The sequence below is a fragment of the Orussus abietinus genome, unplaced genomic scaffold (assembly GCF_000612105.2).
Source record: "Orussus abietinus isolate OABI.00-Male unplaced genomic scaffold, Oabi_2.0 scaffold25, whole genome shotgun sequence".
In the NCBI taxonomy this organism is placed as follows: Eukaryota; Metazoa; Arthropoda; class Insecta; order Hymenoptera; family Orussidae; genus Orussus; species Orussus abietinus.
The window spans coordinates 1,157,531-1,229,395 of NW_019394504.1; the positions used below are offsets into that span (position 1 = coordinate 1,157,531).

At 50.4% G+C, this 71,865-nt stretch overlaps 2 protein-coding genes across 3 annotated transcripts; both read left to right on the forward strand.

Moving 5' to 3' along the window:
* Positions 1-16,732: 16,732 nt before the first annotated feature.
* LOC105697508 (homeobox protein Hox-B4-like) lies at positions 16,733-17,997 on the forward strand. Its single transcript, XM_012420867.1, has 2 exons — positions 16,733-17,384; positions 17,480-17,997. Exons 1-2 carry the CDS (start codon positions 16,733-16,735, stop codon positions 17,995-17,997), a joined length of 1,170 nt encoding a protein of 389 aa, XP_012276290.1.
* A 7,265-nt stretch (positions 17,998-25,262) lies between these two features.
* Positions 25,263-46,800, forward strand: LOC105697730 (homeotic protein Sex combs reduced). Of its 2 annotated transcripts, XR_001103875.1 has the most exons (3): positions 25,263-26,735; positions 42,429-43,304; positions 43,366-46,800. XR_001103875.1 is itself a non-coding variant. In XM_012421340.1 (2 exons), the coding sequence occupies exons 1-2, from the start codon at positions 25,886-25,888 to the stop codon at positions 42,731-42,733; spliced, it is 1,155 nt and encodes a 384-aa protein (XP_012276763.1). In that variant the 5' UTR covers positions 25,263-25,885; the 3' UTR covers positions 42,734-46,800. The 2 variants fall into 2 exon arrangements, 1 of the variants encoding a protein (XP_012276763.1); XM_012421340.1 differs by having other exon boundaries at positions 42,429-46,800.
* Positions 46,801-71,865: the final 25,065 nt, after the last annotated feature.

Consider the following 71,865-nt stretch of genomic DNA (forward strand, 5'->3'; position numbering starts at 1 on the left):
TGACTCGGTCCAGCATCCGCGGATCATCCGCGAACATCGCGGCCCGGATTAACCCTTTCGCGGGGCGCGCGGAAGGGGGGAGGGAAGCGGCAATTTCCAGCGGCAAGAATTCCCCTAATTATTATTAGCCATTAATCCGATGAGCGTTATTATTTTAATGCGCATCTGCCAGCGGCCAACTAATTTGGCTCCCCTCCGCGGCGCGGCCGTGAAATCGATTGCACCCACGTGCATTCGCACGTTCATAAATAATCAGAGCGCGTTTGCGGGATGAAAAATAGTGCCGCGTCGTCGGGCGCGCATCCGACGTTATAATGAATCCGCTCTTTTGCGCATTTTAATGAATATAAATCGGCCGATTATCGATCTTAAGTCGGTCAGTGATTCGACGGCGCTCCTGGCTGGATTTCTATTATCCCGGGTTTTATCGCATCTATATCTATTTTATCGTACCACGAGTCAATTTACCGTTAACAAACCTTTTCATATATCTGAAAGTGGTTATGAATGTTTTTTTTCTTTTTTTTTTCCGAAGGGGGATTTTGATATCTAGTTTCACGGTTATCGCTAGGGGGGCGGAATTTGAGGTTAGGACGCGACGTCGGAAGTGGTCGATGGCGAGGTTCGGTAGGAAATAGTGCAGAGTATTATCGATTGCCCCGGGGAGGAGAGTCGGGGATAATTCCCCGGTGGTTACCATCGAACCCCGACCGATAGGTAGGACTCTTCGGCGTCGGCGTTACCGGCGCTGGGACCCGTTGACAGGAGTTTCGTGGCTCGGCCGACAGATGGCCGTCGTTTAGACGTCGTTTTCAACCCCCCAAAGCCCGAGTCTAAGCTGGGACTCTCTGGTCTATCCTGCGGGTGCTTCGGTAGAGTGGATGAATTACCGACGCGACGTCAGAACGAGGGGATCAGCTTTATAGCCTCGTATAAATAAGTGGCTGCTAACTCGCGGCTTAGCCGCCCCCGAGTGCATCGCCGCCCTCGCTGCCTCTCAATTATTTAGCCTAACGTCCATCGCGAAGCCTGACTCGCCACATTTAATTTCCATCCGATCGCCTACTCATCTGATTTTCACGTTTCATGTCAAGCAGTCCACGGAAACTGGCTCGATATTGACAGAAGAGGTAAGATGGGGTCGAGGTTTGCTAGGAATTAATTTCATTTTATTTAGCGGAAGGCCGGGAATGGGAGAAACGGTTCCGCGTCCTGGAAAGACTCGAAGCACGCGAAAACAAGATGGCGGCGCGTTGTTCCCAGTAGCCGGATCCGCGAAGCGAACGGATCTCGCAAATGAGTCATTTGCTCGACGACGCGAGCCGTCGCCGAGCGACGATTCGCAACGGAGCATTAGCTGTTTAATGCGAGCCTCTTTAAGCCTGACTAATTAATGGCGGGATATTAGGGTAATTGTGATGAGTCGGAATTACAGCAATCGCGCGGTCTACCGCCGCCGGAGGCATCGACGCCGACCGCTCGGGAAAGTGATCCGGGGGTAACGCTCCCCGCAACTTTCCGCAACCCTGGGATGTGCTTCCGAGGGAGATTAAATTGAAAAACTTCAACTTTCGGCCAGTCTTTCGTTTTATTCCAAGCTATCCTTTGCGCGAAAACCTTCATCCAGCAGCCCCCAAATGAATCAAGCATCCGCTTCGATTCCGACATATTCCAGGATATTTATTTTTATACATTTCAAGAGGGTGTCATTCGAAATTGTCACTGGTTAGGCTAGATATTACTGAATTCTTGTAATCGATTTAATTGTTTGTGCAGATCGAAGGTCGAAGGTCAGTGGAGCAAAGTTGAAGAGGAGGTTCTTCGGTGCTTCGGTTTGGACCATCAATTCCTGGACTGCCGGATCTGGACGCACGGATATCAGCTTTTTCTCCTCGAAACAAAGACAAAGTTAGGGAGGGTTCGACCATGCGGACCATGTGCGAGTCCGTCAGGAAGGGGAGTTACGACGAACAATGCGATTGCAGAAGACGAAGGTCCCTCGTGTGGGATGTTGGTCCTCTGCAGCGCATCCACCGTCAAATCTCTTTGTCTTAGCAGCGCATTTCTCGCGACGCTGGAACTATTCCACGGGTCGGGTCTGGCAGGATTTTTTCAGCATCTTCACCGAGGGTCGCCTTATTGGGCTCTCTGTGCGGTCTGGCGTTTTTGCCCTGGGAGGTGAACTTCCCAGTAGAGGGTCTGCGATTCCTCGTACGAAGACCGTAGTGAAAAACCGAGGGCAGCTCTTCCCTCGAAGTGCAACGCTTCCGAGAAGATCCACCGACTTGGTCCAGCGTCCCCAATCACCTTTCCGATCACCGGAGACAGGAAAAATTCCTCCTCGTCGATGCTCTTCGCATAAAACATACGGTAAATATGTAGTATACAGACCGTGCCGTTTATATTTAATTAACACGATTAATGGGATCATTGTGGGATCAATCGCACCCCGCGGGCAATTAAATGCGCCCGTCATTTATTTACGGATAAATACTCACACCTCCATAGTTATTCGCTCAATGACCCTGCCGTCTATATCGGGCTTTGGACTGCTCTTTGATGTTCCTCAATGACTCGCGTTTACGAGCAGCGAATATAGAAAGCGACCTTAATATCTTGTTCCAAGGGCCCAGTGAACTCCGCAATCCTGCACTCGGACGATTCCAGTCATGTCAAGGATTATCGACTCGCGAGTCCGAAAGCAGATCAGGAATTACGCGTAAAATCTCGCACAAGACCCTGGAAGCTCTCAACCGGCAAGATCACCGGTGCTTAAAATTCATCTCCGCCTTTGATCGTCATTGTTCCCTGAATTCCAATTCGTTCCCCAAAAGGCTGTCGTCGATTCGATCCTTCACGCCTATTGTCTTTCAATTATGCTTTCTCACTCGAATCCGGAATCCTCATCAACTGGGCCGAGACGAATTTGGGGGACTAAAAAAGGGCGTGGAGGATTCGTCCACCACAAAAAGGGGAAGGATGGAAACGCAGTTTCCATTTCCTCCGTTTACCGTTCCTAGTTCTTAAGGTGATACGAAAGTGGCGTCTCGAGGGTAAATCGTTCGTGAAACTTTTCTTGATTAAACCATTTGCACCAAATCGTATGGATCTTTCCAAAGTGAATATATCTATTTAAAAAACAAAAAAAAAATTTCATAGGTAAAATTTCAAAAAATTCGATGCACCCAGTTCAAAGAAGTTTTACAAGCGAGACGTTAGACGCCACTTTCATATCGCCTTAAGAATTTCGATATAAAGTCACCTTTAGCTCTTCTTGCCTTTGCGTCAGGAGTTACCATGCGTTCTTGATACTCTTTTTTCGGATTTGATCCTCTCTCCTCGATCTTACCCCATGAAACGTCCCTAAAGTCGAACTCGAAGACCCGGTATAGACGCGGCGTGTTACGAAGGTCCCCGTCAACTCGCAGTCAGGTTTGACAGCCGACAGGGCGATTTATCAGAATAACCCACGCGCCATTACCCCCGTGCCCTCACCCCGAAAGCCGCGACATGATTTCGCGCGAACCTCAAATAAAACTACGACTAGCTCGGGCTATTTGCGAGAACCCGTTCGAATCGCTCGAGTTTTTGAGAGGGAAATCGTGTTCGGTGGGATCGACCGACTCGTCGCGACGCTCGTCGACGAGACGCTCCCTCGCTCCGACGTCTCGTGACGACACTTTCGGATCGAGATCGCCGAGATCTCACGCTCGGGGAATTATGCAATGCTCTTTCTATAAATAAGACCAGAGACCTCGGCTCGGGTACGCGAGGCGACGCAAGCCCGACGCCGGGCGTCCATGGAGCGGATGGGAGCGGTCCCGGTGTTACCAGCTTCCAGGATTTTTCACGGGTCTCGTGTTTCATCTTCCCCTCTCCGAGTTAACCCATGAGATGGAAAATGATTACCAAGAAACGGGAACGGAAAAAAATTGCCAGAAGTAATCACGAAATATCGCACAATATCGTAACGATAATTGCCTCTCAATTTGAGGAGGTGAAAAATGAAAGAAAAAGAAATATATATATATAAACTGTTACATGGGTACTTTTGATAGGCGTAGAGTAAGGTGACGTATAGGTATCACGTCCGAGCCAGAAATACTGGCTTGGCTTAATTTCTTGGGCTGACCCGGCCAGGTCGTCAAACCAGAGGCTGAAGGAGGAACGGAGGAATCCGGGCGTAGGAAAATTTCCGAAAAAATCGTGCCGGTCAAGATCTTCGATCTTATTCGACCGCCTCGAGTTCCAAGCCGAGGGGACACTTTTCAATGCCGAATCGGCGGACGCGGCCAGCTCTGGTATATTTGTCGCGGCTTGTCCGCAAGCGGACCGTATTAATCCGCTCCTAATGAGCGGTCCTGCCGTAAAGAGCGGACTCCAGATACGAGGACGTCCTCGTTATGGGAGCTGGTGCGTGCCTCTTGGAGGACCGACGCCGATATTTAACGCGGCCCGTGTCGCTTCATCACCTTCGATATCGCCGGCTCCGAGGGTGGCGGGGCGGTATATAAAGCGTTTCAAAATTTCCGAATGCAAAATGAAGCAAGCGGTCGGGTATCGGGGATCTCGGCCGATAGCTTATGCAGCCCGGGAGGGAATCCAGAGAGGGGACGACCAATCGGTGTCCGTTGTTAAATCGCAACCCTCTTCATGGTGCGTCGTGCGTGTGGCATTCGGAAGAGCACCCTCTCCGACTCGATGCCCAGCATCCCTTAAGCCAACCTGTAGGATCTGGCTCGAGATGCTTTATCGAGGTACTCAGCCGCGATCCGGGCAACTCTGCCACTGGCCAGCCGATAATTAGTTAATCGGTCAAGTAGACTCGTTTATTCAAATGCAGCCACACCAGGCACGGAGCCCGCTAACAAGCCACTCTAAGATACTCCATCCCACCCTTGCCTTACGGTCCTCGCGCCGTTTTTAACCCGCGATGTGTCATTAATCCCCCGATCGAACCGAGCGATAGAGCAGTCGCGAGACTCCCTTCCCCCGGGAACGACGCAAGCAGGGACGGAAAGGCGGAATCCGCAGCAGGCCTCGATTCCGCCCTGAAATCCCGGATGCGGTAGCTGAATAAGGTCCTCTATTCCCTGGTACCCGTCATTCCAGGCAGTGATAAGCGAAATCTGGTCTTAGTCCTCACCCTGCACTTGCTCAGTCCTAATTCTAGAGTGATAAGAGGTCTTGACCACCGTGGAATTTCAATTTACTGAAATTTAATTACAGATTAGCTTTATTTACATTTTTTATTTATTTATTTAATATGAAATTTCACGGGGGTCAGGACTTTCCTTGTAGTCTCCGTGTTCGCTTTGTAAAGTTTCAAAGGATTCGTAATGTTTCGTATAGAGTTTCTCCTTGATGCCGCTTTCGCATCGCCTTAACGTCCAGAACGAAGTTCCTCCTAATGACCTGAGGTATATGAAGGACAAATTATTAAAAATCGGGCAGGTGATAGTAATGCACTTTTAGAGGATTTCCAACGGCGCGGACGACAAAGGGCGATACCCAAGTTGAAAGGGAAGGAGCGACGTGGCGTGTTCGAGCGTTTCGCCGCGTTTCTTCGCCAAGGAGGGAAGAACCGGCAGGGTCGGTGATGGAAATAGTCCCGCGAACGGAAGCAACAAATAATGCCGCGAGGTGTGGACGGAAACCGTGCGCGACGCGCTGCACATGCACTTCGCCCCGGTGCACCGCGTCCGAGCTCGAGTGGACGCGCCCCATATAATCCCGGTGATGCCTCTCGAGGATCCTCCGCCTTGTGGATCATCGCCGCCCTTCGTCGTTCCATCTCTCCGCCACAATGTTGAGCGCCCGTCCAAACCGAACCGCGAATAGGAATCGAGGATTTATCGCGATACCACGTGCCGCGGCTAACTAGCGCGCCTCGCCGGAACATCCTCTATCAATGAAGAAACCCCGATATATCGATCTTCCGATTTTTATCCCCGGAAGAAACCGGCATTTGCATTCGTTTAAACAAAACGGTACATCCGATAAAACTTCGCCTTACCGCAGTAATAATTCCGGGGAAACGTTTGCACTTGCTCAGAACGCTGACACATGACGGCGGCAGAGTGTCCACTAAAAGAAGCGTTTGAAAAGTCAGGGAATAAATTTCTGGCGACGATGAAAAAGAATAATGCGTCGTTCCTGGGACCTAATGGGCGATCGACATATTTTGTTAGGACCGTGAATTATTTTTTCCTGTGTTTCGTTTTCTTCGACGTGTAAGGATACGTGGATTCGGTGAACGTGTTTTGGATCGAGGTGGTTTATGGGGAAATCCTAGGTTAGGAGCCGCCACCGAGCAGGGGGGGCATTTCGTCCGCGGCCAAAGCCTCGGTCGAAATGGAGTCGCCATGGAGCCTCGCAACAAAGAGATCGGGAGGAGGAGCGGAAAGTCATTTATATTTTCTCCCGATCGTCCGTGGAGCGTGCGATAAATGCTCTTAACGATTGCATTAATATGTGCATTCAGGGTGGCGGGCTCGCTCCAAGACAGCCGCACGACCGGGAGAATAGCTTTGTAACGACCTGGCCCACATCCGGCCAGACGTGGAACACCTATTAACGAACGTGCATTCAGAGTTGCACTTCTGATTTCGACGTTATTAATTATGCCTAAGCAGCTGTCACGGTGGATTCGCGGGCAGGAGTTCCGTGGGCATGGTCTGCCCTAGATAATCGGATACAAACACCGGGAACGGTGAAAATGGCAATATCTAGATAAAAGGTAAAATCATCGTTTTCAATGTTTTACAAAAATATACCTTCAATTAATTACATTTCATATTCTCCATTATAAGGGATTCTATACCATGTCCACGAGGAAAATTGGATCGCGATGCCTCGGCACCGTTTTCATCGTCGATTTGACGTCACGAGCGATTAACCACTCCGTCTTCGTTCCCGTTTCCGAGTATCCAGGTGACTTCTCGTCACGACGGTTTGCTCCGTCATGTCGGCTGGAATCACGATTCGAGGGATTTGAAGGATCATCGACCACGCTGGGCGGTCCAGTGATGGGCACGTATCGCAATCGAGGATTTTTTTCAGGTAACCTCTATGAGCCATCGATTGCATCCTCCCCTGCACTCGGCCGTGCAGAATCGCGAGTGCAGAGCTACGGTGCATCGCTTATGCAAAGCATATCTCGGGGCAGAAGGTCCTTAGGCCGCGCATCTCATTTCCGTATTGTCGAGTTTAGGTCGAGGTATAATTGGGGGTCCGGGGTTGCGAGGTATCCAGAAGGTGGCTCTTATCGCCTTATTAAGGGATCCGCGCTCTATACTTTATCGAATGGCCACCCCTCGCTTGGACTTACTATCGCTCCGAGAATCGGTGCTCATGGGCTCCCATGCTCTTTAAGGTGGCCGGCTCCTTCGGCTCCTTCATTACTTCGCGGCCCAAAGTAATAAAGTTGTACCACCAATTAGCGTAATTCCGCGCTCTCCTTCGCGGCAAGACCTTTCTCGCAACGCGAGCGTGACGTCGTTAGCGTTATTACCATACGTCATTTGGTTCGGGAGCAACGAGCGGAAACCGCCCCTCCGTGGCGTTACTATTTCTCGAGGAGCGGCCATCGCAAAGAGTCCCGATTATTATCGGCGTCAAAAACCGAGGGCCCTTCCAAATTACACCTGCCCTCGACCACCCTATCAGGAAGGGCGAAATGACGGTAGAACAGGTGGGAGATGAACTCCCTGTAAATGCATATTTTCATAAATTTATTAAATTTAAAAAAATGTATCCCTTTGCCCATGAGAAGACTATTATAATGGCAGCTATCACTTCTACCAAGTGGTACCGATCAGCATGTTGGATTTAATGAGTCTTAAACCCCTGATTGCGATACGATATGCATAATGCAGAGGAAAAGTCGAGTGCAAAGGGTTTATTTCCGAGGCGACGAGTTTTCCGAACGAAAGCTGCATTTCGCCTCCAGATTTGCCTCGATCGATCCGGGCCAAGACTTCCGGGTGGCGAAATCGGGGATTTTTATCCGCAGCGGGTGGCAGGGGGTGGGACAAACAAGTGAATAAGTGTAAGTGGGTTCGGGCCCGTAATTAATGGGCAGTTTGGCGGTCGGCTGGACAGCTGTCCCCTTTTTTCCGACCGCCTGGGCGGAATCGCGGCAGCGGCCGCACTCGCGGCCGCAACTGGGAAGACGCGGAAACCGACCGTCCCCGGCTGCCCGCCAGGAGGACCAAGATGGATCGCACGACACCACCGGGCAAAATCAATTGGATCTCTCTTCGGACGGTCCACGAGTCATTCGCAAGTCCACCCTGCTGCCGAAAAAGTCCTTCGATAAGGAGCAGAGGGCAGCTCGATCGCCGGCAATTAGGGACTCTAAAAAACTCCTCGACCCTTGTCGCCATCTTGGAAATAAGGAAAAACTGGAAAAGGGCAATCGTGATCTCCGGGCGATTCTACGCAATTACATCCTAATGCCGATCTCCATTCTAATGTCGGGAAATTTAACCTCCTCGAGAATCGAGGCTTGACAGGATGAAGAGCCCATCGCGAGTATCTGCCTACTTCTAATCGATGGAGAGTGCAACTCCTTATCGTAATGCTACGTTAGGCTTATTTAATAAGCTGCGCTTTCATCTCGGTATATACAAAGTATTCCCCGGGATCTCCTCGCGAGGTGGTTATTTCGCGTAATCTGTATACTTCATTTCGCGAGTCCGTGGATACCGGCTCGTTTCGATAATAGCCCCGACATGCCGAGTAAACGAGCGCGAGTATCTCGAGTACTCGAGTCTAGTCGAACTATCCCCTGATATTCGAAAGTAGAATCGTGCGACGTGTGTCGACAGAAAAGGCCAGCGAGCATCCAGTTTCGTTCTTTTTTCTACTTCAAACGCGAATTAAAAAACTCGAATTTAAGGGCAACAATGGTCCCTGGACCCTCCAGCCAAGTGATAATAAATTGTTACCAAGTCTCCAAGCAGAAACCTAATTACACGGTGCGACTGCACCAGAGTAATGGGGATGTTTCCAAAGACTCGATTTTTAACGACTTTGTAGGTACCCTTACTGTAATTCTTTGCTTAACTGTTTCTTTTTTTTATATTTTAGTAGGGATTTATAAACCTGACGAGTTCGCGCCTGTTCCCACGCACCGGTGGGGTTTTTTTCAATTTCTTCAAATTATTCTCTCCCGATGATATTACCCGCGATTACGCGATATCGAGGTGAACAAAGCGTCGATTTGCGGAACTCATATTAAATCCATTGACTTTTAAACTTACCCTGCCGTGGGAGCCCGTCCCTCCGTGCGTGGCATATCGTCGGGAAAAGAGGGGAAAAAATTCCGCGTAAGTGCAGTCAACAACCGATTATAGTTATCGGCCACTTCCGTCTGCTCGTGGAATTGCGAGAACGAAAGTCCCCATTATTGCTCTTTTAGTTAATACTCGTGCTTCTCGGTAAAGAGCCGTTCCTCGACGATTTCGCGTCTTCAATCCGGACAGAAAGACCAGAAGCGCGTCGACGCATTACGCTTATTATACACCGCTAATAAATCCCTATAGTTATCGGCTGCTTCCGTCTGCTCCGCGAGTCGTTGGAATAAAGCGCTAGGTCATTCCCCTAATATGTATATAATTTATAATAAATTCCCGATATAAGACTGCCCCCGAGCAACGACTTCGACACTACGGGTTGGACGCAATTTTTGATTATTTAATTCCACCTTATCATCGCTCTCTGAAAAATAGTTGCCCCCGACAGAGTCTTGCGTCGGCCTCGACTATTGCTAAGAAAATGGTTTAAAAAAAATGGAGATGTTACTTGGATCTCCGTGGTGGCCATTCCCTGAATCAACCGTGATAAATCCTTACATCCATCGAAGAATGACGACCGAGTCATACATCACGCTTATCACCTGGCACTAATAGATCTCTACATTCCAGTTATCGCTCACTTCCGCCTGCCGTCGATGAATCCCTCGGTTAATTGTCCTCGACATTATTCCTCTTTTAATTAATCCACGTATTTACCAGAAACATCAGCCAATCGAATACTAAGATTACGCTACGCACCGTTCTTGAACCGCTAGATCGGTCAAGATCTCTAAGAAATTTGATTAGCCCCGCTATTACTTGCGTAATTGCATGAAATCCCCTTATAGAAAAAAAACTCTTCTTGAATTTTAGAAAGAAAAAAAAAATCTCTCCGTCGCCGGGATTTGAACCCTGCGCCCCGATGCACCGGAGATACCGTTGAAAATGAAATGCACCTCGCGAGTGCAGTTCGGGATTTTAAAAGGCGCAGTGATTACGTCAAAGGTGTCATTAGCTACTTATTGCGGCCACTCGGATAGTCAGAGACGAGGTCTCCGATAATGTGCGTTTAACACTCAAGCATTCGCATTACACATCGGCGATAGGCGTCGCGCGTCACTCGCGGGAAGGCCGCATCATTTATCGGGCGGTAAAAGGCTAACGATGCACGGCTTCGTTCCCGTCTTGTATCGCCAAATGCACGTACAGGATACACACATGTGCCCACCTATGCAAATGTCGATGTCCAGGAGGGATAGCCTCTTGCATCCCCGGGATGAATGCCCCTCATCAGAGGCCGCTGGGACTATTTAGCGTGGCCACATCGCAAGGTCCATTTTTCGACCTGTCGAAGGGATTCCCGTGCCTGGCCGCTCCTTTTCCTCGGATCGCGATTATCTAGCCCACGCGTCATCATAAGATACGACCCGTCCTACCATAATTGAAATATAATAAAGAGCTAAAAATTCAAATATTCAATCTCGCATCCTTAGAAAGGCCTCCTCCAGGGATGGGGCGCGACCGCTGATGGCGCAAATTGGGATCAAACGACCGAACTCAAACGGAGGGCCGTCAGGGTTAGAAATACGGGATTTTAAGAGCAGTCCTTTATGGTAATTGGCCAATGGAAGAGTATTGCGATGCGTGCGAGGGCAGGGAGTGGTTTCGCGATGCACGCGGTAGGTAATGGAATACCTATGCGAGGGCTTGGACCTCCCTGTGGAGGTCCACGTGTGCCACCCCTCACACCTGCAATCAGCCCTGCACATGCAGATCCGCGAGAGGGTGGAAGCTACACGCGGGCCCGCCCTCTTGATCGCGGAGGAGCCCGGCGGTTTCCGCAACACGCGATACTCTCATTAACTTAGACCGCAGGAATTGGTCGGTAGCATCGTTCTTGCTCGAGTCGCGACTTCGAGTTCGAGTCGATGTTTCAGGGTCGAGCAGCTGATCCGAGGTGTCTCCCAGGTGCGAAAATTCCCTCTGATGGACCTTTGGAAGAATCCGAAATTCATTTAATTTCTTGAGGAGGGAATTTCTTACCGCTCTTTCTTCAGCGCGGTGGGAGAATCCTCTTTCTTCGTCCATTTCCTCCGCTCAACGCTATCGATCCTGAATTCATTCGTGTAACGTGTTTACTTCTCACCGCGGAAGCTCTTCTCGCGCGTCCACCCCCTCGCGTCTCGGCCTCCAACCCCCGACTCAGCAGGGGTGGGTCCGGACTACCGGGGCACGAAGTATCCAATGTATCCGATGTATTCAATGTATCCACGGGCCACGAGGGCAGGGGAAAGAGGGCCGATGCTCGTGGAACCCTGGCATCGTTTATCATAGGTCCGCTTGTCAATCTCCACCGCATTTATACCACGACGCTCCGCTGCGGCGACGCTTCGTTGCCCGTCGATGCACCGCGGTCGATCTCTCGTCCTTACTCCGAGGGACTCCGACGTTGGACATTTCAAATACTCCAAACTTCGACTAAAACCTCATATCGATGCATTAGAAGAATAAAAATATATTACAATTAATCTGTGCCCCTAGGGAATATTAAAGAAAAATTCAGTTCTTTCATTTTCTTACCAAGGATTACATATCGACAACTTTCAATGGTAAAAATATAATTAAACCGGGAATGAGTCCCGATGCAATTGTTGTCCTTTCGGGATATTTTTACAATTGGGAGATTTAAAATGTAGGATTTTAATACATATCCTGTGGAAGGTTACGGTGGAGGTACCTTGAGTAGAGTGATACCTTTCCCAGAGAGGTATGCAAAGCTCAAGGCAAATCCTATCCCTCCCCGGAGACCTTAAGGTGTACCGAAATAAAGGTACCCCTCGGGGGTCCTGTGAGTAATGATAGACGAGTCCTGTGTACTACTAGCTGGTCCGCCGAACCTAAATAAAGGATTATCCTTGGGAGCCCCACCAGCCAGCACGCGTTCCTTCGAGTCCTGGCCTCTCCGGAGACGGACTCTCGGCAGATTAGTAACTAAACTGTAAATATTGGCCGGCATTGACGAGAATTAGCTTTCCGACAGGATCTCATGTCGGTCCTTGGGGATTCGGGAAAACGGTGGGCGGACCGGCCGTTTAGCGTCCCCTGGAAATTCGAGTACTCGATGAGCTACCTGCTGACAATTCTTGACATCCAAATCCATTGCCGCGGGTATTTATCTGCATTTAAATTGAACGAGTGACAACTGCAATGGTCAGAAATTAATATTTCCCGTGTCAATATCCGTTTCTAATTTTGTCTTTGTTTTTTCTTACGGTACCACGTCCGGGATACCACTATTGGAGAACGGTCATCTTCTTGTCGGACGCGACTCCTCCGCGGGAGGCCATGCAGGATTGACACGCTCCCGAGATTTCGTAGATCGTAGAGACTGGAGAGGAGATACGTCGGCGTCGTCACGCGAATGCTATCCGGTTGCTGCCATGACAGGATCGACAGCAACGGCGGCAACGACAGAAGTTGATAAACCATTCGACCGCCGAACGATTGCTCAGCAGTTTGGGCGCTCCGCCTCGTCCCGCCCTTCCCGAGGATTACACCAAAAGACATTGCCAAAAGAACCATTACAAGGATAACCCAGGTCCTGTCAAAACAGCGTTAACTGCACATTTCCTAATGATTTATTTCCGCCAAAGTTCTTCCATGCGATTTATTTTCGATACTGCACCGGGAAGAAGATATTCATAGAACCAGAGAAATACTTTGACAGTTCAAAGAATTTCCCTTAAACTGGGATAAATTGTCATAATTCCGATTAATTCGAGTTCCTGCGAGTTAAGTAATTATCCTTTGGGTCGACGAGATATTTCTAAAGTATTTCTTTGATTCGGTGGCAGTCTTTTCTAGGGTGCGATCGAAACTTGGCAGATATAAAGCGACGGATTGTAAATTTTAATTTCATCTCCGCTGGATTACTTCTGTCCCGTGCACTAATAGATCGGTAGACCGTCAGTATGTCGCAGCAGCCCGTACCGCAAACAAAGTATAAATCAATCGCACAATAATGGGCCTGGCCGTCTGCCGATCCCGATATTCCCAATTTTCCCAAATGGTCGCGGAGGCCGCCCCTTTTGGGCTCCCTTCGGCCCGCCCGGACCCCGTCGGGGGTCGGCCAGGACTCGCATATGTCGCCCTCGAGACGCACGCCATTTCACGCCACGTAGGACGTTAATTTCACGTGTCCACTGAATAAGAATTGCGTTAACGCGTGACCAAGTGTATGCAAAAACCGAGTCGAGGGGATGCCCCCCGAAACGCGGTAACTGACCCGCGCAACGGACGCATTGGGGTGCGTTTTAAATTGCCGAAAAATTCAGAAATTAAATTAAATAGAAAGGACGTTTAAAAATCAAGCGACGAGTTGCAGTCTGCTTCCTCTGGGTGTGCGCTTTAAATTGCTAATAAATGCGTAGATTAAATTAGAAAGGATGTCTGAAAATTAAGCGGGATGAATTTTTCGGGATTTGGGGGAAGGTCTGGATTCCACTTTCTCCGGCCCCTTGACCAAGTTTACAACTTGTTTACGGGTTAGTAACGCACCGAGTCATTTGGTCCCGGGTGATTTTTTTTTTTTTCGGAAGGCGACTCTCGTCGGGGAAGGAAAAAGAGGGAACGAGGAGAGCTCAAAAGCGAGAAGAATTCCTCGCACTCGGTGCTCTCGTCACACTTTAAACCCACGAAGAGTGGGCCGACAGTCCGGCAACATCGTGAGACGTAAATCTCAGTTTGCGACCCTCTTACCCCGAGGAAGGTGAAAGTTTTACGACCGGTTGTCGTCACGGATTCTCAGGAAAATCTCGTCGGTTCCTTTCCGGTCATCGGGGCCTGCTTTGCCGGCGTTTCCGACCCGGCCGGCATAAAACGCACAACGGGGCCTATAATTTTGTTTGCAGTGCCCGGCTCGGGCCAGGAAAATAAAAATTAATATCCAGCAACTAGTTAGGAAGGGAGGAGGTCGAAGGAAGGGACGCGTGGCCGCGCGTGTCCCGTTTTAGAGTTTTCCCCGAGTTTACGGGGCAGGACCTTCGAAGGTAGGCCTGCAGGGCGTAGAGGAGCGGCCTCCTCTTGGCGGCACGTCGGCCATTATGATATTTTCAGGTAGACTTTGGAAGCCGATTGCGTTCCGTGTCCCTCGGAGCACGTCCGAATTGCGTCGCCTCCTCGTCAATGGAGAACGACAAGAATGGCCCGAACAAAGAGTCAAAGGACCGGGAATCGAGGGAGCCGGCCAGAATCGAGAAGAACAAGACATCAAGTCCCTTCGCTTCCAGACTCGGAATTCTCACAGAATTCCGGAATTTTTTTCACTCCACGAGCAAGGAATTTCCCATCGTCCAAAAAAAAATTCCAACAATTACTAGGAGATCTACGGTGTTCATTCAATTTTTCGACACTTTTATTTTTAATTGCAAAGTAGGATTTAAAAGTTCATCTCGGAAGCGGTTCTAAACGACTACCCACAGGAGTCGAGATGAAATTCGTAATGGAAATCATTTATGTCTCTCCTATACGAGCCCTTGGACTGGCACCCTCGTCCCCCCTCGCTCCTCCCCCTGGATCTCCCTTTCAGGATTATTATTTATTACGTCCTGGCATAGACTCATAGGTGGACACGTGGATTTCGCGCGTGGCCGAATGGAACCTCGAAAGACCCACAATCGTGGGTACCCACCGTAATGCCGCTAAAAAGGTATAAAAAATGTGGCAAAAAAATCCCACTGACTCCTAACGTCGTCGATTCCATTTTTTACATGGTCGGAGGTAGATGTCCTCTGATGGTATTTTTATATCATGGAATTTTGAGTCGATTAATTTATAGTCCAATCATTTGTTTCACTCTCCTCCCAATAATTGCTCAAAATCGTCCAACGGGAACCCTCGGGTCGCTGGCACTTGTCCATCCGCTAAATGGATACGTCTCACTTATCCCGCAGGAACTGGCCCTTTTTTCCCGCGGCTCCAGGGTTTCCTTTCTTTCCGCGCCCCGGCGATGCGTCGAAACGGTCCGGCCGAAAGTGGGATTAATGAAAATACGCTGCCGAAGGAGGAGGCCGGGGAGCCAGGGTGGGACCCACGACGCCGGGGCTAAATGCACGTATACGAGTATGCCGGAGGAGGAGTGTTCACGGCTTGATTAATCGTCGCCGAGTAGCGTCCCGGAGAAAGACGTCGCTCGCAAGACTGCCTTCCTCTAGTTTTACACTACGCACTTCCCCCAATGCGTGAAATCCCGGGGCCTAATTCGAGAGCTCGACTTCGTTTCAACGTCCACCTGGTAGCATCCGATAAAGGCCTCGGAAGGTATCAGGGCGAAAATAAAAAAATCACATATACGGTATACATAGGAAATAAGTAATCACGTAGAGAACTACGTTTACATAGATAATAAATAATTACACGGACGTCCGAAAAGAGGATTTTTCATATAAACATAAAAGAGTCGATTAAATAGGGGGAGTGGTAAAATTCCGTGATTCCGGAAAACCGAGGCAATGGAAGTCGTCGCTCGCGATAGGCTAGAGCGTCGAAAAGCGTCGCGTGTGCCAGGTCGCACATGGCGGACGTGCATTGTGCGTCGTCCAGGGGAGTTAGGGGGTCGGACACGGGATTTGTGTGAATAGGCGTAATAGTGGGAGGGGATCGGCCGAATATCGGGGGTGGTTCGTATCAAAGGGCAGCTGATATAGGCAGCCCGGGGGGCGCAGGGCTTAGGAGGTGCCTCGACACTGGGTCGTGGAGAACAGGGGTAGCCGAGCCCCCTCCACCTACTCGGGGTACGCGTCCTACCCTGAACTCGTATACGCGTACCCGGTAATAAACCCCGGTACCCCGGTGAAAGTTTCGGGGGCCCATTGGCACGCGCGAACCCCCGTAGGACAGGACGGACCCCAAGGGCTCGAAAATCGTCACGGGGACACAAATCATTTCGCCTCGTTGCAGCCTTCGAGTTCGCTCGAGCCCCAGAAGCGAATCGGCGTGCGACCGGTCATCACGGATCGAACGGGAACCAGGACGAGGTGCAATTCGGGTGGTGACGGTACCGACAGAAATTCTACTTAAAAATCCAGCATCGACGGTTGCCGAATAAATTTAAGTGGTTCGAGAGCGAGGATGCTCAGGATTCCGTGAACGGTGCGCCAGGTCGGTGCCGATGACTGTTAGAATTGGGTGCAATGCCGTCCGGGAGGTGATGCTGGACCTTATCAGGAGGGGGCGGTTTCTTTGTGCTCTGAGGATCGTAACGTTGCATCGGAGTTCGGTTTTTTGCAAGTGGTGGGACAGGGATCTCGGAATAGGTCGTCGGATTTTCTTGGGATCACCGCGAATGTCGTGTAAAGATGACTCCCAGGAGGTGACCCTTTAGGCAGGACTTTGTCACGAGCTCTCTGTGGGTGATTTGAACGCGCGACCTCGAAATGGCGAGTTCTGCATACTTCGCTAATAGCGAGGTTGGGTACTGGCCGTATCAGCCTATCGGAGACGTCCGACCTGCCGATGGAGGTCTCTTCCATGACTCGACCTACCAGGAATCTGGTGATCCGAGTGCTGGGTATTGCGCAAGGTCCCAACACGTTCCTGCAGCTCCTCAGCCACCTTCTAGTCTCTTGGAGACGCTGTTGCGACATGGCAAGGATGCCGTGACGGATAGCTACCCCGCTGCTGGGGGGAAGTCGTCGTTGAGTCCTCATGCGACTCAGTCCGTGACATCACACATGCCTTGTCAGACCCCACCTTACACTCCGACGTCCTCCATCGAGAGGACCTCTCCTCTGAACGGACTCGGGGACTCCAGCCAGGAGAGGTTCCAGCATCGGCAACCTCCTGACGCCGCCATTGGCTCCTATGGCCATCGTTACCAGGGGTACCCCTCGCAAACCCAGACAGGGTGCTCTTCGGCCCTTGTACCTCCACCCTCCTCTGCATCTTACGACTCTCTCCAACCTGGATACAATGCCTATGGGAACAACAATAACAACGGAAAGACCAGTCCTAGTGGAAACAAATACCCTGACGACCAGGCGCAGAGATCCGTCGACTATCCGTGGATGAAGTCCAACTATGCAGCTGGTCGGTCTCTGTCAATTATGTCCCAGAGGGATTTTTCTTTCCTACCGAATGTAGAATGAATTTCATTGTGTTCTTAATTGCTTCTTGACTTTCAGGCGATGTCACCGGGACGGGGCAGAAGAGGACGAGGCAGACCTACACGCGATTCCAGACTCTGGAGCTGGAGAAGGAGTTCCATTTTAATAGGTACCTCACCAGAAGACGCCGGATCGAAATTGCTGAGGCCCTTTGTCTCACGGAACGCCAGATCAAGATCTGGTTCCAAAACAGACGCATGAAGGCGAAGAAGGACGGGAAGTCGGGCTTGAACGTCGGGGAATCCGCGATTCCGGATGACGTTACTCAATCCCACGTGAAATCTGGTGATTCCATTTCCACTGCCAGCTCTGCAACGTCCATGTTGATGCATAATGGCCCGACTCAGTCCGCAGCTTCTGGGATCTCTCAGAGAGCCGACTCCCTCCATCAGCAGCATCCGCAACACCCACATCATCATCTGCATGCAGCGTATCTGAACTATCAGCACCAAACTCAGGTTGCGTATGGCCACGAGTATGGGCGACATCAAGGTTATGGTCAACCCGCTAAGTTGGACCACCATACAGGGTCGTGAACCGTTCGGTTGCATAGGGAAGTACAAATAGACGCCTCCACCCGGAGAAGAGAATTTCCGACTTGAACAGGTCACATAATTTGTAAAACACTTATCGACCAAGTAAGAGCCTTTTCTTTATCACGGGGGGCATGAGTAACTCGATGTCCATGGTCACCCCGAATGTTACCACCATACCGAACCCTGGACCAGGAATGCCAACCTGGCAAGATCGGGCAGCTGACCCTGCAACCACCATGATTTATGGTGAAGCGCGCTAAATAGCCGGCATCCCACGCCAGGTACCCAAAACTTGGTTTCGTTTACCAGTTTTGCTATGGGCGTCTCGCGGATTCGTCGTGTTCGGAGGCCGAAGTATAATCCCGCGTCATCCCCGACAAATATTTTGACTCATAAGCTCGGATTCGCATGACTAATGGGCCTGCGTGAGATGCAAGACTCCCTTACCTCGATGGACCAACTCGACACCGCGAAAATCCTTTCGTTATGGATTCGAGGTGTGCCGATGTTGGATCAGTGGAAGCGCCACGTTCGATGAATTCTTAATATCCAAGGTCGTGGAATGATAGAATACTCTGAAACTAGTAGGCGATAATTATTCACGACTGGTTTGAAGCGCTGGTCGGGTCTCTATCTCGATTTTTCTCCTTTTACCTGACTAAATTGATTATTACCACGGTATGTAATATCGTCTGTAAATATCGAGATTGCGTCTCGGGGACGTTGAGGTTAGGGTTCGTGTATCGAGGCGAGGGACGAGAAGCCATTTGGGGCGGTTAGGTTAGGAGTTAGGGGATGAGAGTCAGGGTGGGGGGACGCGCAGCTGCGCTCGCTCAAGACAAGATGGCCGACCGCGTCGTTCACGAGTGTTGCAGGACTCCTCTTAATTTCAATATTATGCAGGTATGCATACGCAATTTTAATTGAATAATTATCCCGTAGGATGGCAGCCGTGGTGCCGAGTGCCGAGTTAAGGTGCCCGCAAGGTGCTCCTTCGGAAATGCGAACTGTGCTTTGACGAAGGCCTCCTTGCCGACGATCCCGCGAATTCGGCTCGAGAGGATCGGTGATCGTTAAAGTCTCCAGTTAAAGTGCTCGAAAATTGTCCGTGCGGCCTGGTTTATCGCGACATTCGCCATTTTCCAACGAGGGAGTGGAGTGCGCGACCCGTTGGGGAGAAATTCTATTTTCGTCGTGACTTGACAAAATATTAGGCCAGACCCACCGATGGCTGATACTTATCGAGGAAAATGGCGAATACTGCAGCGCCGGTTTTGTCGAATTTCTCATCGACCCTGGATCGAAATTCGGCGTGGAAGAAATCCGGTCGTTAAACCCTGTAAACTCGGCCCTGTTATCTCCCTCGTAGAAATGACCGGGATTCATTTTCTTTTTCCCCGAGTTTCTACTGTGTAAACTGACAAAATAATGGGAATTCCTGCCTCTTCCATCGAGTGCAATCCTGTAGTTGATTAGCGCTTTGAGAAGTATTCGTGAAAACGTTCGGCGAGGGATCGGGAATGGTGCAGGGAAAGTAGAACAAATTGAATACTAATTTCTTCAACTAGGGAAACACTTTCCCGGGCTTTTCGAAGGTGGGAACGACGGCGGATACCTGCTTTTACTTTCATTAAGCCCTTTGAAATACACCGACACCGTCGGAATTTTAGTGGCCCTCCTGAAAGACCTTTCAACAAAGAATTTAACCGCCTCTCATTGCCGACTTCTGCAATGCAATTATATTCTAACGTTATTCCGACCTTTACTCAGGAATATTTCATTTACAAGAATACATTTACAAGTACTCCCTGATCGAACCATTTTACCTTCTGTTTGTCGCATGAAGGCCAAACGTTCCTATTAGTATTTAAGATTTTGTAAATAGCGATATTACTAAAATAACTTTAAGATTGCCGTGATAGACAATCGCGAAAAAACTGCAATGTTTGTCACTTCTTAAACATTCCACGATCGATTACATTATCGATGGAGAGGTCCATCTACGAATCGAGAGATCTCTCATTTCCTACGCGGGAAAGACATAGCTATATTAATATTTTTCTAATTACATTATACCCAAAATGCTAGTCCTACTTCTACGGTAAAGTCTATTTAAATTAAACGATTAATACAATTATTTTTGTATCCGACTGAGTAATAAATTATTGAGGAAACCACGTTCCACCGAGTTCTCCAATTTGGGCCACGCAATGGGACATTTCGTTTTTCCTTCTTTTTTTTTATTTTCCCCGGAACGGCGAAGTCGGCAGGAGTATTTCCGAAAACCAATAACCGGCGGCCACGATAAATCACCTTTCCCAGGTACGAACAATTATACCGACAATTATGAATATTTATGCAGTCCCATAGAAACTTTTAGCCTGGCCGCGATAAATATCATATGCCGATACATAATCAGCGCTCGCAAGTCCGGGGCATTTTATTTGAATATGCTGAAACAATATTTCTCCTGTTAACGGAACACCGTTTACAGCTACATAAATCGCCTCGCTGTAACTTTACCTCCTACCGGCGCATTTACACCGATAACCGGGTCGTGGATTATCTTTAAATAATTTAAATTATCCTATTTACAGTGAAAATCCGCACATCGGAGGGTGTGTCGGATTCCGCAGGGGGTAGGAGAGAAATCCGCCGGCGATGGTCGGAAATTCGAAGGTGATGGTCGAAGGCCTTTTGGGAGGGGGCTATGGACAACATGGCAGGACGTGGTATGGGTGAAGCTACGGGGTAGAATATACTTTAGAAAACGGCAACGGTGGCAGTGAGAGCAGACCCAGTGTTGCAGGGGTTGGACGAAGAGGGCGAGGGTCGATATTGTGCTTGACAGATAGTTTCCCATAGCTCCGGCAATCCATCATGGCCGGCGCGTGAAGATGTATTGGTTTTCCTACTCCTCTTCTTAGGTATCGCCTTAAATTGAATATTTTTGTTCCGCCGACCGAGTCGCGTCCTCAACCCCGCGGTATCTTTTAATTATCCACGGGATATTAATTACGAATCGTAACTATTTTATTCCCATAATTCACCCTTAAATCTGCATATTCTTATACTCCGTTTGTGTAAACATAAAGAAATAGGTCATCCACATTTTTCTCTCAAACCCTAAAATATTTACATATTCTAAGGTGATATGAATGGATATGTAACGTTGAAATATTTATAAAGCTTATCTCCAAACTAGATGCACCGAATCGTTGGAAACTTCAACACGTGATTATGAACGCGCTAAGAAAGAACGTGGTGCTGGTGAAATTTCATTTGGGTCAAAAGATTTATTTATCTCGGACCAGAATGAAGAATAGATATTTTCTTTTTATGTAGGACCTCCATAATCACGTGCCGAATGTTTCGGTGCACCCAATTTGGAGAAAAGTCTTATAAATATTTTGACCTTTCATATATGTATCATATCGCCTTAAGTATCGTCATGCAGTTGGACAACTTCTTCGGCATTTTTTACACGTTACATTGGAACGAAAACGATGCCGATTGGCAAAAGGTGAACGATCAGGGTCTCCTAAAAGTTCGCGGAAAGAATATCCAATGAATCCAGGGAAGAAGATCAAGAATCGCAGCGAGTCATCCTTTATCCGGAGCGCGGTTGAATGAGTATCCAGATCGGCCGGCGTAGGGGACACTCCTGGAGCACTGAAAAACCATTCGGCCGATCTATTAGCAGTCGCTTTAGTTTAAACATCGGGGCAATTTTTCAAGAGCCGTCACCATGAGGTCACACGTAGAACATCCCCGTCCCCTCGGCCGCCCCTCGGCGTCGACGAGTGCCTCCTTCCACCCGTTCAGGCTCCAATATCCAAGGCCGAGAAAAGAGGAATTCTCTGCGGCGAATTTCGCCAGTCCCTGCACGGAAATCTCATTTGACTATTCTCTCCATATCTAAAGCCGAAGGACCAAGGAAAGGATCCATTGTTACACCTGTACAGGGCGTTCTCGCCCCATTACCGATAGCTCCAAAAAAATTTCCGCTCCTTCCCCTAGAAGCGGAGCCAACAATGTGCCGACAATAAAAAAAATAAAATAAAATAAACCAACCTCCCAAAATCCACTTTGATAATTAATCGCAAATCACCCGAAGACTATGTAATTCCACATCCTGCAGCGCATCCTACTGAGGTGCGAACTGCAAGTAATAAGCCCCAGGCCATCGGATCTATCAATTATGATAGCACTATATTAACCCTAGATATCCGGGATATCGATCGATAAATAACGTTTACTAACCTTCGATATCATTTCCGAAGTAACAATGTATTCCGCCGGAGGTGTTACATCGCAGCTTGTCCGGAACCAGGCCCATAGTCGATGAAGAAGCGTATCCCCCGGGTATCCTGGAAAGTGTTTATAATCCCGACGTACCAAAGAGAGTAACGGTCGTATATATTTTTATCGAATAATTCCCCTTCGCCCCCGGCCGGGAGGAGTTCCATTCGTCCTGCTCGTCGACGGGGCATCCCTTTCGGCCAAGGGCGAGGCGCATAAATTCTCGCCGAGGATTCGCAGGTGAGTGAAAGTTAATTCCACCGATAGTAATGATCGAAGAGAGCTCACGAGCCGGCGGCCGGCGTCGCGACGCTTTGGGTCTTGGCAGGGGGGCAGGGGGCAAGGGGGGGGAGGCAGAGGGGCATAAACCATCCTCGGAGGCAGAGCATAACGGATACACGTGTCCTGGCTCGCGGCTCGCTTTGCGACACGTGATTCATGGAGGTCTCGATACGTTTTTTACACCTGCGACGGCTTTATTAGAAATTCTAATGGAGCCGCGGCCGGCGGTGACACGCGGCCCAAGGCAATGCCCGAGAACAGCCACGAAATGGTCTAATCCCGCGACTTCTTGCCGGACCTTACGAGAGACTGGAAAGGAGACTCGCTCGCTCGTCTCGTTTCGCAACCTAGAGGGTACGGTGAATTTATGGGCGCCTTATGGGGAATCGCCGCGCGGGCACCGTTCCGGGGGACGGGAAGAAATCGCCCCCCGGAGCGTTGCGACACTCCGAGTGATCCTATGATCGACGGTGACGCCGATTTTATTTACACGGAAATACCGAAACCGGCAAGCACTAGCCTTGGCTTCCTCCTCTTGTGGAAATCAAACCCGATCGATTACACCGATCTCGGTTAACGCATTCGCGACCGGGAAATTTCTTCCGTTTCAAATACGGAGTACCGGCGAAAGTAATAAAATTCCGAGACTGGTTGCCGCAAACTTGTATCGTGGGTCGTTATGGACGCGATTCACGTCAGCGGCAATCAGGAATAGAATATAAAATGACGTGAGTTCACGTCAGCGGCAACCAGGAATAGAACTTGAAAAGACGTGACTTCGCGTCAGCGGGCGCGAATGCGTTAAGAACCCTTTGTTACTTAAATTAATCCTACAATTATCACTGTCCAACTATGGTGCATAAGGTTCATCCGCGAACGCCGATGACATTTTTTCATTCCATCCTCTTCGCTTCGGGAAAATAAAAAAAAATCGTAGGTCGATTTCTAGACTATCGTCAAGGAAAATAAGACGAGAAGGAAACGTTTGACGTCCTCGTATCGTTCTCTCCGGTCCATGCGATCCTGGCCAGTCGACGTCCTCTCCCGCGGAGGTCCGCCCGCGGTCGAGGAGGTCCGACGAGTATCGGAAGAGTGCCGGGGGACTCGAAAATACCGCCTAGGTGATCGCCAGGCGAGGGGGGGCGTCGGGGGGCGTCGGCGTCTCGGGCCTCGCGGGGGGGCGGGTGGGGGGCGCGAGTTCCTCCGCCGCTACCACTGGCAGAAGTGAAGGAGATAGCCAGTTCCGTCGCAGGGAGGCGAGGGCGCCGCGGAGTGGGGGAAGCCGCGCGCGAGAAGGGGCGGTCGGGGGCGGGCGCGCGCCGCGCCGGGAACGGCCACGCTCGCTACATCTGGTGGCGGAGTCGCGCACTACGGAGGCCCCGAAGAAGAGGGCCGTCGAGGTGGCGGGCGCGCGCGTGCCCGCACTCGAGCCACGGCTGGTCGCTCGCGCTCGAGAGTATCGAAGATATCGAAAAGCACCGAAAAACACGAAAACAAGACGGAGCACAGAGGAGAAGGAGAGAAAGGAAAAGCGAGTGGGAAGAAAAACAAAAATTAAAAGGCACGGACTAATGAAGAAACTCGGCAGAGTTTCGAGCCAAGTACATTCGAGCGAGAAACTAGCAGGGTCGAACGATACGAGAGAGAGAGAGAGAGAGAGAGAGAGAGGAAAGGCGGAAGAGCGATCGAGGGAAATCCGGAAAGACGGTAACCCGGAGCCTCGTCCGCGAGGTTGCCGCTCGGCTCGGACCGATACTCGCCCCGCCTCCTCGGCGCCTCCTCGGCGCCTCCTCGGCGCCTCCTCTACCCCTCCCCGCCCGGCGGTGCCCCCCTTTGACCGGCCGGCTCCACGTCACACATGGCTCTCGCCTCGGTCTCTCGGCGTTCGGTCGTTCAGTGAGTTACGAGTTGCGTCCGGGTTCGCCGTCGAGCGATAACGGGCATCAATCGGGGATCGCGATTGGAGAGGATCGCTACCTGGAGCCTCTCCTCCTCCGGCCGCGTCCCTCTCCCTGGGGCCCGGGCAACAGGTTTGAATTTATGGGACAATAAAGAGTGCGGTGCGTAGTGCTCGCGTCTCCCTCGCCCCGGCCGGCCGGCCGGTCCCTCCCTCTCGCTCTCGCCGTCTCCTTCCCGGGGCGCGCGGGGCGCGCGAGGCGCGCGAGGCGCGCGCGGCGCGCGCGAGAGAAGAGAGCGGCGGAGGCTATCAAACTCTCATAAAACTGTCAGCCGCGGCCGCCGGGCTGACTTATGCGCGCCCCCTCCCCGCGGAGGACCGCCGGCGGGTCCGGAGGGCCCTCCGGAGGACCCGGGACGACCTCGCGCCGCGTGGCCACCCTCGGGGAGACGCGTGCGCCGCGGGCCCGCGGAAGACTCTAGGCGCGCTCTCGGGGACGAGCGGCTAGAAAAGGAGCGCGGCCCGCCCGAAGGGGCGGGAGAGGGAGAGAGAGGGCGCGCGAGGTGTCCCCCACCAGCCGGCTCCCGAATATCTCTCCATTAGACCCCCTGACGGGCTCTCCCCTCTCCTGACTGCGTCCGCACCCCTCTCACCCTTGTCGCGTCGGCCAGCGGAGAACGGGGTTGAAGAATCCTCCGCGGCGGCAAGAGAGACCAATCAAGGTTTGACGAACGGCGGGGATTGGTCGGCGCTCCTGACACGCAGCCAGGGCACGTGACAGCTACCGCACACACCGGCCGCGGGAGCGGAGGCCTCAGTACGACACCGCCTCCCTCCGCGCACGCACGCGGGACCGCGACTCCGGACCGAGGACACCCGACGACGGAGGTCGCCGCCGACCTCCGAGAGCACCCGGGAGTCCGACCGCGGATCGGGAAGAGACGGCGCGAGGTAGCGAGATCGGACAGAGCACGCGGTGGGACCCGCGACAGGGTGTTCGAGTGCGGAGCTGGGGGCACCCGGAAGGGGTCCCTCGATGGGGCCGGTCGATAGGGCCTCCGCTCCCAGCCCGGTGGGCCCCGCGGTTTGCCGTAGGTAGTCGCGCCTACGGACCTCGTAAAGAAGAACCGGACGGTTTTATTGCCCCGGCCACGTGGCGCGGACTCGTAAACCTGCCCGATCGCCGTGGTCCCCTTGGTCCTCCTGTCGGCTGGTCGTTAGCGGGTCGTCGAGTAGTCGTCGGGGTCGCGAGGAGCCCTAGGAACCCGGAGGTGCCGACTCGAGGGAGAAGAGCAGCGAGATGGGACGACCCGGACGGGACTAGGTGGAAACGCCGCGAGGACCATCGACGCGGTCTCGGGGACCGGGATCTGGATCTGGGAAGCGGTGGCGACACCCTCCTGGAAAATGAGTTCCTACCAGTTCGTCAACTCGCTGGCCTCGTGTTACGCCGGCCAACCCGGGCAGCAACAGCCCAGGCCCGCTGCCAGCTCCCCTGGCGAACCCCTGCAGGCTGCGTCGCCCGCGGGCCACGCCGGGCCCGACTATTACAACCCCAACGCCGCCGCGGCCACGGGGTATCCGACCCCGTGCTACTCGCCTCAGCAGCACTATCCTCAGCATCCCTATGCGGCACCCGCGGCCGGGATGCAGCACGCGGCCCCCACAGGGATGATCGACTACACCCAGCTGCAACCCCAGCCTAGGCTCAATGCCACCGCGACCTCCCAGCAACACCTGCACGCCCAACAGGCCCAGCACCACCCGCAGCCGCCGCCGCAGCCCCAGGCTCAGCAACACCATCCCCAGCAGCTGCATCCCGATCCTGCCGCGCCCTTGCTGCAGGCCGCGGCCGCCACCTCTGCGCCCTCCACCTCCAGCTGCAAGTACGCGGACTCGACCTCTTCCACCGGGGTCGCCTCGCCCCAGGACCTCACGACCTCCACCTCCAGGAACAGCCCCACGCCCCTCGTGGCCCCTGGGACCAGCAAGAGCGCCTCCGGTCTCACCTCGCCCCCGGGGGCTTCGTCCAGGTCCTCCGTCGCTGCGGCTACCGCCGCGTCTCCTGGTGGTACCAACCCCAGGGGGGTCTCCGAAGGCAGTTCCGCCCTCGCCTCGGCTTCCGCTGCGTCCTCGCCGGCATCCTCCACGTCCAGCACCTCCAGCACCGGGAACAACTCCTCCAACAAGGGCAACGCTTCCGGCAACAACCCGCCGCAGATCTACCCCTGGATGAAGAGGGTCCACATCGGACAGAGTGAGTACCGGTTCATCTCTACTGGGGACGGGGAAGGGTTACCGTGGGTCATGGGTGAATCCCAGGAGAAGACTCCGAAGTTGGTCTCTTGGTTTGGTTTCCATATCTTGGCTTCTTCGTTTTTCTTTTGCTCGTGAGAGTTAGTGGGAATTATGTATCCCGGGTAGGAGAAAGGTGGTACCGGGGAACCTCCTTCGGAGGTGGCAAAAGGACGGGGAAATTAATCGTAGTCATGGGGATTTATCGCACCGACCGTGTATGTTGCGTCAGTTTGCAATGAGATTGTAATTGCGAGAGACAGGAGGGGGTTTCGAAATGCGAGTACTTCGCGTTGTTCTTGCTCGAGAACTGCCGGGGGGAAATTATGGGAAGGTGTCGCAAGAGAGGCCTCGATTTCGAGGCTGCTTTTCGGCTCGATATGGGAGAGGCCGTCGACGATATGGGAGATAAGTGCTTAATAACCATCCCCCTCGACTTGCGAAAGTCGCGGAATTACCGCTCCCATATCCGTGTCGAGTTAAATGGTGAAAGCCCGGATAAAGCCGAACGCATCGCGGGCACTTACCATAACGAGTTTCCATCCAACCGTTTTGCAGGGGCATCGAGTCGCCGTTAAAGGAAAAGTTACGTGGATGTAAACGAAGGTCTCGATGTTAGCGCGGTTTGCGTAACGCCTTGCTCCTGGATCCTGATGGATACTTATGGATCGGGACGAGCGCGGACCGATGGCGAAGGATCGGTAGAAGGAACTCTCGGCAATCATTTTTCCTGGGTCCTTGGCAATTACGATTTAAAATTGTAGTCCGCAGGGTAATTGTTAAATGATATCCTAAGGGTGGATGCGCGGTGGGACATCTAATGGTGCTCTCGGGGTTTATTTCAATTTTTTTTTTATCATCTCGTAACTTAACTCTACGTTTGGATTCGCGGACGCTAAGGGAGCCCGAAGAGGTCCGACCGTATCGCGCCGACTATGAGAAATGGCAAAACGCACGCGGAAAGAAATAGCTTTATTTGGGTGAGAGACGTCAAACTGACGTTTGCGCTCTTCCGCGGCTTCGTAAGATGGATCGATCGAGGGAAACCGTTATCGCGACGAGACAACGAGATGCGGAAAGTTTGACACTTGTATCAAGGGAAGACGGTGGTCCAGCGATTAAAATGTGCCATTCAGTTCGGGGATGATCGTCGACGTAGGCGAAATATAATTACGAGTTCCGGTTGAAGACTAAGTATCAATTCTTAGGCTATCTCATCTTATCGGTCCCCTTTTCACGCCTGCCTTTTGTACTCATAAAGGCCGAGATGATCGAGGGTTCTTTCACCCTATCGATGGTCTCGGAAATATCTTGCAGAAGAGTCAAAGGAATGGGCAAAATTCGGAAAGAGGCGAAGAAGGAGCTGGCGAAACCGAAGAGGAGGTCGATGCATCTTACCGAAACTCGAAAAGAGGCTAAAGCGATGGTGGAACTCGAAACTCGAAACTCGGCAGAGGAGCTGGCGAAACTGGAGAGGAGGTGGATGCGGCACCTGCCCCCGCGGTTCACCGGAGATAAGACAGCGCCGGCCGCGGTCGCATTAGTCGCCCGGTGATTTACCGAGCGGCCAGTATGATTCAGTCAGCGGGGAATTTGACGAAGAATTAATGGTATTATGATATCGTGTGTAACTATGTATGTGCGCCGAGCCATAAATCAGGCCGCATTGTAAGGCGGGGGGCCCTTCTTCCTTCAGCTTTGGCTTTGGCTTTCTCGGCCTCGGCCTGCGCCAAGCTGGCGAGCTCCTTCGGCCCCCAAACGGCACCGAAAGCAAAGCTCTTTCTTGCTTTGCCTTGCTGCGCCTTCCCTGCGAGGGCCGCGAGGTTAATGTAGCGTCCCCCGACATCCTGCTTTATATTCCAGCCTGGAAACTGCTCAGACGCCGGCGCGATCGCCGAAGTTCCGCGAAGCCCCAAATCGGCCCATCTTCGAATCTTCGAGCAAACGGTCGTCTCCAGCTCGAAAGATCCAAAACGCACCTACCCCTTCGCCCTTCGAGACGATACGATAAACTCTAGGAGAACCCTGGACCGCTGAAACCGTAAAACCCGCTTCTTGGTCGGTTCCCTTCCGATGGACACTTTTTGGAGGTGTCCCTCCCCAGTGGCTCAGCTCCATCGTCGATCGCGTTCCTACTTCTGCGATCTCTGTTCTCCGGCGAAGGATGTTCGGAGATTCGATCTGGGCAGGCTTAGAGGCGATTTTCGCGAAGCCGGGGCCACGCGTCGGGTGGTTTGCAGCGAACCGTCCTGAATATTGGATGTAAGCTGTTCCATCGGCGTGTGAGCTCGTGGGAAGTTTCGGAAGTTGCTCGAGAAAGTGTCTGGGCCGTTTGTCCGTTACCAGGCTCTTTTTCCAGTACACACCGACCGCCAGATCGGAACCGCCGAAGCTGTTGGTTGGACCGGGAAGGGTCTGATTTAAAAATATACGCACATCGCCGAGGAGCTGGTGCGCCTTGACACTTTTCCAGGAGAGACTAAAGGAGTGCGCGGTGGAACTAACGCGGCGCTCCAGAATTTAGTCCGAGTGAAATTATGATATTTCATAAGTCGTTCAATTTTAAGAGGAGGCCTTCGCTTATCGGCGTTTTCGGACAGAGAAAGCCAGACCATGAAGCGAATTTCCGGTGATTCGGAGGGTGGGGTCCGTTCCGGGCCCCGTTTTGCAAAAAGGCCACACATGTTCCAGTTCACCCAGGGGTCTTTCCGGTCCCGAAAAGGCTCCCAGAATCCGAGCCAGGACCCCTAGGAGAAGGCTCTTTCTCCGGCAGCACCCACGCGCCTCCAGCTTGCGCAATTCTCGGGCCGACGACAAATTTGAGATAAAAAGAGAGAGAGAGAGACAGGAGGGGAAAAAAGGAGGAAATTGGAGGTTTGAAAGCTTACGCTTGTACGCTCCTCTCGCTCTCGGCGGCCCCTCTCTCTTTCTCGGGGACTTTAATCTGGATTTCTCTTTCGAATGTGTACGAGAAAAGCGTACGCTTCGAAAGGCACTTTATCTTCGGGGACGGCGCGCAACTTCGGCCTAGCAGATTAATTCTTATCCCTGGTCGCGGCTCCGATAAAATATTGCGTAGAAACGCGTCTTAAGTGGTCATAAATAAAAATGAGAATTCATGGCTCGATCGCTCCGCAAGGAGGGAATCATTTTAATTATCCCTCGCCGGCACACGGAATTCAGGATGCGTTGCACAACGCCGCGGCGTTGTTACTCGAGCCGCTCGACTCGCTCTCGGTCGGAGAAATGCATCCTTTTGCATTTCGGGGATTCTTTTTGCGCGACTTAGCTACGAGCGAGGTCCCCGCGTATGTCCGTCGGTGGTCTCTTTGGTCGTTCCGAAATAATCGAGGCCTGCCAGTCCCCTAAATGTAAAAAAAAGGCCCGCAAAACCAGACCACCGGAATAAAATTGATAAAGTTTCCCCGTGTGCTGGAAATTTTGCGAAACTCCGTTATCACGATTAATCGACCACGCGTGCTTATTAACATCCGTACACTCTGACAGAAGGAACCCATTGAACCGGGAAAATATATCGTTGAACCGCGCCGAAGAAATATATTTTTAATTAAGGATAATTCTTCGGGTCAATTAAGTAGTCGCGCAATTCGATTTTAATTGAGTTAATCGTTCTTTGATACTGACGTTGCGGATCGACCGACGGAATCGAGGGGGAAAGGCGTACCTTTGGGAATATTATGCCAATAAGTTCCATATGTTCGTCACGGGTGAAATAATGGCGCGATCATTAGCGATTAACGAGCGGTTAGCGCATAAAATAAGCCCGTAAGGTTGGCGCGATAAAGCCGGGAGAGAGACGGGGATAGTTGGAGCAAGGAGCGAGTCGAGGAGGGCGAGAGAGAAGGGCAGAATCAGGTGGCGGGTCAGGGGAAACGGAAGGTCGTTTTCGCCGAGGAAGCATAATTACTAGTCGATCCTTCCCCCCCGTAAATAAGTTACCGACAGTTGCCGAGGACGAGGACTGGCGCGATTCCTCCCCGAAGGGAGGGTTCTAATTCCCAAGATACAAATCCGTCTGCTGCCCTTGTGACATAAGGGTGTTAGGTCAAACCTCGGGACAGGTTTTCGGCCAGGACCCCCTTTTTGGGAGCCGGTACATCATCTTCAGGCCTTGTTTACTCTTGTTTATCCCGCCGCGAACGACGCGCAACGCAGGCCTTCTGCAGTTTTTCCTCCTTTCAAAGGAAAGGAAAAGTGGGAGAGAAGGGTGTCCAAGGACCTCGAAAGAACAGGATAAACGGCTGAATTTGAATATCATTTTAATATTCTTATCTCGACGCGCAATGGCGTTAGAAGCGCCCTGACGAATGAACCGGCGGGAAATATGCGTAAACGTTGCTGAATTAAATCTCTTCTATGTTAATTGGGTGGCTGGTGTCGAGCGCGTCACCGATTGCTCCGTTAATGGGACAAATGAGAATTTATGCATGTTTCTCACCGAGGAGCCCTTTTTTTTAGGCTCGTGGATCTTTTTCCCCGGTACCCTGGGAGTATTAGCACTCCTCGAATGGTACATCAAAGACGCGTGTTTGTTGCGGCTCGAACGAGGGAAGGGAAGAAAGAGTGGCTGCTATGAGCTGCGCGAGGCCGTTTCAAACTGGTTTTCTCAGGCGCGATACGCGCCGTTTTGCTCGCAGATATACGAGAAGTTTGCTTTTTCGAGTCGGCCATGTCCCGGTGACTTTTCGTCGAGGTGTCAGATTTTTTTTCTTCCCCCAATTTATTTTCGAATTTTGTTTTGCCCCGCGAGAAAATATCCCGAAGTGTGAGAATTAGGGTAGCCTCCTCCTGGATGTGAGCGGAGGCCGAACTGATGAGGAACTCACTATTTCGAGTCGATAACATCTTCACGACTTTTCGTCAAGGTGTCCGAATTTTTTTCTTGCCCGAATTTCATTTTAACCGCGATTTTTCTTTTTCGGCCCAGGAGGAAATGTCGAAAAGTGTGGGAATGAATCCACATGTAACGAGGCCCTTTCCACATGTAAGTGGAGGCCAAGTGGATAGCCTGTTGCTGCTTCGGGGTCGCTGCAGGAATCCTAGGTCCTGATTCCTGCACCCGGTCCTCGGACGACAACCCCCCGAGGAGGACCTCCTGGCCGAAAATTTACGAGCCCCTACCGAATGGGGACGAACTTTCGATGTTTTCACGCGACACGAGTACCGGAACACCGCGATACACAATAATTACGCCGAATCACCCTCTTATTGTCCCGCCTTACTCGACTTCTAAGCGTGACATCGACGTAGCCTGCAAAAAGAGAAAAGGAGAAGAATCAGGCACCGGCGATCCCTCACTCTCGAGAGAAGCAACCCCGAATCAAGGACGGAAAGGGTTGCCCTAACCTGGATTTCTAAGCACGAGAAGCAATAAATTTCCCCCGAAAAATCCTAACAATGGGCGAGAGGTCTGGGTTATTTTTTAGTGTTTAAAACTGTAGACGAACGACACCCCTCTATTATTTTCTACGGCCATAACTGACGGCTGAGAAACGAAGTCGATTTGATTCTACGGGAAAAATGTGAAAATTAGTGTCACGCTTTAATGGGATGCGAAATCAAATTTGGTCAGGAAATTATCCTCCCTTTGAACTCCGAAACCTCGGCCACTTGTTTCGAGTACGAGATAAAAACACCGCCAAGCCTTAACGTAAACGTTTGCGTCGACGTTAAGTAAGACCTCGGTGTCGAGTACGGAGCTAATTGTTTGTACGACCCGACACGTGGCACTTACGGCTTTTCCTTTTTCCCCTATCATTCTTTTTTCCAATCCTTCCAGGGCGACCGGATCGCGGATCACAGAGCCAACCAACGCACTTAGCGGCGAGTAACATAATCGCTCCAGTACTGGGTAATTGTAACCCACGTAATTCGACTATCTCAATCTCGATCGCTAGGCGAGGACCTCGGACGGCAGATTATTGGTTGCAGTCCCTATCCCCTCGATTTTCCACATCCTCGTTTTTCTCCTTCCCCAGAAAATCACGGGAGTGTTTATAAATTATCCAAGAAGTAACAACGTTTACGGTCACTTACGTCAGTGCTTTGAAATGCCGGCATCACCCACGCGGGTGGCGCACCTCCCTGACCTATCCTAATCATGGAGAATGATTCCAGTGATCGCAGGAGATGAATCTCCATCAGCAGTTCGTTCCGCGAACCTGCACCCGCGTAGTCCCGAAGAACCTGAAGGATATCGCCTGAATTTCATTGGACTGCCGAATTTTCGGCCTTCAGGGTCCTAGGTCTGACTTTTGAGGTTTCGGGGTCGACCGTTTGCGAATAAATTCGAGTCGAAGAGGGCCACCTAGGACTGGGCGCACTTTCGCTCCCTATGAATCATGCAGCACCTATGCCACGGGTTGGGTCGTTCCTCTTAGGAAGCTGTCCGTTTTGATCGTCCATGGTGTGCCTCCTGGTTACCCCTCCCTGGGACCGCCCCGAGGAGAGCAGAGCAGAGGAGGACCTCGAGGTAGAGGCAGAGGAAGAGGCACCACGTAAGCCTCGCGAGCATTTATTTATGGCCCGGGGTCGTCGGGGTGCACGCGGGACCGCCCCTACATCGAGCACTTTGCCCTGTACACCACCTACGGGATGAAGTCGTTCCCGTTCCGCGTGTCCACCTTCGCTCTTTGGTTTCACCCTGGTCCCACACTCGGCACGTCCCGGCGACGCCTCCGCTGCCCCCTAAACCTCGGTTACCACCAACGAACCTGTACTTTTATTTCCTATCCCCCGGTAATTCGGGAATTTTTATCGATGAAGACGTCACGCGATGGTAGGAACATTCTCGGAGGAACACCTGCGACTCGCGGATAAGGTCTTGCACGTTTAACAAGACCAAGAGCAATTTTGCTCTTCCCTGATCTTTAGGAACAGGATTCAGAGGAAGGCGGGCGTTTAGACGTTGACGTTCCTATTGGGCGTTTATTTTTTAACCCGAGGCACGAGACGCGCGTCTCTCGAAGTCGAAGCCGACGTGTCTATTCGCTTTTTCCCCCGAGACGTATCAGTATTCAATGGGCCCCATCCTCGGCCCGTCCCGTTGTCCGGCCGTAAAACAGCCGACCAAAAACCGATCCAATAATGACCCCGAGGAATTTGTATTCGACGGCCCGTTTCGTCGTTCCTCTCTCTCCTAGCGTCGTGGCGTCTGTCAAATGGTCACATAAATCCCGGCGCAGAATCCGAAGCACCTGGAATAGAGTCCCCCTGGACCGTTCGACTTGGAGCCCTCGGAAGTGGGGCCCCTGGAAATTCGAACTTTTTGCCATTCCCCGGGAATAAATTCATCCAAGTATAGGTGCGCGTTGATCGAGTCATTTGGTTCTTGCACGCCCTCCTTTAAGTCGGAATATTGTCCCGGAGCGGGATCGACCATCCTCTCTTTCTTTCGAAATCCCCGAAATTCCGATAGAAAATTGTCACGCAAATTCTTACCGGGATTATTCCCGGCCGACGTCTCTTGGGGTCTTGTACTTTATTGATAGAATCGTCATTTTGAGTTTGGGGGTGGGAACCCCATGAGCAAGGTGGACAAATTTAAGGGGGAGTCTTGAAATGAAGTCTTTCGAGGGCGGAACGCCTTTGCAGCGAGGAGGCCGCTCGAGATCGCACGCGGTCGGTTTTTGCGTGCGGGCCCGATACGAATAAATTGATCTACACGCCCGTACACGCGGGACGAGTCATTTGTGTGTTTTTGCCCACCCTCAGGCCCGCCCCCGGTGTACTCGGACACGTAGGACCTCGCAGCTGACTGTATTGTTCCCGGCGAAGGCGTCATTAATTTTCCCGCACGCAGGGGCCTTGCCCGCGCGCGCCGCCGCGACTTAACGCATAGGTGGCCAGCGGGCGGCTGTTATCAATTAATAGTCGAAAAGTTTTGTCTCGATCTTGTCGTCGAAAACCTAAGCGACGCCGGCGAATCCATTAGTTATCCCTCATCTTCCTGCATTATACACCGGCGGTCATCCTTCCTTTCTTTCCCGCCGAGCGAGACGCACGACCGAGAGGAATAGCCCTCGCGAGGAAATTCATTAATATCCGCGCGACCCTTGTAATGCCGCCTGTCCCATAAATACTCCCCAAAGGCCGGCACCGAGTACACGATAACGCGAAAATCTCGGATTTCTCAATAGCTCGCAAGCTCCCGGGGTGGGGTCTACCCTACGCACCCCTCCACTGTACCACCCCAAGAGGGAGTCGCGATGCACCGGGGTGCATCGTGATCCCGAAGCACGAGTCTCCTGATCCTCCATCTAACGTCTGAAAAATAACTTTTTTTTTTTTTTATTACGGATTCAAATATTTCACAAAGTTATCACGAATACGGGAATTATTGGCTCGTCGATCCTGATTGCGATAACTTTTCGAGTCCGTGTTGGCTGCTTTTTCTTTACCCTACGACAAATTTAATATTCCAGAAATTTCTCGTGAATTCGCGAATTAGCTTGTCGACCCTGATAGCGGTGATTTTTCGAGTCCATGATGGGTGCCTTTAGGACCGACTCCTAGGTAGACAATGGAGCGCCGCGATCGGCATTGCATCGCGCCGGATGGATCTTTAGGCGGATCGGAGGTGAAATCGCGGAGGCGATCGAGGCTCCCTGCTTACACGCGCGTCCTCGTTGGTGTGGATCGCGAAGGAAAGGTAATGCATTCCTGGACTGTTGGTACGTTTGAGTCGCGTGTGTCGGTCGACCGATCGGACCGCCGCGTGATGGATGGAGACGCGCGGCCTCTATCCAAGCTCCCCCTCGGACCCGAAGAGGAGCCGAGCACCCGAAGAGGAGGCGAGGCCTTCCACGTCTTCCCGTTGGTATCCGACCGCTTCACCTCCCCGTATAATAAGTACGGGTGTACAGAGCATAATGTATAAAGTGGAGCCCGGAGAACGCAAAACGTCCCGTCTCTCCGACCCATCGCACACCAAACTGTCGCCACCCTCGCAATCCCAATTCAGTGACGATCACGAAATCGGAGTTTATCAAATTCCAATTTTTCTACGATTAAAGTTATCCAATTGTAAGAAAAAGAAATAAAAATAAATACCGAAAAATGCGGCTAAGTTCTTCGTCGTTCCTATCCGATAGGGTTTAGTGTACTTTTGTCGGGATTTTGTCAAGTTCAAGTTTCACCAGGTGCGATTAAGCGTCATCCAAAGAGCTCCCGATTCGCGGATCAATGGGAACAATGGCGGGGATCGGTAACCACATCCGGATGTTGGTCCACGGGACGAGAGGGTTCGCTCATCCGCGTCGAAGTGGGTCGGCGCGCCTCGGAGGCGGCATTAGGCGCGGCCCGTTCCGCAATCATATATGCATCGGACAGTTATAAATAGATACAAAAATTATTGCTTTTCAATCCGTGGGTCGAGGCGAAGGGGTCGGGGGCGGGGACCCCGGGGCACGCGAAGGGGCTCGGAGGGATGCTGCGGCTCTCACCGAAGCTTTTACGCCGATGTTTGCGCGGGTGGGCGCCAAGATCATTTATTACCGCCCGAGAAAGCTCCCTGACGCAAATAGGTTTGTTTCTGGACCCTTTAAACGTTTCACAATAATCCGCCGAGGCCAAATTCAATTAACGCCTCGTCTTTCTGGGCTTTCTTGGTCCTTCTTTTGTGCGTCGACGGGCGCCGCCCAGGGAACTTTGCGGTTCCTCCACCCAGCCGTTCCTCCATACAAGGAACTTGGTTTCCGAATGGAACCTGAACCCCACCTTCCTCCACTTCCGTAAGAAGCTTTGGCTATGAAAAAAACCAAATATGGCGCCGAAATGTCCTCGATCCACACAGAATTCCCGCCGCTCTCGACGAGTACCTTGAAGACTCGCATCGGACGGGCCATTCCGCCGGGCAAAAAATCCCCGGTTTCCGCGGTGCGATTAATTCCGCGTATTCGAAGGCGGCCCAGTACTCGAATTCGCGACTTCGATTGCTCCTCGATGTCGAAATCTCGAAACAGGTGGAGTTCGCACCGGCGAGCGGCCGGACGCTGGCAGGCCGCTTCCTGGCTCGCGGAATGTCGACAGGTCGTTGATTTTACCGGCCCACGATCTTTGGCCCGAATCGGACGCAGCTGCAGATCCACGGAAAGGTCACAAATCAGCCCGGAGTGGTGAATGACGCAAAACACGCCTAAGTAAATTTAAATTGCGCATGGACTGGACGGGCCGGGCGTTTTGGCGAAAACCCGCAACCCGCTAACTGGCCGGGCGCCAGAGTCGCGGGTAAGCATCTTCTGTCCGTATTACAGCTTTGTCGGGGATCCGTCGCTGAACCGGCGGATTCTGCGGCTCCGACTTTGATTTAGGCCCGATCACGCCGGAAGACATTTGATTCCGCCGATTATTGAGCCCCTTGGCCGCCACCGGCGGATTTGGCAGCCTTAAGACATATTTATCCGACCCTGAGGAGGGGCGAGAAGTTGGGCTACGAAAAGGTGCAAGGAAACCAACGATATACGTCTAATGGATATCTTGAGCTCCTGGAGATGCGTTTCGGGTTACCAAGGCAACCAACCGTGGCCTAACTAATTTTACCGATTTTCTTTTTATTAATTTATATACTCGATTGCGCAATCAGTGGCCGAGGGTAGACGATTGTTCGACTTGGGAACGGCGTCCGAAGGCCGGAATTTTTGGCCTCGAAAGTGGACCACGGTGAGATCGAGTTCGTGACTCGAAGGGCCAAAAGTCAATTGAGCAACTCGCCAGGTCTTCGCTATTTTTAACGACCACGTTCTCGGGAACATCTGTCCCCGATTCCTCAGGGCGCAATCCTGTCAAACAATCCGGCGATTCGCCGGATTACAGAGAGAGAGAGAGAGAGAGGCGGCGAACGACTTCGGGGGCTGCCGCTGGATGAAATACGAGACGGACATTTCTGCTCTAGAAACGCGAAAGCCTGGGAACGCGCCGACCAAGAATTCCTGCCGAGGAAGCCGAAACAAATATTTAGTGATATTAATAACGATTAAGTCAACTCTTCCCCCTACCACCTGATGCGGTGTACAAACTACCACCTGGATAATTGTGGATTTCCCCTGAGCCTAAAATTCATCTCGTTTTCAAAGATGACTCAAAACTTAGAGTAAACGTCAACTTTGTATGTTGTACTTATGCTTTGGTAAAATAATGAAATTAAGCAGTACTGCTCGAGGGGGGCAGGTTGCGGGGGCTCGCCTCGCATCTCTTGCGAGACGGATGCTGAGCCGCTGGACCACCTAGATCACGAGATGCAATCGTAATTGTATAATAACCCCGGTCAGCTAGCGGGTTATTTACGATCGGACTGCTCTGTCGGCGATGTCAATGCTGCCAGGCAAGATCGGAGCAGTCCGAATGCCTCGGCGCGACCTCGGGGTACGAGGGTACCAGGGGATACCAGGGGGTATCAGGGAGTTCCACCTGAACCTGGGTTATCGCGGTTTACACCGGTGCATCCTGTTGCGACGCCCATTTACCCGATCGAGATCTTAATGGTTTCTCCAGGCGACCCTTTGAGAGCGAGCCGTCCCGATCTCGCGAAACCGTCACTGATGCTTCACCCCGGTGTTCATTTTTTCCCCTTTTATTCCCAACCCCAGGGAATATCATAAAACAATTTCTGGATACAAGTCAAGTTCCTCTTGGAGTACAATATATAAAATTGTAATAAATTTAATAAAATTCCCAGGAATTTAGTCAGCATTTTTTTTTTGGTCGCAGGGCTTTTCGGAGCTTCAATTGGCGCTTGAGATTCGGCGGGTGTTTCGATGTGTCCGACTTTTGGGGGCTGGAAAAAAAAAATGGCGATCTTCGTGCGAGCGGACGGATCTCGTTACGGAGTCGCAGAAATTGAGAGCCCCGGCGGCGCAATCCGACGAATTGACCCGATCAGCTGTCCGATCGGCAGGTCGGATAAGACTGGCTCTGCTCGGATAACTAGTCAGATACGTAGCCAGGGTTAAGAGGGTGGATTAAATCTGCGGATATCTGCCTCGGTGGAGATTCGCTCCGCTCGGTTCTCCGAATCGTGCGATCTCACCTACTTACCCTTATCCGCGAAATACATCTTTATCGAGTGTGGAAAAAAAAACAAAAAGTGGAGCTCGGCTAGTTGGCTCCATTCATAAACGCCTAACTGTGTTGAGTAACTCCGAGTTTAGATAATAACACGCCTTAAACTCGGCCCGCACGCAAGTACTCGTGGCGCAAATGAACACATCGCGCGGCGTAACAGGTACTTCTGGATTAATTAAAACCTCGCTCCGAAGTAACTGCTCGGCCGACTTCAAATGGCGCTGCCATTTTGCCTTGGACCTGTAAAACGATAGTAACTCCCCGTGTATAAAGTTCAGCAGCCTTAAGCACCTTTAAAGAATTAATCCAAAAAACCCTGGACATTGTAGGTGCACGAGGTACTTCGGTTCCAGACTCCCCCGCACTTCCACTGAAAGGGTCTGGAGATAGGGTCTGGTTCCTCGAGTCTCCCAACCCGTTCCTTCGGGACCCGGTTGGTCCTCACGGGGGGAGTTGAAAAATTCCTGGTGCTAAAAAATGGGCAGCATGTGCACGGCCGACAGGCTCCAAGAGGTGTCCGGATCCCGGAGAATACATCCAGAGCCTCTTCTTGTCACCCAAAGCGACGTCGCGTCTCCGACATCGCCCAGCATCCCGATGTTCCGGCTCTTAATAGAACGGCTCACGGTGCACGTCTTGTCTGCCGTCCCCTCTTCTGGCCCCGGAAAGTCATCGCTGACTGACTGACTGACTCGTGGAGTGACTGACGCGTGACCGGGGATGCCCCCGGTACCAAAGGCGACACCTCCACCGTGGATAATGGATATCCCCGATCGGCGATCCGACCAAGATGTCCTCCGGGTCGTATTTCGGTACGCGACCCCCGACCTCCCCCTTGACTCGACCAAACGGACTATTTTGGCCCCGTTGAAGAGGGACGTCTAGCTGACGGCAGCCCACCAGTGATTCGACTTGCGTCCTGGTGCGCGATTCGCTTTTAACCGCGACTTGTCCCTCGTTTTCCAGAGCGCCGATCCCGGTCCATTGAGAGAGGACGTATTTTTAGGAGAGATGCGCACCCGGGACCCCGATTAGTCAGGCTCGCGGGACGAGCTCGAGATTTTGTCGCCCTGGACCCCGAGGGGTCCCGGATCGATGCCAACCTGACGAGGGATTGATGAGAGGTCCACGACTCTCTGCGGCGTCCCGCGTTCTCCAAGATGTCCGCTCGCCGGGAGAAATCCGCGACCTCCGACTTCGGGCTTGACTAATGGTCATTATTCGAGATACCAGGAGATAGGCCTGCGAGATCATCTCTTAGCTTGCTCTATTTTTCAATTTTTTTTTTATTATTATGGAGAGGGTACCATAAATTGTCTCCGTGATTTTTCGTCATCTTCGGGATTGAAGAGATCAGGAAGGTGATGGGGGTGTATAAAATAGGGTGGAACGTTTCGCGGTCCATGACCAAGTTGGTTCTGGATGTCGGAGCCTGTAATCTTGGAAATATTAGAAATACGTGGAAAATGGTGGGGATTAGTTCTGGATGTATCAATTCTTCCTGGGCTCCGTTTTTCGGAGCCAGGCGAGGCTGGACCGGAAGATCGAATTCCTCAATTATGTCCCAGCTCCCCCCTGGGTGAGGAACGTCTCGAAAACGCGGGACGAGCTCGTTCGCCGACGTTCTGCTCCGTGTATCGACGTCTCCGGTGCCGGACAATTAATCACGATAACATCGTGGATCGCCGACGATACGGCCCCGAAATCGATAGGTATCGCGCCGACGTTTGCACGGCACGCTTGAGCCGGGGGACGCGTAATGAGAGGAGAAGGCCGACAAAAGTGCGGATCCATGAAAGAGTCCCTACGAGAATGATAACGGAGTCGTTTAGACCGACCCGTAACGAGGAATAACGCGATCTGGAAATGATTACAGGTCTTTCGCACCTGGTAATCCCGAGACAAGGGGGTGCAGCGGGAAAAACGCGGACTCGCCGAAAATCCAGCAACGAGGGGGACTATTTGTTAGATCGTTAAAATCCGCGCCAGTGACCTGCTACGTCGGGAGGAAAGTGATAACGCAGTCCGGTAATTAAGCCGGGATGTCTCTTTGGACAGTCGGTGCTCCCCGGTTCGGTGTTCACCGTTCATTGTCCAGTGGTCCACCCTTTGGGGTCCAGTCGGTGGGATTTACACGTGTCCCCTTTGCGTTTCTCCCCCTTCGTCGACGTCTTTTTCACTCCATCCCTCCGTTCCGACCCATTCCCCACCGACTCGGCGGACTATTAATAGCGCATTCATTATTGCCGCAAATGAGCCGCCTCTTCAATATCCGCATTCGCAGGGAGGCCCCTCACCTGGAGGGCGTAGGAGGGCCTCTTGGTCCCGACACCTGTTCAACGAGCGCCGATGTCTGCGGGGAGGGTACCTCGCGTCCTCGGTTCCCTGAGGAGTCGTTTTCCGTGATAATGGATCTTATCAAAATGAACCTCCCCAGCGCGCCGATCGATGTACCAACTTTTTGACACCTCGTCGACAAGTATCGTCGTATCTACCGGGATCTCGAATTCCGTTTCGGTGGAGGGGCCCCAGTATCCGATGGGCCCATCCCCTCTTCGGGGTGGCTCCCTAGGCGGGAACTCGACGTAATAGCCGCGGTGTCGTAATAATAGCGTTGCGAAATTATTTATGGCCGAGGCGTGTTAAGCAAATAGGTAAAACAGCTGCCAAGTGACCAGCCCGCGAACCAGTAGCAACGTCGCGGGCATTACCCGTGACTCGTTGAAATAATTAACGAGGTCGTCACGCATTGGCTGACCGGCAGCCTGAGTACCCGGCCTGTCCCGTAATACTCATCCCTGTGTTCCCTTCGTCCTCCCTCTTCCGTCGACCAGCCGATCGTCCCGACCGATTGGCGCCTCCACTTCCGGCTTGCGAAACGGCGTTCTCCACTTCTTCGGTGGAGAACGCCGCCTCTATCGGAGACCGGCCAATAACTCACGCCCGCCTCGGGATCGTTAACGGTGTCGTCCACGCCAGCTCGATAGATTTACGAAACAACGAGAACCAGGAATTACGACGTTCGGCCACGTAGACTACCGTGCCGGTCTTTCGGAGTCCTGGGACAAATCGGTTACCGTTCGGCTCTTCATCTCGAGAATTATTCCCGGATTAATCGTCCACGACGTCGGTGAGGCGACGAGTACAACGTTTCGACTGGATTTTCCCATAAACGGATAAATTCCCATTTTTCATACGTAATCCGGCATTTCATTAAATCCCCAGGCATCGACAATATTCGAAGGAATGGAAAAGGAGGCTCTGTTTCTTTTTTTTTCTTTCTTTTCTCATTCTTTCCTTTTTAAGAGAGACCTTTACATTTTTATACAATGATTTATAGTAATTCGATAGCGATAATCGCCGAAGGTGGAGCGACGTCGAGTCGCGAGTGTAATGAAAGCGGAATTGTTTGGAATTGTTTTATCCTCTAGTTCTTCGTATAATAGATTCGCTGCGAATCTTCGCGGAATTGTCGACTCGAGTCGAAACTCGAGTTGGCAGAGCTCTCGAAATTCGGAGCGCACTCGACGTGAGTACTTGGGTCTAACTCTCGGTTCCCGTTTCCTGGTTTCAGGTACCGTCAACGCCAACGGCGAGACCAAGCGACAGAGGACCTCGTACACGAGGTACCAGACTCTGGAGCTGGAAAAGGAGTTCCACTTCAATCGGTACTTGACGAGGCGGCGACGCATCGAGATCGCCCACGCACTCTGCCTGACCGAGAGGCAGATCAAGATCTGGTTCCAGAACCGGCGGATGAAGTGGAAGAAGGAGCACAAGATGGCCAGCATGAACATCGTGCCCTACCACATGTCGCCGTATGGCCACCCTTACCAGTTCGCGCCGCACCCTGGCCAGTTCGCGCATTTGGCCACATAGGACGAGTTCTCGCCCGCCGAGCTCGGAGCACACGCAGTCCGGTTCCCCGGGATGTACGGCGAGCAGAACTTCTAGGCTACTTCGAACCGTCTCGAGCCGATTCGAGCCGATTCCGATCGGTCCCCAGGACCCCGCCAGAAGGATCCTGGCGGACTCGAGGACGAGAACGAAGCATTTCGTCGACACTTCGGGCCGATCCGCGAAATAGGGATCCAATGATCCGCAAGATAGGACCTAACAATCGTCCGGAACTGCCGAAGAGCTCGCCGACGTCCTCGACACGCATTAACTGTGCTGGAGACCTTGACGCTCTTCGGCTCTTCTTGGCTGGATCTTCAAGATCTCCTTGGCTTTTGAAGTGACCAGACGAGCCCGAGGTGGCGACGAAGTGCGAGCTCTTCTCAAGCGAGCATTCGAAGCTGAAGCCGAAATTTCTGCGAAGTGAGCCGTGCGCCCGACGTGAAAGAAAGAGACTGGACGCGCTCCGAGGGGCCTGCCACAATTACAAACGATAAATTAAAAATCCGTGGCCAAGCCTTCTCGGCGGACGAGATGATCGAATACCCCTAGAGTAAGTGTAGCGACTAGCGACCTAAACTAAAACCGTAAATTAATTGCCGTTATTTCTCTAGCTCTGCGCGCCGTTTCCCGCGTCGACTTCCACCGGAGGTGCGAGGACTCCTCGTGATCGGTGAAATGTCTCACCCGATTCCCTATTCTCCTGGATCTCTGGTTAAGGACGCCGAGAGGCTCCTCCCAGGTGAGGTCCACGTAGAAACGTGAATTCGATCCCGGAAACCTATTATGTCCTCCCTTAGTTGCATAAGAGACCTGCTAATGCTCAAAGTGTACTTGACTGTGGCTCGCCGAGTTCCGGTGGGTTTCCAAAAGAAAAGAATATTTCTAAATCATCTTTTCCTAGGAATTATCAAATCTCTGGTACGACAGACGGAGGAAGGTGACGTTCTCCATTGATACAATTTATTTCTGGACCTCTGAGTTTTTGGCTTCGGAGTCAGAGATGAATGGCGAACGATATCCGTCGAGGTTCGAGACGGAGTCACTTCTTCTTTTTGTTATTGTTATATTCTTTCTCGCCGCGCTATTCGCGAATTGCGGAAACCCCTTGGCAACTCAGCTGACGGAACATCGTCGTTCGGGTCGTTTGACATCTCCCGCACTCGGACGCGCAAAGTTCGGAATAGCGATCTCGTGAATTCCTCTCTCAAGGACAGGGAGATATTAATTGTGTCTGGGCAAAAATCAGAAATGCCATTTACCGCAACAATTGCAACTAAATAATTCCTCCGACACCTCGCGAAGGTACTCTAAATAAATTCTTTTTCCACGTTAATTGTCCGAAGTTACATAACCTCCAGACGCAATGATCTCACCAAACACGCGGACGAGCTTTTCCGAAATTTGCAACCACCGCCAAGACGAGCTACCGAGTCCCCGGAAGCTCTCTGTAAATAGTGTGCACCTCGCGTCGTAACCCGAGGTCTCCCCAGGAGTGCACCGTTAAAAATAACTGGCTCTGATTAAAAGGACATACCGATAGCGATTACCCCTCCCGAGGTCTATATCGCTGCAGAATCAATTACCGAAGTCCCTGGAAAAGTATCTCGAGGGCGCGAAATTCCTGGAAAAATATTCCGGCGGTGCAGAAATGCCCGGGCTAATTTTTCCAGAAATTTAAAGGATGCTGAACGAGCAGGAGAGGGTCTGTTCAGGACCCTTGCGATAAGTGCTGTCTCCATGCGAGGCGAATTAAGGTGGGCGGTTATTTTTAACAGGTCGTCTATACCTGGCGTAGGTGCAGGTGTATTTGTGCGCATAATTGGTTAATAAATTCGGCAGCAAATCGCCCGTTAGCTGGTAAATGGGCCGCAGTTGTGTAAATTAGCTGGCGAGGTGGGGCGCGCATGCGCGGCCCTCTCTCGTGTAATTGGATATATTTCTTGTGATACGGAAAAGAGCCGTCGCGACGCCGGGTTCAGTTTTGACGAGGTTGTGCGACACGAGGAAGCAAATTCGGAGGCATACAGGGATATCCAAGTATATACATATATAAATATATATATTACGTGTAACGAGGAGCCGAACGAACGGGGAGGTGCGGAGGTTTTAACGAGATGTCGCGAATTGTACATACATATGATTATCGGGTATACGAGAGCGCGATTATATATGCCATGTTATATATTGTACGAGGCGTTTCGGAAACGACGGAGGTCCGTGGCCTCCTCGGAGATTCCTGGTGAATTCCGAGCGGCGTGTGCACTCGGAAACGCGAATAATCCGATTACGGGGAGGGAAATATGTACTTACCGCGCGTACTTACGAGGAGATTACCCCGGGAAATTTGAAAGTGCAGGAGCGTGGTAACGCTTTGCCCGTCGCGCGGGATAAGTTCGCGTTTATCTTTAGCCCTCTATAAAATCCCCGCAGAAAATTTCCGACTGTTGTTCGCAATGCTTAGATACTTCGCAAGGGTATTATTCAGCGTATTCAGAGATACTTGTGACTTTTTACACGGTGGAGAACAACCCAGTCTGCGATTCCTCGTTTTGCACGTTAAGTTAATCCAAGCCGCGAACCGGTGTGCATTTTGCGACCGGCTGCAACTTGTACAGTGTTAATTAATTAACGTTAACGACGGGGACATTTCCGCGTTGGTAAGATGCCGAAGAGAGTCGCGGAACGCCTCGGTTCTCCGTTTCATGCACCCAGGGAACACGTCGAAATGATATGCACTTTTGATATGCAGTCAAGCCGAGCGGTTTGCAACGCAACGAAGCGTCGATTTCCGCGGCCGGGAAAATCGCAGAAGTGAACCGTGGGATGCGGAAATCTCCGATTTTGGGCCCCGCAGAGTCGGCCAGAGTTCCGCTGCGTTCTTCAAGATCGGGATCTTCTACTTCTGCGGATTTTGCAAATCGAGTCCATTTTCTCGACCTCTCTATCCCGGGGATTATTTCATTCTCCGTTGTTCAACACACGCGGGGAGGGAATTTCTTTTTTTTTTTAATTCGTAATCAAAATATATATCATGTCCTGATATATTTCGATTATCACACAATGTTATCCTTCTCCTGCAGGTGTAAAAACATTTTGTTTCAATCCAGTCCCTTTATCCAATTTTCCTCCCCTTGAAGATAAGCAACGCGAGGAGCGAGCGAGCGAATCTCTTGGAAACATACGAGGGCGTCTTGACCTACTGAGATTATTTATATTAAATATCGTTATATCGACCCCCCCCCCCTGCAGGTCGATACATCCGATATTCGCGTAAAGATAGACTGATTCCTCGTCCCTCGTGGAACCCCCGCGTCCTGAGACGAAGAGAAATACTCCCACGAGATGATAACGCGTATTCGGTGAGGAAGTTCTTTCTTCGACGCCTGGTACCGTAGACGTATTTAAACGATCCAATAGTAACGACTATTACTATTATTATTATAAATATAAATATATATAGAAAAAATATATATATACAGAGTGATTATGTTGCTAACGACTTGGTCCAGTGTTAATATTGTATTTTATTTGTTTCGTTATGAAGTTTTCCTTTTTTCCTCTGTCTCTCTTTCTCTCTCTGTCTCTCTCTCTCTGTCTCTCTCTTTGTTGTTCACGCCGCGTGTCGGTAAAACACGCTCCGTACCTACGAACGTGCATAATGAATTACGTGAGGTCATGCTCGTACATCTGTCGCGAGGTCAGCGCACTTTAATCGGCCATATTTCAAAGCTTCGAAGAAAGAACCAGTTTATGAGCCTCTCTTATCGGTTGTTTGTTCATTTCACGTAAAAAAAAATAAATAAATAAATTTAGAGACTGAATTTACCCCTTGTCGCGATAGGTGTACGAGACGCGACCTACGGCCTAAGTTAAGCTAAAGTATTACGTCCGCGTAGCGTTTTCAAATGTTACTTCATTCCATGTAATATACGTAATAGTCTAACTAAATACCTACTTACTGCATCTACGTATCCTAGAGCACCGTACCGTGTAAGGCCATATAATTATATAATTTAAATTGTAATTATTAAATGGTATGCCGTAAAGAAAGGGACGTTGTCATTGCCTGGACCATCCGCGCCGACATTGCAGTGATAATTTATCCTCGGATAGTGAACGATAAAAATTATTCAATATTTTTCCATGGATTTTGAAATTACGGGGAAATTATTTCCAAGTGATTTTGTGGGGAACTCGATTTTAGGCTACTTGGGTTGTAAATTTCCTTGCGGGAGGGGGATTATCATTCGTCGAATGGCTGGAGGGTTCGGCCGATTTTGTTATCACTTGTAAAGTGGAAAGTAAAGGGGCTCGGTTGTGCAATTTTTCAATGACGTCGGGAAATTATCTGGCAATACGTGGAACACTCCGATGGAGGCGCGCAATAACAAGTCCAATTTGCTCGGACAGACTCGTGTTTTTTTTTCTGTAACGAGCTCCGGAATTATCGTTTGAAGATTCATCCGTCGGAAGAAGTCCCGCGTTATCGGTTACGAATTGATTATCAGCGGTTGGGCGCAAGGAATCTGTGGAGAGTCCGTCTCTATACGAGAAAGGAATCGTATTAATAGAACCGCGTCACCCCACCTTCTAGATCCCCGATTATCGTGTCGGATGAATTCTTTGCGGCCTAATTGAATGTCAACGGTTAATGAACACATTAACACGAACACTCGCAACCGGCGGTCTAATAAACACTCGGGAGCTCCGATTAACCCGCGATTTTTGACACTTTATAAATCCACGAGGGGTCTCCCATGGAGTGACGCTGGAATGATCGGAAATAAATTCTTTAAAGAAAAAAAAAAAAAAATCATCCGCATCCACGGATAACTCGAAGCGATCTGAAAACATGGGAGACGCAAAACCCATCCATGGACCTTCCTTTTGCACCAGGAGGCCAGCCTCCAGAATGCAGATGCGCGGATGCTGCGCGCGATCTCCGCATCTCGGGGCGCTCTCTTGCATGCGCTCTCGCGGATGCAGTTCTGTCGGGTGCAGTGGAGCATGGACGCACACGGAGGATCCTACATTAATCCCGATCGCTCCCTGGATCATCCTATATTTGGTGCCCTCGGGGGCGCGACAGGATCGCGCTTCAGCATACGAGATCTTGCAGATTGAGACTTCTGCAGAGATCCGCCACGGGGAAACCGGGGTACGGTGCACGTGAGATGCATCCACCGGTGCCCGAAATCTAAGGAAAACTCGAAAATCAACTTAGCAATAGAGCGAGCTGACTCTTTAATTTCCAATTTATCCCTTAAATTTCGCTCTTTCTTCTTCCAAAACCCGCAGGACCCCAGAGTCTCGTGACTTCTACACCTGACTCGGAGTCCCGTCACCCCTCAGGGTTGCTTTCGGTGTCGGCGCACCGATAAGATCGCGTGACATCCCCGGGAGGTCGTCCCCTTGTAGAAGAAGTCAGAAGTCGAGATGCATTTCCTCTCGATAGGGTGACATCGCGAGAGGGTCGATCGGAGGGACGCCGCGATCGCAAGTTACGATCCACCCGCGATCTCGTCCATGCTACCGAGGATGATCTGGCTCTTCTGGCCTTCCTGGAGCTCCTGACAAGCGTGACGGGATCGCTTCTATGGCGGTACCGACTCTAAAATCGGGCGCCATGCCGAAACCGGCGCCTCCCGATCGGCCATCGAACGCTTCGGTGATCGAATGATCGAGGGGACCCTCGATGACGAGCGACTCTCGATTAGGGTCGGACACTCTTTGCGACTCGACAAAACGGCCCTCCACCTCGAGATGCTCCTCTTCCGCCATTCCTTCCGTCCCCTTTTTATCAGGGATAAATCCTCCAATGAATTGAGCACTAGAAATAATAACAGGTGAAAACGCCTAAATATAAAAGCGCCCCATTGCATGATTCTCCTGAAATACTAAACTAAAGACTATTACCAAAGAACCCTTTAAAATTAGCCGCTGAAGATATGTCTTTACCATAAAAATTCCGTGGAAATTTTATTTTATACTCGGCATGCAAAAGACCTGGAATCATGTGCTAGGTCAAGTTTAGGGGCAGCAGTGAATTTAAATTTATGAATTTTGTGGGGGATTTAAAATTTAAAATCAGGTTTTTTAGGAGGTGGGGCATGAAGTGGGATCTTTTTTTTCTCATCTTCGGGGCCTGGATTTCCTGGTCCCCTGCCTGGTCCTGAGTGGGGTCACGATCTGAAAATTCCCAGGGACGCGTTTCTTTCGAATATGGAGATTAATCGCGAGTGGGACCCGGACTGTGTCCCAGTAAATCATGGGGATTTTAGGCGCGGGATTCCGAGACGGAGTCCCGCCTTTACGGGACTAGGTGCTAAGGTCGAAAACCATCCTGGAGGATGCCGGCCACCAGGCCGGGGCTACCAGCGATCATAGGATACTCGGACTGGCCGAAAGATACACGATCTCGAGTTATTTACGAGGCGGATGTTCCAGGATATCCCGCGTGGCTCGCCGGTGCTCAGATTTAACGCGTAATGCTCCACGCGAAATTCCATAAATATTATTCTTTATTAATTACCGTCAGGTGGGAACGCCACGGCCTTTGCGCCGCGCCGTCGCCACGTCCAGGGTCCCTAGGAGACCAATCAACGAGAAATACCCCAGAATCGCCGTCTCCCTCTATTCTGCTCCAACCAACTGTCCACCGTCACCGATCTACAAGGTTCGTAAATTCGACATAAAATCACGTAAAATCCGTCGAACACTCTGATCGGAAATCATTCGTTTCTTTTTTTTTTTCAGGTTGAGAAATATATCCCAGAGGAAGGTACCTAGGCGGGGATGCGTTGGGGTCTGCCTGGGGAGGTGAGAAATTTCTTGAAGAGCCGTTTGCGGGGAATCTTGGCAGATCTGCGAGCGCGTTTAAAGCAGGCGAGGCTGATACGGGCGCCGATGCGCTCGGAGTGAGAGGCAACGATGCGCGGGCAGTGCGGCAGAGAGAGAGGACCGAGTCCCGCATCAACGTCACGGTGCGAACACTGTAGGTATATAATACCTCTCGCCTGCCGTCACTCACTCGCTCAGTCATTGATACCGCGGGGTGATTAATGAAGAGTCAAGGTTCGAGATCGCAGTGCCGACTTTCGAGAGGGACGTCGGGCCCTGAGCCCGCGACATCGCGAGGAATGTCGATGCCCGCTCGGCGGACTCGAACCTCCTAAAGTATTGCCAATTGTCTGCAGCTGCGAACCGCGAGGAAGAGGGAACCGCGGACGTGCCGATTGGCTGACGAGTGCACCGACTTGGATGCACTCGCATGCACTATTAACGTGAAAAATATCCCGTTGAAATTATAGACTCGCACGTGCGAGCGCGCTACCTACGTCAATGGTCACTCCACGGCCTAAATTAATGTTTGCACTTCCTTGAAACTAATTAATTATAGGACTTTCCAGGAATCCCAAACATTGACACGCTCTGGAGTATGGATTAATGAAGAGATGCTCGAGAGACAGGATTTTTCAATTCATCCTCCCCAATTATCTATCTTCGTGGATTGAGGTCGAGATTTGGTGAATCAACCCGACATGATGATTATTTATTTCCGTGGAATTAATCATTTCGAGGATTCTGCGGGGTACCTCAAAATTGGCGCATTTCAGAATTTGGGATGATAGAGGCGGAGCACTTTTCCCTTTAATTTTCGTAAGTATTTAGTTTGATTAAATGGTGGTCGTGAAGGCATGATGGACACTTAGGGTACCCCGAAGTGATTCCACGTGGTGTCGAGTACGCCGGTCTTTGTTAAGTATTTTTCATAATTTTTTTCTCAAGCCGCGGATGCATCTTTAGGAAGTCGGCGGGCGCGTCGAGAGACAGCGAGATACGTAAATGCGAGTAAACGTCCATCCGAGGAAACGAAGGCCGGCAGGGCGAGGGGAACCGGGAACCGGGAACCGGGATCAAGGAACAGGACTCGGCGGTCCATCCGCGTCGGTCCGGTTCCGTCCATCTCCTCGCGTCGTCCGCAAACGGAGCGGAGCAAGACTTCACCACTTTTATGTACGGAGTCTGAATAACAAATCTGTCCAATTCACATGTCGACATCAAAGAAGATAATATAAACACTACATCGATACATCGTCTACAAAACCTTAATGTTTTATTAATGCGGCCTCCATCTCGGGCCGTTCCGCAGCGGCCCGTTCCGTGCGGTTCCCCGGGATCGGCCTGGAACCGCGCCCGGTTACGGGACGAGTTCGAGTTACGCCTAGTGGAGGGTTTCGCATTTCGGGAACACCCCGTAATTCGGGGTCTTGACTCTACTATTTGTCTCGCCAACTCTCCTCGCCGCAAAGAGGTTGCTATTTATTCCGATTGCTCCCTCGGTGCATCCATGGGACGTTGCAGGTGACGTCCGAGGTGCATCGTGTAAGATGATCCTAAAATCATGGCACGATACCGGTGGAGTAATCCGCACTTTTCGAGACGTAAATGTTGTATGAGAATTATCAAATTGGACCCAGTAAAATGGAAAGCTCGAATTGCAGATGCAGATGACGTCGAGGTCTTATCTTTTCTCGCGGGACGCAATGAATTTTGGAAGCAGTAAAAGGAAAAGCCCAAATTGCAGACGGATTTGACGTCGAGGTCTCACCTTCTCGGTGGGACGCTACGAAATGAACGACGAGAGGCCGACGTTACGCAGAAAATGCGTAAGCCGTAAGTCGTAATAGCATGCAGGAATGCAGGCAAGCCAACGAAGCCAGGGTGTAGGTACGCGCTGCAGGGAGGTTTGAAATCAAGAGAGGAAGGAGCCTCTCTCGGTTCTTTAGCTGAGAGCGAAGGCTGAGTCCTGCTGAGTGACAGCCTCGCCACGTACGCGAGTCCGCAACAAAGGGGGTCGCGATAGCCATATGCAAATCGCCGATATTCCGAACTATCTCTCCGAGCTGACCCATCCTGTCGCGATACGGAAACCTAGCTGCACGTCCCTGACGAGAAATGGACGACCCAGAAGGATTTCACCGTGCTTCCTAGAAGTTGCGCCACGGAAATTCGATCGTCTCGAATGTGGAACTCGACTGGAACCCGGACCGATCGCGTCACCTATGCGCCTGGCTCTTCGATCGAACGCGGTCCATGAAAATTAAAGGTTCGTAAATTTTCGCATGAATTTCTTTGATACCATTAATAATATTTAATTTCAGAAATTAAGTTGACTTTTAAGGTTTTTTTGGGCCAGGAGGAGAGGGAAAAGTAGGAAGAACGATGAAGGGGGAAAATAAAGGACTCCAGTCGGGAGGTGAACCCTTTGAGTTCCCCAAGGAGCGGCCTTCGCTTGTCACTTGGAATTCCGAGTATCCGCTCGCGTTCCGGAGACGTAATAACGAGTGACGTGGAGAACAAACGAAACGGGAAAGTCTGGAGAGAGGTCCTTCGGGACCCGGGTGCTCCGGTAGGGAGGGGGTACGGAGGGTCCTGGAACCCGGAGTTCTGGGGGGATTAATCACGACTGGCACCTCCCGGAGTCCCCAGAATCCCGCTTCCTTCGCATTCTCGATTATATACCCGTTTATCCGGGAAACTTTCAGCGCGGTCCCGGTGTTCCCTAAAAAAGGCAGATAAATGCCGGCGATACGCGGGACGATAAATCGCGACTTGGCGCAACTGGTCTCTTGTTCTCGGTGCCTCCTCGCCGTTGGAGCTCCGCAGCTTCTATCTCGTCCTTTGCATCTCGTGGCCTGAGATCCCAGGGCCACCAGGATTTTCGAAAAATCCCTCCCTCGACCAAGGTCAGTTTCCAGCCGAAAGGACTCCTCCGTCCAACTCGCGGAATAGATTTACGAGGGGCAACCCTTTCATCCCGATTGGCAATGTCCGCTCCCAAAGGACCCTGCAGTTTCCAGAAAGCGTTTCCCGTTAAACCCGGTGAATAAAAATTACAACTCCAAAATCGATCGAATAATCGCGAAATTCTACTTCCTCCATGTTCCAGAGACTCTCCTCGAGGTCGAGTCTTGGTTACCGAGGCACGGATCGAGCCCGTAAAATTCAAGGTTACGGAATCCTGGAAGTGCTCCGTTTCCGACGTCCAGGCAACGTCGGTGAAAATGAGTGGCCAGCTGATTTACGAGGGAAACCCTTTCGCCCGAAATTCGCTCAAAGGGGGCCACGAGTTGTCCCGGACAAATGGCCTCGCGAAGTCACGGATGCAAATTGCATTAGTGTCGGGCCCTGCAATAATTTTTCCCTGACGAGAGGCGCCAAGGCCGGGGCCCGACTCGGCAAGGATTCCGCAGGCCAGGAGCGACGATCCCGATCCTGGTGAATGTGGACCGGTGCCGTTACTCGGGATCGGCTCACGAAACCGGACCAATGTCCTTCCTCGAACATAAATCAGGGAAATTACACGTTACCGAGACCGTGGTTAGGGGAGGGTACCTGTTGAGGGCGAGCGAAAGATTAAGAGCCACTCGCAGTGCTCACTTTTCCGATTGGGCTGGTCATTCCGGGAGTGCAACCGATACCGCAGGTGGATTTCGGTGGAGTACAGGACCCGTTAAGAGGGGACCCCTCCACGTATGCTTTTCATATAATAGATGTAAAAAAGGGTCAAATTGTCGGGCTGGAAAGGTCCATAATACGGGTAACTCGGAAAAATACCTGGGCCATGGATGTACATTGGGCGTAAATCACTGAAATCGGATTAGCCGTTAAGGTCGGGTACCTGTTGCAGGTGAGAGATTAATAATTCCCAGCCCCGCCGGCTCCGAATTATTCTCCGGGCGAGAGTTCCGTAACGTTTGTTAAATATCCGTAAACATTTCCCGGACTGCTCTTTCCGAGTTGCCGGTGAATTTTTAATCATCCGCGGTAATTCGTTACGACCTCTCCGCACCTGTACCCTCAATTCGGTCCGCGCCGATAAGGCGGTAAATCGATTCCTTCGGCAGAGAGAAGTACCCCCGACAGGAAACGCTCTTCCGAGGGCGCGAATCGTTTCCAGGGCATAAATCAATTAAATTATAAATTACAATACAGATGTTGAGCAAAACGACCACCTGTTGCGAGCAGGGCGGAAGGTAGGGATAAAGGGTGAAGCGGGGCTGCTATCTCGTAAATTCTCTGCACCACCTCGCTAACGTATCCGCCACCTAGCTCGTATAGGTTCTCCAGGCCGGGTCCTTTCTCTATCTCCACCCTCCTCTCTTTCTCCATTTCCTTCCGCATACCGGCGCAAAACGTCCCGAATTTATTAACCTTATCATGGGATTAAATTTAATCGCGGCTTCCAGTTAACGAGCCACTGAGCGCCGCGATCGAGATGCTGGGGGCTCGAGAGAAAAATCGCATTCCCCTGGAACGAGTGAATTAAAATGATTCCCCTCGAAATCTCAAAAGGTCCCTTACTCCTGTAATTATACACGGTACCCTGGAATGACTTTTACTCGGTTGCAGGTGAACCAGCTTGCATCGTCCAGTTGGTCCGCGCAACCGTTAGAGTTTCAATTACCGCTGCACATCGAAATGTCGCTTATTACGAGCACTAGCGGATCCAATCGAGCGAAGCACAAGTTGTGTAAAGTGTATATAAAGGCAACTGGAGGCCGATCGAATGGACGTTCCCGACGATCTCGAGCTCGGGGAATATAAATCCTAGCCTCGTGTAGATAGAACCTTCGGCGACTATCGGGGGAATCGGCAAATTAGAGCGGTCTTGGTGGTTCGGGAAGAGTCATTAGGAGATAAGTGCCAAACTCACGGTCCAATCCGAGAGGCCTATCGGGCCCAGGGGATCTCTGCAAAGAAAGCAAGAATTACTTCAATTCAACTTAGCCGATGGGCCGCGGCCTGCGCCGCTATTCCACGTTCACCAGGTACCCCAGGTACACGGGTAAACCGGGTACCCAGACACGTCGGGTACTCCCTGACAGTCGACACCTGCTGGAATTAACTTTTTCACCGTCCCTTCTTTTTCCAGGGCGCCTGAGTATTTTTAATAAGTGCCGAGAAAGAGAAAGAGAGAGAGAAAGAAAGAGAAAACGTGCGTCTGGGTCTGCAAGGTGGCGCGACCAGAAGTGCAGTATGAAATTATAGCCACTGGTCTGGGTCCGCCTCCGAAGTGCTAATTTCCTGATATCACCGAGTGGACGGGTGCAATGTGGTAATTATCGATCAAATTTCTACCGACGTATCAAAGTGATATAAGCGGAACTCGTAATTTACCGATTGATCTCCCTACGAGTCATTCCAGGTAGCCGAGGAGATGGATTAGCGATGAAAATTATACCCTGATAAGAGGCCGAGATATGCCGCAGATGCGGATACAGTGCTCGACACCTGAGCGTATTAGGACTTTTTTTCCGATTCCAGTTATGATTTTCCGCAACGGGCGTAACCGATACTCGGGTAACCCGGAGCTGCACTTGCGCTTCGGACAAGAACTATAATTAGTTAACTCGCCGATCGAGATCCGGCTGATTCCTATAATAAACAAGAAATGCCGAGCGATCCTTTCGACGCGACTAACGGGCCGCAATTACTGCCGCGGGGACGCAGGTTACGCTCGAACTTGCGGCATTACCGCAACTTTGTAACCCGCGGACCCGATCATACCCCGGGTGTATCATTTCCCCGTGATATCGTCTCGATGCCGACACGGTCGATCGATAATGATTACCTAGATATGCTCCAGGACCCGCCAGGAATTCCCGAGTCTCCCGTAACCATCCCTAGATTCGAAAAAACGCGTGAAAACCCGCCCCCTGAAAAGCACCCTCTAATTTCGATTCTCTCCAAAACCTTCCTCATCTCCCCCTCGTTTCTTATCAATCCCCTCCCCCTACCCCATCCCCTGGTACATTCTTTCCCTAAAAGGGTTGAACCAGGGAATCCAAACCACCACCCTCTTCCCAGAACCCGTTTGGTCGATCGGCCGTTTGGTGGACGCGGCAAAGAGTCGAAAACTACCCCTTAATCGATTATGCGCGTCCACCCTGTTCCTCCTCCTTCGATTCTCTTCCTTTCCACCCTTGCACCCTTTGGGGGTGCGTTTCCTTGCGAGAATCCACGGTGGAAAACTGCGTTTCCCCGGCTGTCGGCGGGCTATAATAAGGTGGCGAAGTCATTGCGGAAGCCGTTGGTAGTGCGGGTGTGGCGGTGGGTGGTGGGCGGTGGGTGGTAGGTGGTGGGTGGTAGGCGAGAGCCCGTGGAAACAGGGAGCGATGGAGTGCGGAGCGAGTTCTGTGGCCGTCACGTCGGAGTGACGAGAAGCCCCCTTGCCCCGGGCCTCGCCTCAGAACCACCCCTTCGCTCTTTACTTCGCCTCACCCCCGGCGACTAGTAGTCGAGGAATTCGAGTTGCTATAAATCTCCCTTGACGGGCGCGATGCCGGCCCGGGCGTCGCGGGCGAGGCCGAGCCCGGCTACACGAGGAATTGTAATAGTTTTCCAAAGCGGGGTTAACGCAGGAAGAACGCACCTCCGACCCCATGCCTGACGTGCATCCGACCGGAGAGACGCCCCAGGAGGCGTTCTTTTCCACCACGCTTTCTTAAAATTAATTACGGATAGGCTGATAAGCCGAGAGATCCGGAGTCGTCGAATAACTAGGCTTGGGAAACCTTGGGATTGATTAAGAAACCCTTAGACTTACAAACTTGTGGGGAATTGATATTATGAAAATGGCGGATGGCTTCCATTTCATGGTTTTGGAGGATTTATTTACCTCTTTTTCTTACCTACCAGAGTTGAAGTGCTTTTGACGAGTCGGGCCGACGTCATCTCCAATGAAACGAGAACCTGGCTGGACCTGTGGGGATCCGCATCCTAGAGTGCCCATCCCGTGGGAGTCTACGAGTTAGGTAGACGTTGGGCGTCACGACGCCCGCTAACGTGACGTGACGTGCATGCTCCCTGGAACAACCACCATTATGACACCCTAGACGCTAATATCCCATCAAATGTTGCTTTACACCCATCCTGGGAGGTTTAACGAGACCCTGGAATCGTTATATCGCCACATTTTTTTATTATATGGGTACACCACCGTATCGCATCGTTCCTCATTTAAGCCGAGAATCACCGATCCACGTATTCCGAGTACAATATCACATTATCAACTTGTATTGAAATCTCGAAAGTGGCATGAAAAATTAAATGTAACGTTAATAAATTTAATGCCCTGGGTAGTAATTTCTGGTTATTTTATTTCCTAATTTTTAAAAGGAGATTTCTATTTAATATGGCTGATTTGCGATAACTTTTCCGTGGCTGCGGCGAACTGGGGAACGTTGAGGTGTCGCCATCTGGAGAACCGAGGTGGAAGCGGATTGTCGTGAAGGTAACGGACTGAAATGTGATTTTAAGAGTAGGTGGCGCATGTTTGAATTTCCGGCAGGTCTTTTACTATAGATCGACAGAGGCTGGGTAGGTTCTATGCGTTATTCAAAGATGCCGCTCGAGTCGATGAGCAGCCATCATGAATCAAGCAACGGCAGGTGTGGAAGGGCAGGGCGTCAAGGGACGACAGGAGGTGGTGCTTTCTGATTGTGCCTCCTTTCTAGGGGAGGAGCCGAAGGTACACGACTTTCACCGTAAATAATTCCATATCTCCTGCAAATGTTTAAACAAAATCATCTTTAGAGGAATTTTGTCCTTCCCTTTAAACTCGTGACCGTTCAGTTTTGAAGATAACTTCACAAATGTCGACGGGTAAGGTATTAATCGTAAAATATCAATTGAAGATTGCCCCTTTTTTTTCACACAATTTAAAAAAAAACTCAGACATTTCAAGTGTTTATTTTCTTCGTGTTTAGGCTGATTTTTTATGAAATCTATGGAAATAAAGGTCCGAGCGGTTGACAATTATTGCGTGGAAATCATTGTTGGAATGGGCGACATCTGTGAAGAGGTACTCGAACTTTGAGGTATTTGTCCAACTGGTACTGCAGAATGTCAGAATTATTTTGGGATTTTGCTGCACTCGAGAGGTCACGACAGTTCTTAAATCAGAAGCCGGCAAGTGACTTGCGACAGAGCACACAAAGTGACTTTACCGACTGACGTAAAATACAGGTGATAACCGAATCGCTCCATCGCTTGAGAAATCTATTTTACCACTATTTGGCAAAATTTCATAATGGGATCCAACTACCTCTCCAAATCTGTGTTCAAAATAATCGATTACTGCGTATCATTTTACATCTCCCTTTTAAATAATTTTTGTTTCTCAAAGTAAGGCACGACGTACATCGTACGGTTTTTTGCGCGAATTAATTATAAATTTTCCACGGCTCGGTTCATTAATCCAATTTATTTTTATTTCAGCGCAATCAATGAAATGGCCAAAAAGGACGCGCAAGTATTAACGAAACGTTCCAGCCACGATTCAATTGCACATCATCCAAAATTGGTGGAAATCGGCCTGTGTTGTGTTTTCACGGTTTCAGCATCCATCAGGAACCTTGAATTGTTTAACGATCTCCGGTTCGTAAACGGAACCGTAACTTGCGACCCGAGCCTCGACGTAATACATGAATCGTTAAGGCGCCCACGAAAGCAGCGATCCGCAATGACTGGAATACGAGAGATGACGCTGCGTTCTTCGGGAATCGACCTAACGTCAATCAAAAAGTCGATCCGGAGGAGCAAGCAAGTTCAAGGACACGGTAAGACGGAATCGGTAGAAAATTCGGACAGCGACCCATTCTAAACACTTTTATCAAAATTTAAACAATTACTATTGCAGTAAATTTATCCGATCTAGGTACAAAACGATGATACGGTGTACCCGATTACCTTACCCAACAATTCTAGAAGACCGCAATGCAGCCTAAAATTGAGTAGGTCCCTTGAATTAAATAATCACTGTTAAAAAATAACATTTCAAGAACGATTACTAATTTCGTCCCTTTCAGAGTCTCATCTTCCTCTAGTGGAGGAGGGATTCGATGGAAGGTGGCGATGGAAAAATTGCCTCATATAGAGTATTTACCGTTAAGAAATGATACTCTAAAAATTAATATTTCTCCTTTTCAGAGCAAGGCCTTCGTCTGGCGGAGAAGGGATTCAACGGAAGGCGGCGAGGGGAAAATTGCATGGATGATCCCGGCGCTCTTCGGGTCGGTCGGTGGTGGTGGAGGTGGTGGTGGTGGTAACGGGCAGGCCGTCGGAGGTGTCGGTGGTGGTAACTGTCGCCAATGATAATTTATGTTAATGGCCATTCGTGCCGAGGTCGACGCCGATCGGCGAGGCAGTCTGCAGATCGTAGCGGTGCGCAGCGCACGTCGATTCCTCCCGGTCTGTCCAATTTACCCAGGTATCTTTCCACCCTGGATTGTCCTGTTTTACCCTGCGACACCGGAGTCGCGTAAACGGTGTCCGACTTCTTTCCACGTCACAAGGGAATTCCACGCCAGTCGCGTTTCCCTGGATTCCAAAGTAATTTTCATTTTCCTCGAGTTCTTGCGTCCGGCTCGCTTCGATTTCGTTCCATCTTCACCATCTTCGTTCCCCGCAGTTTCGGCGAATCCCGACTCGTCCCCTGCGACGCCCAGGCTTGATTTCCAATCCCGCCATGGCGACGCCCAAAGCCGGCCGGTTACAACCCCTCGACGCAGACTCGGAGCTGCGCCACATCAGGGCGCATGTATCCCACGGCTTCTGCATGACTCCGGACAGTTCTCTCGGGACATCTCGAAGCTGGTCCACCGGCATCCCGATGTCGGTCCATCGACGTCCCGACGCAGACTCTACATCGGCAGGACGCGGATCTCGAACGGCCTTAAAGATTCCGAGTCATCTCACGATTTGGATCGACCAAGGTGCACCCTTGATCGGCAGCACGTCGCATAAAAATTTCAAAGGTGAGTCTAAATGCGCATTTATATATTTATATATCCTTATATTTAGCATTAATCATCTGAGACATAATCACGTCTACTATCCGTGATTCTAATTGCTCAGCTTTGTTAAACAATTAGAGGCTACTTGGAGGTAACTTTCCTAGGGAAGAAGTGGAGACGAGACATTTTTTTAATCGGTCGGATTCTATACTACGCATTCATTTTAAAAGGGATGGTGGGGGGAAGAAAATGTATGGAGGGACGTTAGGAATTGTACAGTTGGTGATAGAATGTGCTTATCGGGTGGAAAAACGCGACAGTGGCGCCATTAGTGGCGAATTTTCGGCGGAGGCTGCGAGCCGCAGAGCTCTCCTAGTCGATCGATTTCCTCCGGTGTACCTTGAATCCAGACAGACTATACGTATACTCCTGGCATTACCTGTATTTAGTCCATTGCGCGTTCGAAATAAATGCCAGAATACAGCCTACATTCCCAGAACTTTCCGTAACGTTCCATTATTCAGTCTAGAACCCTTCAAGGCAGAAGTCCTTGAACGGAAACTCCGTAAATTGTTTCCACATAGAATTTACAGGTGAACTTACTTAAACGGCACGTGCACGTCTATGTTTCTTGCAAATTTGGGGGAGAATAAAATCGCTCGTAATTTCTTCCCGCGCCAGACGAGAAAAATGGAGAACCGAACGAGACGATGCTACAAAATTAAGCATGGCGCGGTTCTGGCGACTGCCTCCCAGACGAAACAGAGGACTTTTTCATCTTATGCACGGTATACCGGCATCTTGTCTCAATGAACGCTAAGTCGAGTCTCAGAAATAGTCTGGGAAAGGAAGGCTACATGTGCACGTATGCGTATGCGAGGGCAAACCGGCCTCGGGCCCAATCGAGGACTCACTCCTCCCGCATTCCTCTGGAACCTCCAATCCCGAAACCTGCCCAGCGTCCCTCTAACCCACAATCTGAGCTCTCCTCGATCCGCGATACTATAATCTCCGGAGAAAACGAGCCTTTGCTCCGCATAAACCCTGGCCCACGAAGCGGACACCCTGGGTTATCCGCAAACTCCACCTCCATCAAGGTTGCTTTAGTCATCAAATTTGTCATCTCTCCACGAATCGATGCAAAATATATATATATTTTTTTTAAGTATTCCTAAAATAACCAGGGTTTAATATTTTTCAATGATTTCCAGCGATAGGTCGACGATTCTCATCGTAGTCCTGATCGCAGACCCTTTTGATATCCTGTCATCCCGAAAAGTGCGGCTTCCGTTGGTCGCTCCGAGTGCTGGGCAGGATTATTAGTTAATGCTCATCGGCAGGACCCGTGAACGGACATGTGACCAGACAAGAGAGAGGATGACACGACAAACTGATGAGTGATCGATGCGTTGGTCGCCGAGATAGGAACTTGGCCACCAGGCTCCTCCTGGATGGAAGTTCCTGCCCGATCAGCTGATCGAGTCTCGCCCACGTGCTCGAGAAATCCGGAAGTGGAGGCAACCTCTTGAAAATCGAGTCCAATTCGGCTGTCCCAGTCTTTCGAGCGTTTTGTTTCGACCTTTGAGCTAAATACGCCGACGAGTACCTCTCTTCGGGGTGACTCCATGACACGGTGGATTTAAATCATCAGCTGATGGCGTTACATGACTCGCGAGGACTCGGACCGACTTCTGGTCCTTTTAGCCTAGTTGGATTCGTTTTAGATTTTGGCCTCCTCAACTTCGCATTTAATCAGCTTCAACTCCGTTTCCGTCTTGGAGATGAGACTCGAGGGCTGAGAAATGCGTGGTCAGATTTTCACGGTGCGAACGTCTTACCGGTACTTCAAGTATGATTCACGGCGAATTAAGAGGAACTTCAAGGAAGGGTAGGAAGTTTCGCCGAATCTTCGATATCATCTAAAAGACGCGATTGTAATTTCCAGCAAAGTCGATCGCAGATAATTCCCGCTGTAAGCATTTCGAGCTCCATTTTGTTCCTATGATTGTTCAGCGGATGCTCCTCTGATCATAGCTAGGTATACACGGTAATTATTCATTTGAAGTCAGGAAACCGTATCAGCAACATACCTTGGGGGCTACTTCATCTTCCAATTTGCCTTCCCGTTTCATCGGCGTTCTTCTAATCCGCGTCGGCCAGTTGTCCGTCATTACGATTATTGAACATAATTGGGCACTTCACCCTCTCTTTGAACAGTTGGGGTCGGAAATACGCACCGGGGCGACGTGTAGTTTTCAGCAGCGGTAGTTTTCCTAAGAAGGGAGAGGAAATATTATTTTCTATCGAGTATTAATATTTTTTTTTTTTTTAAACTCCCTATTCGGCAGTACGGCATGAGATCGGCCTTCGCTCGGGAAATGCAACCGGCAATTTAGGATACTTTAAACTGGCGGGTTAGTCACTGATGCGACATTAATTAACGCGTTTCCGCAAGGAACGACGTCACAATGCCGTTTATGGGAGGCGAAACGAGGCCTCGTTAACTCTTTATTATATCCACCGTACGAGTAAACGCTTTCCCACAGGTCTGAAATATTCGCTAAGCGCTTTCGTACTCGACCCTTGACATTTTCCAGGTCTAATTGCGTAGCTACTAAAATTCCGCCGCACGTACGAATTCCCACCTCGATCCGTTTCCTTTAATGCTCGAGTTTTATTCTCGTTAGTGGTAAGGCGCGCGAATTTTTCACGGTTATTTTTCTTCCCTCGATAAGGTTTGTTCTTTAAGTAGAAGGTAATTCCCCGAGGCAGCTGCCGACAGCATAGGGCACTTAAACAATTTTATGTCGAAACTTTTCTGGGAATTAGAGGGGGCCAAGACTGGCAGCGTACAAAAGGCAATCGATAGAGGCCCAACCGTGTTCTTACGCGATTCGGACCTTCAGGTTTTGGCCAGGTAGACCTTAAGTCGTAAAAGAGACCCAAATGGCGACCGTCCGACCTTCGAACTGTCCTTTGGGAAGGATGGCCGGCGGCGAGTTTCCAAATCCTCAGGACGGATCCCGGAACCCGAGGAAAAATGCCCTAAAAGTAACGTTAAACGTTTAGATAAGCCTTGGAAAAATCGAATATCACTCAGAGGTACTTACTATCGGTGAATTTCAATTTGCGAGCGACCGGGTGGAAATAAAAATCCGTCTGTATTTCATGCCAAGTATTTCTCGAGTCACTGGTCCAGAATTAACTCTTGCAGAAATCGCGTCTGGAGGGCCGAGGGAGAATAAAAGGGGATGAAGTCAAATTCTCGGCTGTAAGAGGGGCGCGATCGATCCGACTACATTCACGGACGCGTTATTCCGTCTCTTCGACTCTTTCCTTCGGATATCTCGAAATTCATTCCGCATCGCTTCCGTCTGCAATGATCGTTGCACATTCCCATCTAAAGTACGAGTAACTTTTTTATGGTAAATTTTGGGAATTTATTAAGGACGATGGTTGATGAATATCGTGCGTTCAATTTCAGTGGTACAAAAAAAAGTTTCAAATCGGTAGTTTGATAAAACGGAAAATTATGAGAAAACATTTTGCGAATCTACGAACATCGTGGATTCCATTTCAGCGGTACGAAAAAATAGTCAGTTTTAAATGAATAATTTCATAATATGAAATATATTGCGGGGGAACATTTTTCGAATTTATTATGGACGTGGGAGGATGAATATCGTGGACTCCATTCCAGCGGTACTAAAAATCGTTTCATAAAACGGAATACCATGTGAGAGGATTTTGCGAATTTATTAAGGACGTGGGTCGGTGAACATCATGGATTCCATTTCAGAGTGGCACAAAACGCAACGGATGGAGGGGAGCCCTCCGACCGGAGAGAGGAAGCGAAAGATGCCGGCTGGCAAGCAGATGGCTGCCCCGTTTATTGGTTTATTCGTCGGTTCGGCCATGTCCCGCCCGGGCGGGCTCTTTGTGTGGGAGAGCGCCGACGAAGCACTGCTCGAGGGGAACGCTTTCTGTCATGGAAACCATGGAGCTTTCATTCACGAGGTATGTAAGTCACGCCGAGCAAACGCGCTATACCCGTTAGGTACACTCCCTACTTGCGGTTCTCGACCAGAGTGACGCGACAAGGCCTCGCCGTTGTTGCTGGCCAGCAATCGGGAAGGACCACCTCTAGAAACGAGCAAAAATACCAACGAAAAGCTCCAAAACTTGCTCTTTTAAATATCCCTATATAATTATACCATCATTTTATTCCTAAATTTATTATTTCGCAACATTTGCCCGTCCCCACTCAAATGGTCGAGCGTTGAGAATTGGCTCTTCGAGGTTAGGAACGTATCAAGGGCCTTGTAAGACCCGAATTCACGTACCGCGTAAATCCTCCAATTAATTAACCAACGATAAAGTCTCGTCATGCGGGAAACCGAGAGGGAGAAAGAAGGAATCGAAGGAAGACGGAAGATTGCCAGCGATAATTGTAATATAAGAAACAACGCGCTTGGAATTCCAGTTAATTAACCGATATTTGCAAGAGGGTGTCGTCCGTCGTTCTTTGGGAAATCCTCCGCGTAGAATTTGGTCTTCTCTTTCTCATTTTATTTCGGATAGTTATAAGAGTGGCAGCAACAGTTGTAACGTACAGAATTGCGTGGTCTCGGCGTCTATGTGGCGCGTACGTCGGCGTCGGTTGACGCACAATGGCGTCGCCGGGCGGCAGCGTCGGGTCGATAGGGGAAGGCGAAAACGAACCCCTCTCGACCCAGACGTTCCCGCCCTCGACCCCCTCCTAGTTTCTCTCTCTTTCCCCCTCGTCTCCCCAGTCCGAGCTTATCCCGAGGGATAAAGCTCGCGACGCCGTCGAGTGCGCCGACAAAGGGTTTCGACTTTACGTGAAGTGTTTTGACGTGCCGTCCGAATTTGTCGCGTGAAACCTGCGAGGGCCTCCAGGGGGCGTCGGATTAGAGGTGACTCTCGACGAATTAGCCGGCCACTCCCTTGCCGGATAATCCGCCCCTAATGCGGCTGATTGCTCCCAACTTGAGATTTGCACGACCCTGACACCGAATCCGGGTAAGAAGTCCCCAGGGTGAAAAGAATCGCCTCGAAAATCGAACTAAATGAAGATTTCCACGCGCGAGGGGTGACGCGCCGCCGCCATCTTGGATCCGAGGATCCGGTACCGCACGGATAGATTTCCCGATTCGATGGACGTTTCTAGCCCAATAATTATCGGTGGAGGGAAATGTATCGGGGGAAAGTTATTCAAAATAATCTGGGGAATAAGTTTTGTTTGAGGCTTGCAGCCACTTATTCAGTTATTTACAAGTTATTTATTATTTAACAGGTTCCGAGCAGAATTGTCGAAGACCATGGGCGAGAGTTCAGAGAGGAAATTATTTGCGGTAAGATTTTTTTAGCTCAATGTACTTGGATTTCTTCGAGTCGCTCAGGGACTTGGTGTCATATCTCGGTAATGATTGTCTAATCGGGGATATTTTATTTCAGGATGAGGTATTCTCGGCGTGGCGGATAATCGAAGGCGAGAGAGAGAGAGAGATAGTCACAGTGACCAAGTAACCTCGAGTAACCTGATGCATCGACATGCGCAGAAACGCAGAGGAATAAAAGGAGGTATACCGCTAAGAAGAGAACACGACCTTGCTACGATCAGCTGTGTCATCCTCGGGCCGTTAAGGCTCAGGTGGTTCGATATCAGGGACGAACGTATCAATCACTATCGCTAGTGCCCCTGTAACAGTAATCGATGCCATTGGGATAGGCTGGTCCCTCTATATACCGTGCAAAGTATGCCGAGTGACGTAACAGGATTTGTCTTCGTCGAGGCGACTCTCTTCCTGGTGAAGAAACGAGGTCGGACCTCTTCGATTTCTCCGGGCGAGACGGGAACGGCTTCACTTTTCAAGGACTAATTGCATCCTGTAATGGACTTAACGGTACGCTTTTAATTTCCTTAGGAAACAAAAAAATCATTTGCGTGACCTGCAAGTACTCTCCATTTAAGAGTTGCGACCATTTATTTTTTTTGCTCATATTAAAATTGTGCATTTTCATGCGTTTTGGCTGATCTCGTTCACGCTTACAGGGGAACCTGGTACCACAGGGTGACCGATCAAAACGTGGGCAGGATTGGGACTTCCTGGACGGATATTGATTACGTGTCGACGTCGACGACCCTGCGGAGTAATTTAGTTCCCTACCAGAGGTTTTAAAGGACTCCAAAGAGGCGCCACTCGATCGACTCGCATGACTTGCTCGCACTTTCCTCGGATGTGACGTTCAAGACTCATTTATCGCTCTTGATATTGATTCCACGGCTGGATAACCAGCACGAGGTTGGTTCAATGAATAATTTGGTACCGCATTTTCATTTTTTTTAGGAATGATTTTAACGCGTGATTTTGTTTTAGTTCAAAGAGGTCGAGATTAAGGGGAAGGCTGAAACGTCTTGACTTTCTTCGTCATCTACGTCAGTGAAGAGTATACAAGAAATTAGGTGCCAGTTGTTTGACCTTATGAAGCTATTCTAGATGGTTATAGGAGAGCATAATTAGTTTTATGGAGGCAGATATTTTAAAGAGAAGCGAGATCGCTGGTATTAATTCCTTCGATGTAGCGTTGGAATATTAGCCAACACTTTACGCAAAGTCACTAGATAACATTGACCTCCCTGCCTTTCACTGCCAGTCATTCCAATCAAGCACCAGGTCTGATTGTTTCCAAACATATATCATGGTCGATAATAGAGTTTTAATTTTACTCGAAGCTTGCGTCACACGCACATCGAATTGTATTCCTCCGTTATTGAAATTGACGATCATAGCGACGCGGAGGGAAAGAAACTTGCATTCGAGTTTACGGAATTCTGCAACATAGTATTTGCATCGATTTAACTAATGACTGTGAAAATTCAGAATATTTATTTAAACTCGTGACATTTCAACGAACAAAATGTAGAATAATTCAATCTTCTCGGTACTCGCACTGTGTTATAAATACGTTTTGCAGAATTATTACACCTGCTCGTGCGAAAGGAAAAAGAAGAGCCAATTCGCGATTTGAACTCTCGAGTTTAATCGGTTGGGAATCTTGAGGTTGTTCATTAAGTTCGAACTTTCACGCCGACCTTTACATTGTTCCTTTTACTTGACTACACGCTCGTTCGGACAGACTTTCAATTCGCTTCTCTTTAGATCTACTTCCTGGAATGTATTCCGCGAGTCTGACTGACAACTACAAGGTGCACATCGGAATAAACTTGGGCTCGCCTATTTCCTTACGCAATAGTGAAAAAATCATGACCAAGTTAGGGACACTTTCATAAGATGGATAATGAGACCGCGGGTAAAATATTCCCAGTGGTATTTAAACTCCTCGCAAATGCGCGAACCTGGCCGGGTACCTTCCTCGGATATTGATTAGCAGTGACTTTTTCATTTGCAAATATCAAAGGCCCCTTCGGGGTGCAGCAGGCGAGAGTAGATCCTTCCCTGAAGGATGACTGTCCGAAACGAGGCAATTTCCGAATGACTGTGCATTCACTGTAGAATTAGAGTTTTGCCTTAACCCGAACAGAGGACTAATTCCGACTCGCCTGAGATGCCATCGTCGCCGCCCTGACTGGGCTAATCTCGAAATTTGTTTAATATATTTTACCAGCATGTCGATCAAGACGTTTCTTGACAGTTATCCGAGTAGTATTTACGAAACAATCGCGCTCAATCATTATAACGCATAACTCGGAGGAAAATAATGTGTAATTTGTACATTTTTTATTTTTAGGATCCGATGGTGGTCCCAGAAAAAAGAAACATCAATACTGGGCCAACGAAGAAGCGATACCTTCCTCCTCCAGATAAATCAAAATAGGATGACACTTTGTTTAATCACCGAGCTATAAAAGGCCCAGTTAATGCTCTACATCTACCCTGTAGATCCGAATTTGTTTTATAACAGGCGACAAATTCGGTTCTAGAGAGGTTTGTGTGGTGCATACAATGCAACGTAGTGGTCTCGAACGATGTGCAACGCTCTGATTCACGACGCACTACTTTCACGCAAGAGAGAAGCCGGCGTATAAATGATAACTTTCGAAAAATGTACGAACGGTCGGTACGAAATTCAGTTCAGCATTCGAAAATGTTTATCGCTTTGCACTTTAAGTTAAAATTAAGCAATGACCAATGTATACACCGTTGCGTTACCGTTGACACATTGCCTCGCCGAGTCTTTGGAGAAAAATTCGGACAGATGAGATAACGGCATGTAAAAATTACCCGTCCATTTTTTATGCCTCTGCTAAGTTTAATTACCCCACGACGCAATTTCGATGGAAGCAAGTAATTATTTAAAAATTTATCGAATAGAAGTCCTTATTGCCATTTATTCAAGATGAGTCGCTCGAGCAGTAAGCCATCTGCGGACGATGATAAAACTGAAAAGCCAATAAGCATCATTAATTTCGTGGCCACCCTGTCAGTGATGAGCTGCCTTGCTCCTCGTGACCCATTGCACATTGCGCTGCACTGTCAATGCAACTGCACAAAGAAGCATTGCACGTGGCGCCGTAAAATCGAAACTAAAATCACACCGTCGAGTCTACCTGCGTGCAGATTAGAATGGAAATGTCAAGTCAAGCAATATCTAGTCAAAGGTCAGGATAATTCCTTTTTAGTTTGAGAAAAAGCTCCCCATGACGGCAAGCAACCGATCAAGGCGCTGTGCAAGAAAAAGTCAATTGCATAATTTGACGTCCACCTTGTACATCGGAGTATTTATCACTCGGGGTTTTCCTCCTTATCCGAACATTGGCGAATAACGTTTCACGATCGATTAATCCATCACTTTTACATAGATAAAATACCCAAACGTGCCGCATCACTGATCCTCACGTATGTATTATCCACATACTTATAAACTAAGAGTTATACAAATGAAAAACGTCGCGGGTTTAATTAAGAAAAAATTGGGAAGAAAAAATATATGACGTCACCTTTGGCCATAGGTCGAAACGACGTCTTCAAGCTCGAGGAAAAGCTTTCTTGCACGGTGACTGACCGGCTCCGTTATGTGCCGTCGTAATGCAGGGTGTAATAAAAAGTTAAATGAATGCGTTAGTTGCATAATTCGACATCGACTCCATACACCGCGGGACTTGTCACACGGACGCGCGTTTTATCACGCCGTGCGTTGGATTAATCTTTGATCACACGTATAATGGGGTGACACGACGGCTGGCGTTACGCAATCCAGGTAAGTGCTAATGAAGCGCGCACGTAATTGTAATTACCACCTCGACGGACTGCCCACTTTTCTCGCGTAATACGCTCTAATGGATGAAAAAGGCATCGCAATAAAGCATGAGAAAAGGCTCCAGGTGTCGATGCAAAAACCCGCCAGTCAATTCCTCCCAAGCTAGCCGGCCCCGAGGTAAACTCGCGTAACGACGAGGAGCGTTAACTCTCCTCTGGTACTCGATCCGCCTAGAAGTCGTTAGGACAAGTCCGAACACTCGTCTTATCCCCTTCGGGGTCAATTTTGACGGATGGTTTCTCTTCTAACCGGAGTTAAGTTACGCTAGGAAATTGCAACGCGGAGGAAAAATGGCGACTCCACTCCTCTCGCGCGGCAACGCGGACACGCCTGGAAATTGACAATAAAATTGGCTAGTCTCCTTCCTACCACGAGTCAATCATTTCTAGGGCCCTAGAAAAATATATCCACGATAGGGATTCGTTTCTATGCGGGCTTCTCCTGGATTTAATAAAAGGGAGAAGATACGAGTCTCGAGGCGTCTCGTTTCAAAGGTGCGCAGATCTTCGTCGAGGCATCGTTGGTACCTGGAAAATGGACGAACCGGGCACGAAAGGCGACAGATTTCTCCGATATGGGTGGAAATCCTTCGGATATCGAATATCGTGGCTACCTATCGTGCACTTTTGTGGACCAGCAGATGGAAGCCGAGATGCTGGCTGGCTGGTCCAAGGAGAATGGAGACAAACGGTTGGAGCTCGGATACGGATGGGCGTGTAACGTTCCACGTACGCGGCAAGATCCTCGCGTCTCGAGTCTAAATCCACATCCGAGTGTGTGAGAAAACATAGCAAGATTAATGATTTACGTGACAAGGGGAGAGGGTGCTGCTCGCCGGCGTCTGCTGCGCCGGTGCGGGGCTGGGAGTCGCAGCCTGCAGGAATAGCTTGCTTTCGACCTCACTTTTCTCACAAATGCCGGCTGCACCCCGCGCCGCGAATACCTCCACCCCGTGGATGTTCGAATGGACGCGAATTTCAATATGCAAATCCGAGAAAAACCCCCCGAGGCGCCCCACCCAGGAAAACGATGGCTCCGGGACGTCACAAAGAGGAATCGGTAAAAAGCGAAGGAACGAACGAGGGCTTCATAAATAAAAAAATCAACATTTATCGGATTTTATTATTACTTATTCGGATTATTAATGCACATCAAATATGGCGTCGGAATGAAGGTGAGATGGTGAAGAGAGGATACGATTTTTTGTTTAGGGTGTTTGGCAGTTTGCTGATAAGGTCGATGCCGAAGAGGAGGCATTGACTCTCGAGGGTGTTATCAAGGCGGGGGTAGGTTTGTCGCGTATGTTAGGACGAGGAAATTCACGGGTGATAGTATGTCGAGCGTAGGCGTCGTCACGTTAAGGAGACAAAGGGGTAAGGTAAAGTAAGGGATGCTCTAAACGAGGTCTTTGCGCAAACAGTGCAACCCCCGCGGATTCGCGTCCTCGTGACTGATGGCTCCTCCTCGATCACCCTTCACCCCCTCCGTGTCACTGCGTGTCGCCCTGTGTCACCCTGTGTCACCGGGCTAAATGTCGCCACTCGGAACCACCCTGGGTATGCAAAGACACGTCCGATACAAAGTAACACCGATGCCGGATCACGAAACGCCGAAGACCTCGACGAGGTCTATCGAGGTCGGGTCTGGACCGAAAATGAAAAATTTCGTCATGAAGAAAAATGAGAAGGAGATTTTCCCTTTTATTTCGGATGATTACAAGGCGTCATTCCGTATCACGGGGGGAAATATCACTTGGAAGCACTCCGAGTATGTACAAACACGTCCCATAAAAAGACTCTTGCCGGATCACGAAATGGTAAAAAATGAAAAATCCAATCGCCTCCTTGTTTCAGATGATTATAAGGGGTGCCATTGTACCCGAGGTTCGCGGGGCGCATCTCTGGGAGATACTCATCAATTTCGGGTTCGCCCAGACCTGAGGTGAGCATAATGGGATTCGGAGACACGGCGACCTTGGCGGGACTTCGGCAGGATAGGTGAACCCGGGTCTGGGGGCCGATCTTCGGGGCTGTCGTTCTATCCCGGCAGCATCCCGGCGTCCCAGGAAAGTGGTCGGCATAGATCTGACGCGAGCGATGAGCGTCGGCGAGGTTTAATATTAATGATGACTGGCTTCTCGGTGATGATACCGGCCTCCTGGAGATGTCCAGCCACGTCTACCGCGAACGTCCGCCGCGATCTCCAACATCGACCGGACGGGATATTCCTGATTTATCAGTTTCTTATTATATCCTCCTTCCCCGAAGGAATATCCTGCAATTCCGTCCGCGAAGAGGAAATGGTCGGTAAGTTTCCAGGGAAAGTCTGATACTCGTTATTTCCCTAGGTAACTTCTCTCTGGGGTCCCTCCAAGATGTAGGGCGTCAATTTCGGGACGCCTCGGGTACCGTATGGATCAACCCTGAAGAGGCCCAAACCATCGACCATCTTGACGGTGGACGACGGTTCCTCGCGTTATTAATTGCCCTTCAAAGTCATTTTCTTCCGAGAGACGAGGCGGTCGTTATTTTTTACCCACCCGAGTCCCTGCGAAATTGGTGTATTTCGTGAGGTCGGATAATGGCTCCGAGGGTCAAGCATCCTGCCTGGTCCATCGTCCTACGTCCTTGCCGGGAAAACTCGATTACCACCTTCGATCCCACCGGAGAATACTAAAGGATACGTCTAATAATCCATTCGCTCTGTCAAGAACAGTAGGGAAATACCCAACATCGTGACACGGTATCACCTGGCACTCCACAAGACGATGCATCCATCTACGTCTCCAGATTTTCCTGAATTATCTCGCGGCTCGAAAACTGGTATAAAATCGATGAACACCTGCTAAGGTATCCTTGAACTCAAAATGGCGGACTCGGGAGCGGTAGTAGAGGTCCTGGCATCACTTTCGAGCAGATCTCCTCCCGAGGCCTGTGGAGAACGTGGCCAAGGCCCTGACCACCTGCTGCCCCTTTGATTCCGCCGCTAGAATCTCATTTAGCCGTG

Excerpts from the sequence above, each read along its gene's own strand:
- LOC105697730 (XM_012421340.1), top strand. The coding sequence starts at position 25,886 with ATGAGTTCCTACCAGTTCGTCAACTCGCTGGCCTCGTGTTACGCCGGC. Across the intron at positions 26,736-42,428 it reads GAGGGTCCACATCGGACAGA|GTACCGTCAACGCCAACGGC; the intron begins GTGAGTACCGGT and ends TCCTGGTTTCAG.
- LOC105697508 (XM_012420867.1), top strand. The coding sequence starts at position 16,733 with ATGGCGAGTTCTGCATACTTCGCTAATAGCGAGGTTGGGTACTGGCCG. Across the intron at positions 17,385-17,479 it reads GAAGTCCAACTATGCAGCTG|GCGATGTCACCGGGACGGGG; the intron begins GTCGGTCTCTGT and ends CTTGACTTTCAG.